The sequence below is a fragment of the Cyprinodon tularosa genome, unplaced genomic scaffold (assembly GCF_016077235.1).
Source record: "Cyprinodon tularosa strain WSP-4 unplaced genomic scaffold, ASM1607723v1 ctg130, whole genome shotgun sequence".
In the NCBI taxonomy this organism is placed as follows: domain Eukaryota; kingdom Metazoa; phylum Chordata; class Actinopteri; order Cyprinodontiformes; family Cyprinodontidae; genus Cyprinodon; species Cyprinodon tularosa.
The window spans coordinates 2,495,615-2,556,729 of record NW_024038115.1 but is presented as its reverse complement, the minus strand read 5'-3'; the positions used below and the strand labels follow the sequence as shown (position 1 = coordinate 2,556,729).

The 61,115-nt window shown below is 36.9% G+C and overlaps 1 protein-coding gene across 1 annotated transcript; it reads left to right on the top strand.

Annotated features, from left to right (window-relative positions):
* The first annotated feature begins 6,391 nt into the window (after positions 1-6,391).
* On the top strand, positions 6,392-29,671 carry LOC119778204 (zinc finger protein 845-like). Its single transcript, XM_038277350.1, has 5 exons — positions 6,392-6,649; positions 7,363-8,190; positions 9,658-10,456; positions 23,989-24,173; positions 27,645-29,671. The coding sequence occupies exons 1-5, from the start codon at positions 6,478-6,480 to the stop codon at positions 29,603-29,605; spliced, it is 3,945 nt and encodes a 1,314-aa protein (XP_038133278.1). The 5' UTR covers positions 6,392-6,477; the 3' UTR covers positions 29,606-29,671.
* Positions 29,672-61,115: the final 31,444 nt, after the last annotated feature.

The following is a 61,115-nucleotide window of genomic DNA, read 5'->3' as shown; positions in this document are numbered from 1 at the left end:
AAAAGCGTCTACGGCCAAAAACCTCCAAGGAGTAAGGCAGGTCCTAAGAAGCCAGCTCAATGGCAAGAATTAAATCTCGGACAATAAACTAATGAGTGTGAGAGCCACTATCCAGGATGAAACATTCAAGATCCATAAGTACATCAAGGACTAGACTCCAACAGATGACGTGCTCACTGAATGTCTCAGACAATGGAGTACAGGTGCTAGAGGTGTTAGAGGTTCTGTAATAGGAGGTAAGCCCCTACAAGGGATGTACCACCGAAACATAACCAAAGTGGGAGATATCAGGAAATCCTACCAATGGCTAGACAAACCTGGACTGAAGGACAGCAAAGAGGAAGTCTTCATGGCTGCACAGGACCCCAGGTGCAAGGACCCCAGGTGCAGACTGTGAAAAGGGGCCCCTGAGACAATCCAGCACATAACTGCAGGGTGTAAGATGCTGCCAGGGAAAGTTTACATGGAGCGCCATAGCCAAGTGGCTGGAATAAATGTAAGGAAGATCTGTGCAGAGTATGGGCGGGAAAACCCCCAAGGTCAAAGTGGAAACACCCCCAAATATGGTAGAGAATGACCGAGCCAAGATCCTGTGAGACTTCCAGATACAGACGAACTGAATGGTCATGGCAAACCAATCGGACATTGTGCTGGTGGACAAGCAGAGGAAAGCTGTTGTGGTTGACATAGCAATACCAAGTGACTGCAACATATAGGTTTTTTTTCACATTAACCACAGGACGTGTCAAAAAAAGCTAAATATAGCTACTAGCACATCACTTTTTGACAATTAACAGAGAGAAAAAAAGAACCCCCACCGCTCCCCTCTTTAGTACACTACTCAAATAAATTAAAGGAACACTTTGTAATCAGAGTATAGCATCAAGTTAATTAAACTTCTGGGATATTGATTTGGTCAGGTAAGTAGCAGAAGGGGTTGTTAATCAGTTTCAGCTGATTTGGTGTTAATTAAATTAACACCATGTGCAGTAGAGGGGCAACAATGAGACGACCATCAAAACAGAAATGGTTTTACAGGTCGGTGCCACTGACATTTTTAACCCCTCCTCATCTTTTCTGACTCTTTTTCACCAGTTTTGCATTTGGCCAGGGTCACTGTCACTACTGTTAGCATGAGGCGCTACCTGGACCTTACAGAGATTGCACAGGCAGTCCAACTCCTCCAGGACGGCACATCAATACGTGCCATTGCCAGAAGGTTTGCTGTGTCTCCCAGCACCAATCTCAAGAGCATGGAGGAGATTCCAGGAGACAAGCAGTTTACTCCAGGAGAGCTGGACAGGGCCGTACAAGGTCTATAACCCACCAGTAGGACCGGTAATCTGCTCCTTTGTGCCAGGAGGAGCAGAGGATCACTGCCAAAGTCCTACAAAATGACCTCCAGCAGCCCACTGGTGTGAATGTCTCTGACCAAACAATCACTGCATGAAAAGTGAGAATTTCGTCCCCGTAAACCCCCGTAAACTCCCCGCAGATCTGCCTGATTTTCGTCAGTTTTCCGACAATTTGCAACCCGTGCTTGTCCGCGTTTGTCGTGCCACAAATTGTCGAAACGGACTCTGACGTATGTGGAGAGTGATCAGCTGTACTAATGGCCCTAATTAGCATATGAATGCAGCAAACCCCCCGCGCGGCTGGCCAGGTCTGGCTTGAATAACCTACTCAGTATTGGCTGAAACCACTATTCTCAAACAAATGAAATCGCTAGTGATTGGCAGCAAAACCAAACGTGGCCACTGCCAGGCTTTAATTTTCTTACTGAGTATTGGACGGAACCACTTCTTTTTAAACAAGTAAAGTCGCTCGTGATTGGTTGGCATATATATATATTTACAATATAAATTTACATATATATATATTATTCATATATATATATATATATAATATATTTATTCATTCATATGGTGTGTATTTATGTTATCCTATACTACTACACAATTATTATGCTACCACAAGGACATGAATGAATAATTTATACAGGAAATGAACATTTGCCGGGAAGCTGTTTATGCAAAGAAAGAGCTTTATTAAAAACACACACAACTATATACAACGCGTATCCAAACACATGCGTTTCTAAAAATTACAACTCCATGAACGGTCCGTTTGCTTCCTCGGGTTGGAGGTAACTGGCAGCATTCCCTCCAGGCAGGTCCGATGTGCAGACGCCTACTGTGCGTGGCTCTGTACTTCGGCATCGCTTCTAACCGGGACTGCAGCTAACACATAGTTCAGTGAGATCCGGCCACGAAATGGCGGCGACCGTACAAATCCGGAGTTTCCACTTCCTCATCGCTAGCACACTCTGCCTCGCTTTCAGCAGCTGAAAAAAAAACAATGAATCAGCGCACTGCGTATGGACAAAACACATCTATCAATGCACCTGAAAAATAGTCACCAAATAAAGTCTTACCTTCTTTCTTCTGGCCCGACTCCGAGCAGATTGCCTCCGCACACAGCGTGTTGGCTGGCTGCGTATATCTGAAGCTCCTGCGTACCGTCTGAAAATACGTCTTACAGGCAGCTGGAAAACAATTAAATGAGAGCGGTATAAATAAAAAATCAAACGCAAGTCACAGTAACAGGGAAGAAGAAAACATTAAAACAAGTCACTTACACACAATGTCGTCTTTATCAACATCGTGCAAATCTGGACTTGCTGATATGGCTCCCAGCAAATAGGAGGTCACCGCCTCATTGTGAGGCGACAGTAGTCTGTGAAAACAAAATGTAAAGCTATGATCGGTATCTATCCGTATCCATTGCCTTTTACCGCAGAATGAAAGCATATTCTTTAAATCTTACCCTTGCTCCGGTTCATAGCGCCTGCAATTAGTCTCCGAGTTGTGAAGACGGCGTACTGCTTCCTGTGAATCACAAAAAATACACTTTAATAAAGCTTGTTCTTGCAAGGCTACTATTAGCGGTAGCTTAGGCTAGGCTGCTTTTAGCCTAGCAGGCAGTAATCGAACATATATTTACCGCTAGCATCTCTTCTTTGAGTTCGTCTTGTTCGATGCAGAGTCGCCATCACGTCCAAGAGGAGTTTTACCCCCGAAATCCAGACGCTCCAGACCGCCTGCACAAAGCAAAGCATACATCCTCCACTATGGCTGCTCACCGCGCCGCTCTGAGTTTCTTGGAGATCGTAGAGCGCATGCGAGAGATGAACCAGGGTTTCCGCGGATCAATAAAAATAATTAAAAAATCATTCATTTTTTTAAATCAAGGCCTTAATTGGCACTAAAATTATTTAAATATGTTTATCGAAGTATTTATAATTCTTTAATAAAAAATGCTTATAAAAACAATTTCGTCAGATATATTATATCGCTCCAGGCGGAGAAAAAGCTAGAGGATATATATACGTATATATGTGTGTGTGTGTGTGTTTTTACATACATACAGGAGTCATGGAACTGTGCTTACAGATCCTTCATATTTCATGTACACTAATAACTTGTGTACATGGTTCTTGTTGATGGCATTAAAATCATTTCAAATAGCATTAAATTAGAGTCACTCATTCCTGTATGAACCCTGTGAGCGCTTAATTTAATATGACATATTAAAAAAATCCCACCGTCATCCAGCATATGTTCAGTTTCTGCCCAAATATATATTTATATTTTTGTAGATTTTTGTAACGGGGATAAGGATAATTCAAAACTGCTTTTTTTGAATGAACTTGTTCTCTTCTCCCAAACATCTCTTTTCATTCCTGTAATAAGAAGTTTCTTTTGAATGGATTTGATTAAAGTTTAAGTCCCTCGGTATAAAATAAATATTTTTATGGAGATGAGAAATCTGCTTCCTCGTTGGTGAATAACCAATAGTTTGGATCCAATCATTTAAATAAACGGTGTTAGTTTTTTTTTTAATATATAAGAATTATGCTATAATTTCTAGTCATCTAGTCATCATCTGTTGCTGCTATATTTTAATTTGACGAACCGGAATTTGTCGATGTTCTTTTTCCTGTTTGGTGCGATTGCAATTGCGGATCTTGGCCTGGCCGGACCTTATGACCACAGTGTACCAATCTTCTGATGGCTACTTCCAACAGGATAATGCGCCATGTTATAAAGTGAATCATCTCAGACTCATTTCTTGAAACTTTTCCACTTAAGTTATTGTGAATTGAGCATATTGACAGACAACATTTTATTTTTTATCTTAAATGCAATTTTTTTTTTTTTTATAATTACTGCTCTAAATGTATTGCTCTGTCAGCTAAAGATCTGTTTTGGTCTCTATACTTTAATTAAATAAATCAATTCAAGCTAAAATGTAAGAGGCTATACTGAGCCTGATCTCTTTGTATCAGAGATTTTCTTACCTTTTAGAAAAATGTCACTTGGAGTAAAACCCCCCCTGCAACCCTGATTTGCATTTGTATAGCTCACAGCATGTTCATTTACATGTTAAAGCCTCCCCTAGAATTCCATGGGGGGGAGGCATGGGGGGAACACTGCCTAACAAAGTCCACGTCAATTTCTGACAATTTACGGGAGTTTTCGGCGAAGCCTGCAAATTGTCGTAAACTGCCGCTAACCTGAAGTTCCACGACAATCTACAGTGCCGCATATTGACGAAAATCCCACTTTTCATGCAGTGAATCAGAAACAGACTTCACGAGGGTGGCCTGAGGGCCCGACATCCTCTAGTGGGCCCTGTGCTCACTGCCCGGCACCATAGAGCTCGATTGGCATTTGCCACAGAACACCGGAATTGGCAAGTCCACCACTGGAGCCCTGTGCTTTTCACAGATGAGAGCAGGTTCACCCTGAGAACATGTGACAGACATGAGAGGGTCTGGAGAAGCCGTGGAGAACATTATGCTGCCTAGAAAATCGTTCAGCATGACCGTTTTGGTGGTGGGTCAGTGACGGTCTGGGGAGGCATATTCATGGAGGGACGTACAGACCTATACAGGCTAGACAACGGCACCCTGACTGCCATTAGGTTTTGGGATGAAATCCTTGCACCCATTGTCAGACCCTATGCTGGTGCAGTGGGTCCTGGGTTCCTCCTGGTGCACCACAATTCCCGGCCTTAAGTGGCGAAAGTATGCAGGCAGTTCCTGGAGGATGAAGGTACCATTGATTGGCCCCCACGCTCGCCTGACCTAAATCCAATAGAACACCTCTGGGACATTATGTTTCGATCCATCCGATGCCGCCAGGTTGCACCTCAGACTGTCCAGGAGCTTAGTGATGTCCTGGTCCAAATCTGGAAGGAGATACCCCAGGACGCCATCCGTCATCTCATTAGGAGCATGCCCCGACATGGTCAGGCATGCATACACGACCATACCAATGACTGAATACCATTTTGAGTTGCTGCAATGAAATTTCACCAAAACGGACTAACCTGCCGCATAATTTTTTCACTGTAATTTTTGGGGTGTCTTTAATTCAGCCTTCTGTAGGTTGATAATTTTCATTTCCATCAAATGACGTGGCATCCTTTTGTTCCTAACACATCACCCAGTCCATATCAGTATAAATAAACAGCATTATTATTTTTTTTTGCCACAATGAGATCTGATGTGTTTTCAAAGTGTTCCTTAATTTTTTTTTAGCACTGTATATTCTGCTGTAAAATGAGTCTTATCGGGCTACATTGAGTTTCACAGCCCCCCTCCTCAGCCACGCTCTCTCTATTCCTCTCCTGGTTGCAATCTTCACTCACTGTAGCAGCAACCTCTCCCTCTTTGGTCCTTTGACAGAACGTGTTTATTTTAGGAAGTTTTTTCCGTTCTTCCAGCAAGTCTTTTTTGCTTTTTTTTTTTTTCTGGAATCTGCTTAAGTAGGCTACCTCTTTTTGGTATCCATCGTCCCTACCACATTGTACGTAATGGTTATGCTTATAATCAATGCTCAGGACTACCCATAATTCCAAGTTGTATTGTAAAAAATAAAATTCTCAAATACATTGCTCTTTTAAGGTCTTTATTGCGGTTTGAAACATATTATATGAGTGTATTTTTTACCAACCGTGTAATGAACTATACATAGTTATTAACATTAAAAGTACCACTGTCTGCTGTGCTATTGGGTGTAAGAGCAATTTTTTGCACCATAGCGTTTGCAAAGAGACGTCCTAGTCCACAATTGCGTAGGGGAACCACCAGGTGTCAGTGACGGGGCCCCCAAGAAATCAGGGGCCCCTAAGCAACTGCAGTCTCCGCTTAACGATATATACGCCATTGGCTACTACTTTAAATCATATTTAATGAGGAATAGGTTTAAAGAACATATAAATGCAGCCAAAAAAGAAAGAAACAAGCTGAACATTTTTATAAAGTCAAGTAAATCTCTGGAACTACTGCTGCAGCCCGTCGGAACTTTAAAGCGGGACACACAGCGGAAGTAAACAAAAAAAAATAAATAAAAGAAAATAGCATTCTCATATTGGAGTCTAGGAAAATGGTTCACATTTAATTAGACCACTATGCCTTCAGCTGAGTGTTTGAGGCAGTTCGTTAACGATCGCCTGGCTGCGGCGGCTGAAGAGATAATCAGTGTGTTTGAGAACACCATCGCTGGCTATGAAGAAGAGCTGAGCCGTCAGCGCAGGCTGCTCAGCATCGCCTGGAAACCCCAAGTAAAGTTGCACAGGGCAGGTATGGAATGAAATGCAGCATTGCAGGGTAGTAAAACATGCTTGATCATGAGGTTATAAATGAGTTTACATTAGTAGAGGTGTTGTGTTTCATCATCGTATATAAAGCCTTTTTATTTAATTGACCGAACGCTTATAGAAAAAAAATCCAAAAACACACTTCTTAGGCTAATCTTTTTTTTTCTTTTCTTTTTTTTTTTTGCAAGTAGAGAAAGTCTGCTTCCACAACAAGCTTTAGGTAAAATCAGAGAATTTAATGAATCACCAAGCTATAAACAGCGAGGCTGGTGTTGGCATAATCATCAGAGTCGATCAGATGACAAATATCTAATTTTTGCAAATAAGAAAAGGCAAAGACATAAATAAACAAAATATTGAGACTTATCCAAAAGTCTTGAAAATGTTATAAAACCCTGGTTTTGTATGGAACTACCACACAAAAATTACAAACTTTTATTTGCTAATAAATTAAAGTGAATTAACTAAGCAACTGGCTGAAAAATGTGCTGCAGGTAAATAAATGCCACAAAGTTACTTGTGAACTTTTAAAGAAAGCCATGTATCTTTTTTTTTGTTTTTTTTTTGTGGTTATTAATAATGTGCTGCTTTCTATGGTTTTTATAACTGGATTAAAATACATCAGTATTATTAGTCTTTTCTTTTTTTGTTTTATCGTTGCATTTAAATGACTTTTTTTCCTGACTTTCCACCCAGACCTCCAACAGCATTTAATCCATGTGAAAGACATTCCGAAAGAACTGCAGCTCGGCAAACAGGACAGGAAGTCCATTTCGGAGCAAGAAGAGGGAAAGCTCACACAGATTTCAGAGAGGCGTGACAAAATATGCCTCAGTCATCACAAAGAAGTAGTGCTGAAAGAGGAAAATGCATCTCTTTTCCCAAGTACTACATTTGATGAAGTTGGCCACAAAGTAGATCAGTCTGTCTTGTCCAATCCAGTGGAAGAGGAGTCCCTGGACACAGTATGTGAGCTCCAGAGGAGTTCCAGTGTAAAAGAACATAACATTGATGATCACCTTGTCTCTAACTATTCTGAAGATATGAGCAAAGATCAGACCCAAAGTAAAGACGGTGATTCAGTGGCAACCAGATACGTGGAGACCAGACTGCAGAGGAGGCAGCACAGATTCACTGAGTCACATAGCGTGGCCACGTTAAAAACTCCTATTAATACTCATAAGGGTAAAATCTCTGAGTTTATATGTGAATCCTGTGGAAAAGCTTTTCCATATAAATCCAGACTGATCCGGCACCAGGTAATCCACACGGGCGTGAAGCCATACTGCTGCCACACCTGTGGTAAGCGATTCAACCAGACCTCAATACTGAAGGTCCATCAGAGGATCCACACGGGTGAGAGGCCGTATTCCTGTGACGTCTGCGGAAAGCGGTTCAACCAGAAGTCTATACTGAATGTGCATAAAGAAATCCACTCCGTTGAGAGGCCATATTCCTGTGATTTCTGTGGCAGAAGATTCAAGCAGAAATCAAAACTGGAATCCCATGTCATATGGCATACAGGTGAGACAATTCTAAAAAACAAACAAAACAAAATGCTAATGTGACTACTTTAGAGAAAACTGATTTAAATGGAGATTATGCACTTATGTGACATATTGTCTCTTTCTTGCTTTGAATAATGTTGTGCACTAAATCGCCCAAACAACAGCAGATTATAAAATTGTACATTAAAAATAAAATTATAAAAATTTCAAACCAGAGGTTAGGGAGTTAAAGAAATGCAAGCATGCAGTGCAGCATAGGAAATTATTCTGAATAGTTATGAAGACAGCCTAAAATTTTGAAAATACAAGTGCAAAAAATTGTATCAAAAGATAAAAATGTGTGTGGTACATCTAAAGTAGTAGTTGAAGCACAATACAGTCAAATGGACAAAGAAATTAAACTTGTTACAACATTCAAGTAAACAGAATTAAAGGAACTCAAAAAGATATATATCCCCTGATAAATGGTGAATAAAGTTCAGCTGAATCCGTAAATGAAATATACAGTTAAATTTTTATTTCTGAAAAGTCAGCAGCCTCAGCTGCCCTTAATAAATCAGGAAGGCTTTTCTTATGGGCTAGAGGGATGTTAGAAGAAGAATATGACTCTTTAGAAATGTTAGTTTTATGTTTCCAAACAGTCTTAAAATGTACAGAATTACTTTCAGTGTTTTCCAGGTGGGAAGTCGGGTGAATTTTAAAACCTTTGCAGACTTTGCTTATATCTTATAGGATAAATATTTTCTAAAATGAGCTGGCCCAAATTGATTATCATTTAGAATTTTACTTCCGCTAGTTGCATGGTTTATTAATGTTTATTTATCTATATATATTCATTCTAGAAAACCATAACTGTGAATGTTTTATGAAGAAAAGCCTCTAAGATGATGTAAAATATAAAGATGGGGGGGAGAACCCAAGTATTTTTTTTTACCATAAACTTATTAGAAAAACAGCATAGGGATGTTAGTCTTGGTTTTAATTCTGATACTATATTGAATATTTTTTAACTCTATTATTTAAAGCATGGAACGTAAAAACGTCCAACATTTTAAGTCTGTAAATACCTCAGCTTTCACTTTGCTGAATGCCCATGAGTTCAATAAATTCCTAATAATTATTGTCTGATAGCAAACTACTGTAGATGGTAGCTCAGGTCACGCATGCAGATAACCTTGAAATCTATAAGTTTTTTTCTTTGGATTAAATACTAGTACATGTAAAAAATTGGCCAAGAAAAGGCATTTGTGCAAACCTTAAATGGAGCTTTTATACTTATGAATTCAAAAAATGATGTTAAATAGAGTTGAAAATCTGAAAATTCTGAGCAAGAACAGACATTTCAGACAGGAAAATGTGGAGGGACTTAATAATTCTTTCTTTTGGTTCTGTGAGATGAATCATAAACAACCATCAGGAAAATGTAATGTTAACTCTTTTGTTGTTCTCTTCATTTCCTACTTGTCTTTGCTTTTCTTTCTAGAAATCCCACAGCCGCTTTTCTTTAATGAAGAACATTTCCTGTCTGACCAGCAGCTCTTTAAACATGACCTGGACTCCACCTTAGGTTTGGAGTTTCCAAAAATCAAAGATGAACAGGAAGACTTCTTCTTGGGTCAGGACATGGAGAGGCTTGTGTTGAAGCAGGAGATGGACACGTTTATGGTGTCCCATGAGGAAGGAGACCAAAGCGTCGCTCAAACACAGGAAGAGGTTGCAGAGGTCACATCTGATCACAAAGGTGGAAAACAACAAGAGAAGATGAAACACAGAAACTATCATGTATATAATCCTATCCTGTTTAAGAGTTCTTGTAACCCTCACATGAATAAAAAGTGTGAGTATAAATGCAATTCCTGTGGGAAAGACTTTCAGTTTAAGTCCAGACTGATAAGACACATGCGAATCCATACGGGAGTAAAGCCGTTCTGCTGTCACATCTGCGGCAAGAGATTCAACCAGAAATCCATCCTGCAGGTCCACCAGCGGATCCACACCGGGGAGAGGCCTTTTTCCTGCGACATCTGTGGAAAACGCTTCAACCAAAAATCCATCCTGAACGTTCACAAGAGAATCCACACGGGCGAGAGGCCGTATTCCTGCCAAGTCTGCGGCAAGAGGTTCAACCAGAAGTCCATACTGGACGGCCACGTCAGGACGCACACGGGCGAGAGGCCATATTCCTGCAAGACGTGCGGCAAGAGCTTCAGAAGTCACTCCAGCCTGCTGGTTCACATGAAGAAGATGCACACAGACATGAAGGTCTACCCCTGTGAAATGTGGTAGAATTGTCAAACCCACGAAGGACAGAACTTACAGATTTATCCAACCTGTGAGAAGCATTTCTGTATTATGTAAAACGTTAGGTGAAAATCAGTATAAGACAAGTAAACTTGAAAAATATTCCTCTAGGTATTTTTGGGTAAAGATAGGCTGTTTTCACTCATGTTCTGCTGCAGCCCAACATTAAGTGATCTTAGTTGCATAATAAATATGAATTTTCATTTAGTGAAAAGACTTTCATATGAGAGACAAAAAAGATAATCATTATGGGAATGTATGTTTAGGACCTTTATTGCTTTGCTCATAGATTTTCCTTTTTAAAAAAAAAATTGCTTGTTTATCTGTGCAGGTCTGAAGAGTAGAAAAAAAATCTTATTGTGGCATTAGGTGAATTGCTTGCGCTTTTCATTCTGCTACAAGGAAATCATTGGAACATCCTCAGTAGCTACAGGATTGCTTCCCTGATAATATAAAACGCTAAATCTCATCTTAGAAACTAGTGTGTTTTACTCTGAGATGTTCCCATCATGGTAGGTATTATCATAGGTAAGTCCACCTATAAGTGCGTATCTGTTCCTCTGTACTTTATTGTGTTTTCTTTTGATACAGTATATATGCATATTCTTGTTGTATATGTATATTATCGGGGTAGGAGGTCAGCCACTGTGCTTCCATGTTGGGTTTTGGATCAGTGTCTAAGTTGATACACCTTTTTTTATTCATTGCACACTAAAGCACCTTTTTGATGTGAAATAATTGGTGCAACATTAGCACTTTCTTTGTTCCTTTAACATTTGAAAAGTTCAGACCTGATAGGAAAAACAAAGGACTGATTTTTTTTCTTTCTAGATTGTCCAGATTCTGCAACCTTAATCTAATATATTTCTAGATTAGAGGACTGGTTTTCTAGAGCATTTAGGTCTGGAAGTAAGGTGGCCACAAACCTCGACTGATTTTCTATTTCTGTTTTAATTGGCTGTATGTTAGAGTCCAATAGACTTGTATTTCAAAGGGCTCATTATGTCATTTTGTCTGGCATGGTTTCCAGACCCTTTAGAAGAGAAAGAGGCCGACTGTTCCACAAATTATCTTCTGTATTCAAAAACCTTCATGAAACATTTTACACCAAGTCAGCTTGATATCTTTGTGCAGAAAAGTTTAATTATAATCTTTTCATCAAATCCCTCGATTCCAGTTAATATCCTGGTAGAGTTGAGCAATTTCCATAGGTTGCATTTGTGTTGTTGGGAAGGAAAGGAATGCCTGGTTTATGTTGATAATAATTGTGCTACGGGTCATTTTTTGTTTGGACCTGTTATTTTTATTTATTTTTTTGTGAAATGTAGGATTTTCTTGCAATTTACTGTTTGAGATTATTCTGCCGCTGCAAAAGACTGATTAATGTCGAACCTTTTGCACATCTTTATCAAAGGGTTCCAGCGATGATGCTAAATTGTATTGGGATGAGTGAGTACAACTAATAAATCACAACAACACTAAAAGATATATTTTGGAAGAGTCAAATATGGAGGGGCTAGAGTCACTGAAAAACAAAAGCAGCCATTTCACATTTCGTAATTAAATCTTGCAATATGTAATCCGATTTTAAAGCATTTTCCAATGAAACACTTTAAATTGAATAATTAAAGAAAAGCTGTAAATTGCATTTATTAATCCGTCATTAAAAACCGGAAATTGAAAATAATTGTTTTAACACAGTTCATAAATCTGTCTATAAATACCTTTCTTAATTACACATTTAAAACAGTAATTCCTTATTCCGTTAATTTTTCACACCTTGCATTTTCAAATTTGCATCTCTTTTTACTTTTGCCTCTACATTTACCTTTTCCGTGAGCCCACTCAAAACCAGTTAAGCCAATCACTGATGCTCCTCAGATATAACTCTATTGGTTATTTTGTGAACAGAGTGTGGCCAAGATTAGGAAAGGTATTTATAATCACATTTATAAATTGTGTCTTTAAATTATTCTCATTTAGAGATGGGATTTGAAAATACATTTTCAAATTTCAGTATGTAATAACAGGTTAATAAACACAATTTACAATGCCTCTTTAATAATTCAATAAAAAAATGTGTATTAGAAAATGCTTTTTATATTGCCTGATTTGAATGTTACATTTGAAATGCCCGCTTTTCTTTTCCAGTGAGACTCTAGGTTCTCCATACACTACATGCTGGCTAAAGCTGTGAGATGTATACTCTTGCTCTGACAATAAGATGAGAAAAAAAGATGGTCAAAGGTTTTCCCAATTTGAAAATTTCCAATAGGGGTGAGCAGACTGATCTAGTTAGTACAAAGTTTAATGTATAAAATGATGAGTTAAAAGATCCATATAAGTGTTAACGAGACATAGCTGTGTAATTTTTTTCTCTGCGATACAAAGCTGTGTTTTGTAGTTTTTTTTTTTTCAAGCTTACATCGGCTTTATTTTAAGTAAATCTCCAGCTAATCTCTGAGACCATTTCATTCAGTATAAGGATCTATGGACCTGATGCCTAAAGTAGAATTTAACACAAATGTGTCAAGCAGCCTTATGTTTATTTAACCAGTTTATGAAGAATGGAGGACTTTCGCAATGTGCCAAGCATAAAGAGAATGTTGAACGTGTAGATTAATAAAGATTAAATAATCTGGTTTACCTATTTTGTCTGTAGTTTTAGTTTGGAGGTTTATCGTTCAGATCATAATTTGTACATTGATGCTCTACCATGATTAGATGTTACTTTTATTTGGACCAAAGTGTGAAAAGAATATGCCTTAAAATAAAATTTGAGAATTATGTTATCTTGTTTTCTTTTACATTTATCTTCTGTCATTTACTTTATGAAAAAATAAATACTGTCTGCAACAATTCGCTTAAATCCCTGCATATAAATCGTACATAAAACACACAGATCACAGTTTTCTGCTCTCCTAGAAAAAAAATCTAAACACATTAGATCCAAGCATTATGACTTGACGCCCTGGAACATGTGTTAAAGCCATTCAAACTCATATTTACCCCAAATTTAAGATCTTACTGGATAATGCTTTGGTTCTTTTATATAATATTTAACTAGCATAACGTTGCATCGCATCAGCCTCTTTTTAAACCATCACCATTATGTTTTTTCTTTTTCGTATTACTGCACCATAAGAAATCAATTATGACATAGGCTCAATTTTAAACAGTGAAATAATAAGTCTTTAAGCTTATTGTGGTTAATATCCTTTACTAGCAGTTGGATCTGTCTTCTGGGATTTCTTGTTAGAGCAGCATTTCAGTTATCACATCTTTCAGTGACTTTAGATCACACACAAAAATCTTAGTCTGTGTGGCCAGGTGTCCCCATACATTTCAGCCTGTGACAGCAAGAATAACGGCGCCACAGACTTCAGTCTTTATTTATTGTAATACAGATATTTAAATGTAATTTTTAAAATATCTAATAATTTAATACATGATTTACATACATTTCTAAATATTTAATGTAATTTAATTATTATGCATTATATAGTTTTGTGGGAATATCTAGTATATGAATTAGATAAATGGAGTAACCTTGGCTTAATTTTGACTTTAGATTAAACTTTTTAATGGGGCATTTAATTATTAATCGCATGTTTTTCTATTTTATGATATATTTGATATTTAAATCATGTTTTATATTAATAAATGTCACATTTGTCATGGTACATCCATTTACATTTCTGGGACATTTACATGAAAACGATCCTGCGACCCATCCCACTTTGTGTCTCGTGTACAAATAGGGTCTACAACTCCAGTCGTTGAGAAATACTGCTGTATTTTTTAAGTGCATTCCTGCTCTTACACAGAACATTATATTTTCACCATGCCATCAACATTTGGTATTTAGCCATCCATTTGATTCAGATGTGTTTGTACCATAAAGGCTGTTGGACAGGGTCTCTCAGCTGTCCCCCTCTGGGTCTGGTGTTGGTAACGTTTTGTGGCTAAATAGAATAGACTAAATAGATATTATATTGTGTCTTTACATAAAATGCCCTTTCATGGCAAGACTTATATTTATATATTTGTTTGCATCAGTGTATGAGGATAGAAAATTAATTAAAAACCGAATAAAAAAAACTTTTTTTAACTTAACTTCTTCTATTACAATTATTAGGTAAAGAGTTTGGATACAAAATATCTGTAGGAATGAAAGAGTATTTATGATTTAAAGGTACCTCATTAGTAAACTAATATATATTACTGCTTTAGGACAAAAACTGCCATTTTGCAAGTTCTCCCACTTAGAAATCATGGATAGTCTGAATTGTCATCGTAGGTGCTTGTCAACTGTGAGAGACATAATCTAAAAAAAAAAAATTTCCAGAAATCACAATATAAGATTTTTTAAACTATTTATTTTAGTGCTGTCAATCGATTAAATTTTTTAATCGCGATTAATCGCATCAATGCCTGAGTTAACTCGCGATTAATCGCATTTTAATCGCACATTTTTTTCCTGATTGAAAATCATTTAAATACTCTCGATGACATACAAAAAAATACATACAGGCTAGGTTTGTGCCAATGTTCTTTTTTTAAAATGAAAACAGGTCACAGATACTGATTTATGCCATAGAAACATATGGCAAGAAGATGGGGAGGCATGTAGCAAAAAATAACAAATATGTAGCCAAAAAAAAGGCCCTGAAAACAGGCTGATGTAAAAGACAGTCTTTACAGTTAATACAGTCTTTTGAACAAAGACAAGCATTTTACCCTACCGCTATAAAATGCAGTAGAGTTAACATTAGATGTTAATTAACCAAGGTAATAATGAACAATTTTCAATCAATACATCAAAATCAATAGACCGACATCACTAGATGAAGGTAGTCTATGCTCTCTAGAAAGTTACTTTTCAGCCTCTTAACAAAAATGAGAACACACACACACCCACTCACCCACACACAGACACACCCACCCACACACACACACACGCGATACTGACCTGTTGCGTACACAGACGGCAAGAGGGCTGCTACGAGATTCCATTTCACCTCAGTAATCAGTTTTCTCAGCGTATTTCAGGTTGCTACTAGTTACCAGACACTCAACTTGTTTGTTGGTGGTGGGGCTTAAAGAAAAGGCACTAGCGTCACCCAGTGTATGAGCGTCTTTTTCCCTTGAGGAGCTCCGCTCTAGAAGCCTATGAGAAATGCATAGACTGGGGGAAAATAGCCCCGCCTTCCCGCAGGCTGCAGCGGGATGTACTTGGAAAAATTGTACCATAAAACCACATAGCGTTAATCTCACGTTAAAAAAATTATCGCCGTTAAAATGGCCTCGCGTTAACGCGTTAATAACGCGATAATTTTGACAGCACTAATTTATTTGTATGATAGAACTCCAAATAAATATGTGAATACATGTCTATGAGCTAGAATTCTTACCCTCAAAGACCTGTTTAGTCTGCCTTCAAAATGTCCACCTCCACTCCATTTATTATCCTTAATTAGATGCACCTGTATGAGGTCGTTAGCTGCATAAAGACACCTGTCCACCCCATGCAATCAGTAAGAAACCAACTACTAACATCGCCAAAAACAAAGAGCTGTCCAAAGGATTTTTTTTACCTCAACGTTGTAAATAGATGGTGGAGCGTGCGCGTGTGGTGGTCGTCGGGATTGAAGCACGTCATTGCTTGGAGCGGTTGAGCACGTGTGGCGAACGTTTGTGTTGGACGCGGAAAAATTCAAAGCAGAAACATCACTTGAGAGAAGGCGGATTTGGCATAAACTGGTATGTGAATGGTTCGGATGGAAATGGAGATAGGAAATGAGGAAGACGAGGATTTTGAAGGGTGGACGCCTGCGGGAAGAGGGAGAGGGAGAGGTCGTGGAAGAAATAAAACTGATGAAGGAAGGGGAAAAGGTAACAGTCAAGGTAATAAACGGGAATTGGAAGGAAGTAGCTCAGAAGAAGAAAGGGTGGTTAGGAGGAAAGTTGTGAGGGAGGAATTTAAAGTAATATTAAAACTTAAAAATGAGGAAGAAAAGGATAAAATCAGTCCCATTGTGGTATCAAGAGAAATAAAAAAGAAAATTGGAGATGTTGAAATGGTAAAGATTTTGAGAGACGGAAACCTATTGGTGATATGTAAAGATATAGAACAAAAGAATAAGGCTTTAAATGTGGAGAGTATCTGCAAAAGAACTGTTCTGGAGAAAAAAATCATGGGAGAAAATAAAAAAATTAGAGGAGTGATTTATGGGATCCCTCTTGATGAAGATCTTGATAAAATCAAGAGAAGTGTTGTGGGTGCAAAGGTGAACAACTTGAAAAGATTATCAAAAACAGTGAATGGAGAAAGAGTAGGAAGCTTGTCAATCCTTATTGAATTTGAAGATGAAGAGCTGCCAAAAAACATCAAAATAGGATACCTCAATTTTCAGGTCAGACCATATGTACCTCCACCACTTCGGTGTTTCAAATGCCAAAGATATGGACACATAGCAGCAGTCTGCAAAGGGAGGCAAAGATGCCCAAAATGTGGAGAAGATCACAAATTAGAAGAGTGTAAAGAAGAACAAGAAAAATGTTGTAACTGTGGAGGGAGCCATAGAGTCACGTTTGGAGGATGTGAAGTAAGGAAAAGGGCAAAAGAAATCGTACAGATTAAAACAACTAAAAACATAAGCTATGCAGAAGCAGTTAAGAATGTGAAGGAACAGGAAACAAGAGAGATTAAACAAACAGTGAGACAAACTACACAACAAAGCAAAGTACAGACAGAAGAAAAAGCCACAATTCCAGTGGAAAAACTAATATTATTCATAGCTTATGTTATCAACTGCACTGACCAAGCCAAACACAAAACTGAGAAGATTAAAATAATAGTGAGAGGAGCTGAAAAGTTTTTGGGATTTAAAGAGGGATCATGGGAGAACATAAATAAAAAGTTGGAGGAAGATGGGAGACCAGGACCTTCGGGTGAAAACGGTTCATGTTAATACTACAATGGAACGCTAGAAGTTTAATCGCTAATGGACAGGAACTTAAAGGTTATATTGATGAGCTGGAAGAAAAACCGGAAATTGTTTGTGTTCAGGAAACATGGTTAAAAACATCATTAGATTTTGTGATTAAAGGATATGATAGTGTAAGAAGAGATCGAGCAGAGGGAAGTGGAGGAGGATGTGCAATATTTATCAAAAAAGGAATACAATATCAGATATTGGGGAAAGGGAAAGAACTAGAATATGTAGTAATTGAGATATGGGAAAAAGAAGGTAAATTAAAAATAATAAATTTTTATAATCCATGTAAAACATTATCGATTGAAATAATGGAGGAGTTAACTGAATATTTGGAAGGGAAGGTAATTTGGTGTGGAGATTTTAATGCAAATAGTACAGTGTGGGGTAAATGTAATGATAAAAACGGACAAGTTATAGAAGAAATAATGGAAATGAAAAATCTAGTATGTATTAATGATGGAAAGGGAACAAGAATCAATATAAGAACAGGGATGGAATCAGTTATTGATTTAACAATTGTCTCAAATGTTTTAGCTGGTATTTGTGATTGGTTTATTGATAAAAAATCTACAATAGGTAGCGATCATTACCCCATAATAGTAAGAGTAGGGCTAAATTTAAATAATAGGAATATTAAAATTGGGAAAAAGTATAATTTTAATAAGGCTGACTGGACTAAATTTAGATATTTGAGTCAAATAAACTTAGAAAAAGTAGACATGAGTATGGATATAAATGATTTAAATTTAATAATTGGTAAAATAATAATGGAAGCAGCAGATAATTCTATAAAGAAATCAGGGACTAAGAACGATAAGAAAATGGTTCCATGGTGGACAAATGAGTGTAAAGAAGCAATAAAGTTAAGAAATAAAGCATTTAAGACACTCAAACATAATCCAATTTATAAAAATTTAATTGATTATAAAAGAAAACAAGCAATAGTAAGGAGAACTATAAAGAATGCAAAAAGAGAATATTGGAAAAAATTCTGTAATACGATAGGGAAAGAAACAAAAATAGAGAAAATTTGGAAAGTAATCAAAATAATGAATGGTATTAAAAGAGAGTTTGACTATCCTGTTCTAAAAATAGATGATACAAACGTAATAAGAGATGAAGATAAAGTTGAAATATTGGCAAGAACATTCAGTAAAATTCATAGTTCAAATAATATTAGTGAAAATGGAAGAAAAGGTAGAGAAAATAAAAAAATTAAATATAAAGATTTTATACAGAGCGGTGAAGAAACAAATAATTTGTTAAATGTTGAGTTTACAAAAACGGAATTGAACAATGCACTTAAAAAGACAAAAAACACAGCACCAGGTAAAGACCAAATCTGGTATAGAATGATAGGGTAACTTAGTGAAAAATCTAAAGATATAATATTACACCTATATAATAAAATTTGGGAGGAGGGAAAATTACCGTTGAGCTGGAAGGAATCAATTATTATACCAATAGCCAAACCAGGGAAAGATCATTCAAACCCAGAAAACTACAGACCAATAGCCTTAACATCTAATTTATGTAAAATAATGGAAAAAATGATTAATAATAGACTAGTATATTATCTAAATAGTAAAGGATATATATCAAAATATCAAAGTGGTTTTCGAAAAGGGAGGAGCACTAACGATCCAACGCTCTGTTTAGAGCACGAAATTAGAAGAGCACAAGTAAATAAAGAAAGTGTAGTGGCTATATTCTTTGATATAGAAAAGGCATATGACATGATGTGGGTGGATGGATTATTAATTAAATTATACAAGATTGGTACTAAAGGGAGAATATTTAAATGGATTAAAGACTTTTTAACAGGTAGGAAAAAACAAGTTAGAATAGGAGAAACTACCTCAGGAAAATATAAAGTAGAAAATGGAACTCCACAGGGGAGTATTATAAGTCCACTTTTGTTCTCAATTATGATAAACGATGTATTTAAAGATATTGAAAAAGACATGGGGTGTTCACTATTTGCAGATGATGGAGCTGTTTGGAAACGAGGGAAAAATGTTGATTTTATTGTTAAAAAATTACAAAAGGTTATTATTGAAATAGAGAAATGGGCGTTGCAATGGGGATTTAAATTCTCAGTTGATAAAACAAAAGTAATGTTATTTACTCAGAAAAAAATAAATAAGGAAATAAAATTAAAATTATATAAACAAGAGTTAGAGCAGGTAAAGTGTATAAAATTTTTAGGATTATGGTTTGATGAAAAATTAAAATGGCATATACATATACAAAAAGTTGTTGATAAATGTAAGAAAATCTTGAATATTTTGAGATGTTTGGCTGGCAGTGACTGGGGAGCAGATAGGAAATCACTAAAACAGATTTACACAAGTATGATAAGATCCAACATAGACTTTGGTTGTTTAGTTTACGGTTCAGCAGCTAAAACACATCTAACCAAATTAGACATTATCCAACATCAGGCACTAAGATTATGTACTGGAGCTTTTAAAACCACACCAACAGCAGCATTAGAAATAGAAATGGGAGAAATGCCATTAGATTTAAGAAGAACAAAATTAGAAATCAATTACTGGTTAAATTTACAAGGAAATAAAGGGGATCACCCAACTTTGGACATTTTAAATCCATGCTGGGAAAAAGAAAAGAAAGAAATGAGGAGTTTTGGATGGACAATTGAAAATAAAATTAAAAAATTTAAAATGAATAGTTTAGAAATGAGTCAAACAACACCAATATCAATTATACCTCCCTGGATTCTACCAGAAGCAACAGTAGATATGTCACTAATGGAAAAGAAACAAGATAAATCGTACACGGTAGATATCAATTTAGTACAGTTATATTTAGACAGTTATTATCAATATATTCAAATTTATACCGATGCATCAAAAATAACTGAGAAATTAGGAATAGCATTTGTAGTACCAGAATTCAATATAAAAATAGGAAAACGGATTACAGATGGATTATCAGTATACACAGGAGAAATGTTGGCAATATTATTAGCATTACAATGGGTAGAAGATATAAAACCGTTAAAATCAGTCATTTGTTCAGATTCAAGCTCCGCATTGTTAAGTTTAAAAAATAACCAAACAGATAGTAGGATGGACATTTTATTAGAAATAAATCATACACTGTTCAGAATACGAAACATGGGGCTGATAGTTACATTTGTGTGGGTTCCAGCACATATTGGGGTAGAAGGAAACGAGTGGGCAGATAAAATGGCAAAAAGGGCAATTAAACATTCTATTAGTTTTATAGTTAAAATAAGTAAATCAGAAGGAAAGAGTATTATTAAAGAGAAACTTATGGAAATTTGGCAAAAAAGGTGGGATGAAGATAAAACAGGAAGATGGTTTTATAAAATTCAGAAGATGGTAGGAGAAAGAAGAAATGGAAGAAGAAATAGAAAGGAGGAAAGAGTGATAACAAGGTTAAGATTTGGTCATACAGGACTTAATTATACACTTTTTAAAATACAAAAACATAAAACGGGCAAATGTGATTTCTGTGATAAATATGAAACCATAGAACATGTTATATTAGACTGTCATAAATATGAAAGAGAGAGAAGATATATGAGAAGAGAGTTTGAAGACATTAAGGAGAAGGTTAATTTATTAGATATACTGAGGAAAAATTTAGGGAGTAAACACATACAAATAATTATTCGTTTTCTAAAGAAAACGAAATTATTCCATAGAATTTAATTATAGTAAGTGTGTTTGTGAGTGAAGGAATGATATACAAAGCTGTGCACAAATTTGTTTATATTTTTAAGTGTGAATGTGTGAATGTATGTTTAGAAGAAGTTAGGCTAGAATATATCAGGATAAATATTTAAACCATCACGAACCACACTCCATACCAGTAAGTGGCGGTAATGCTACTAACAGTTTGTTGCCAACCGCCATAAAACACGAGAAGAAGAAGAAGAAGAGCTGTCCAAAGACACTACAGACAAAATTGTACACCTCCACAATGCTGGAAAGGGGGTGTTGTTGGGCGTCTTGGGCTACGTGAGTTTAATTCGGAAGGAGGTGCATGGCGCGTGTTTCTAAGTCGCTTGTGGAGAAATGTCCCGGGTCGTGAGTAGCGAGGAAACAGGAAGCGATTCTTGTGGGATGGAAGAAGGAAAAGGAAGAAGATTGGAAGAGAGTAGAGTCAAAAAAATGAGCAAAAAAGCTGAGATAAATTGAAGGGGAGTCCAGTTCAGAACAGTCAAGTGATGAACAATCTATAAATTACACAGGAAAACAAAATGGTTACAAAGTAATATTCAAACTAGTTAATCAGGGAGACTCTTTTGCAGATTGGAATCTGGTTCAGTTAACAAAACCGATAAAAAAAACTTGTAGGAAAAGTCTGAAGTGCCAGAATACTGTACAGTGGAGATCTATTAATAAACTGCAGAGACAGCGCTCAACAAGGCAAAGCTATACGGATTAACAAGATTGAGGGGAAAAGAGTTCAGTGCAGCTTAGTGGAGAACAAAAGGATTAGTAGGGGAGTCTTTGGAGGATTGCCTCCAAAAATAACTGAAAAAGAGATTCTAGAAAAGATAAGTGGTGCAAAAGTAAAAGTGAAACGGTTAAAAACAACAAGAAATTGAGAAAGGTGTGACAGCTTATGTGTTAATTAAATTTGAAGAAGAGCATTTACCCACCAAGGTTTTCATTGGTTACATGAGCTGCAATGTAAAAATGTACAATCCACCTCCTCTGAGATGCTTTAAATGCCAAAAATCCGGACATATAGCAGCAGTATGTTAAGAAAAACAATGATGTGGAAGGTGTGCTGGAGAGCACGAATATGGAAAATGTGGGACAGAAGTGAAAATTAAATGCTGTAACTGTGGTGGAAAGCATACTGCTGCAAGGAAGGTTCTCCTGCTTAAACCAGCACATGTCAAGGCCCGTCTTAAGTTTAATGGAGCCTAGGAGGAAATTCAACTGAAGGAACTAATTGTTCTCTTATAACCACCTGCGACACAGCCTATCAGCTTTGAACCACACCCCCACAAAAGCCAATCGGAATCCAAAGTTCATCTTAAAAGGCCTCCGACCTGCACTGTCTGCTGCTGTGCGCAGGCGGCGGATCCGCTGTCTGACTTCATTCAGATGACACTATTTCAACCCACCTCCAGCTCCTTCACCATTGTAGCTAAAGCTTCATCATAGTGTCATTCCTCCTGGACTCTTGCTGCATTCCCTGTCTCATCTCAACCGGTCCGGCAGAAGACCGCAATGTTGAGCCTGGTTCTGCCAGAGGTTTCTTCCCAACAGGGAGTTTTTCCTCTCCACTGTCGCTCCATGCTTGCTCATCATGGACAGGTTCTCTCAACCTGCGTTATCCAAACTGGACCTCCATCTTCCAGATCCCTGAGTGAAGCCCTAGTATCAGCTCACGCAATCCACTGGATCTCCCCATAAAGTTCAGCATACTGTCTCGCTAACCAGCAGTCTACAGACTGACCAACTTCATCTATTGCCACTCCACCACTAGTTTCAGGCCTGGGGGGGGGGCAGCCCTATTCTTTGCTCCTTTTCGTGCATATCTATCAAAATAAAGCGCTATGTTTCCTGCCGAGGTCTGAGCGCCAAAGACAAAGTAACTGTATCAATAAATTTCTCCTAATTGACTTTCTCTTCGTGTGAGTTTTTCAGATTGAACTAATGAACATTTGGATGATCCAAAGGAGTGATGGGTAGAAAGTCATGCGGTCAGATGAGACCAAAATAGAACATTTGTCATATTTCCACTAACCGTGTTTGGATGAAGAAGAAAGATGAGTACCATCCTAAGAACACCATTCCTACTGTGAAGCATGGGGTGGTAGCATTATGCTTTGTGGATGTGGTTCTGTACATGGGACAGGATGACCGCACTTAAGAAAAGATGACCGGGGCCATGTATTTCAAGATTTTCGGGAACAACCCCCTTCCCTCAGAGCATTAAAGATGGGTTGAGGCTGGATCTTCCAACATGATGATGACCTGAAGCACACAGCCAGGATAACCAAGGAGTGGCTCTGGAAGAAGCATATCATGCAATGTGTGCAAACCTGGTAAAAAAATAAAAATAAAAAAATACAGGAAAGGTTTGACCTCTTTAATTGCAAACAAAGGCTATTGTACCAAATATTAAAATTGATTTTCTCAGGTTTAAATACTTATTTGCAGCTGTGTCACATAAATAAATAGTTAATAAAATCAGACACTGTGATTTCTGGATTTTCTTTTCTTTTTAGATTATGTCAGATTAAGACAGACACTTATACACTTAATAGTTTTTCATAAAATTACAAAAAAAAGCACCTTTTCAGGGTTAACGGAGTAAATTTCAGAAACAAGCTAATTTTTCAGTACATAACTTCCATTCCAGGACAGTAGGTGGAGTTCATAACTAAAGCATGTTTGTTCTGAAAGCTCAGGTTCAACACGGAAGCAAACGGAAAGCTGAAAACGAAGTCAGACCACCTTTGTGGTGTTTGATTATTTTCTTGTATCAAGTTGAAAAATGTCCGTTCTGACCATGTATCCGGTTCAAAGTATGCGCAAGTTTGTCTGCGACCGGCTGACTGCAGCAGCTCAGGAGATCCTGGGAGCGTTTGAAAAGAGAGTAGAGGAGTATGAAGCGGAGCTGGCGCGACAGCGCAGGATGTTAGACACGGTGTTTTCTCCAGAGATAAAGTTACAGAGGACAGGTTGGTCACCAGGTTCTCAACTATAACAGCTTTATAATCTAAGGAAGTTAGTGTCATTAATCTATATTGATGCTGCCTCTCCTTTTTTCTTTTTGCTTCCTTAACTCATGTGTGATCTTGCTGCTGCGGTAATTAAACCCGTCTGACAGGTGTGACTCGTTTTCAGAGGAAAGCACTTTTTTTCAGAAGAAATAATAAAATTAATGCATAAATATCCACTTATTTGTAGTTGCTTAATGTAGGTGCGTTGGCACTTCCTGGTACATAAGAACAATTCCGGACTGACATTAAATGACGCAATGGTTAATTATGTTTTAAGGCGGAAGTTGCGGAACTTTTTTTTTGTTAACTTTATTTTTATAACAAACCATAGTGTACAATATGGAAGAGGATTAGGGACATTGAAAAAAAATGTAAAAAGTTACCTAATTTTTACATTTTATTCCAGTTTAATATGGAAAAAATTCAGAATTCTGAGATTAAAGTCAGAATTTTGAAGAAAAAAGTCAGAATTCTGGGATTTAAAGTCCGAATTCTGGGAATAAAGTCAAAATTCTGGCTTTTTTTCCCTATTAAACTGAATTAAAATTTAAAAATTTTATGTTTTCAGTAGCCCTAATCCTCTTCTGTAGTCCATAAACTCGAGGTACAAATATTACAACATGGGTTGAGAAAAAAAAAATAGACAGAACATGGGGCTAAGAAGAAGAACAGATACATAAACAAATAAGGCCAATGAAAAAAGTCAGAATTCTGAGAAAAAAGTCAGAATTTTGAGATCAAAATCTGAATTTTGAGATTAAAGTCAGAATTTTGAGGAAAAAAGTCAGAATTCTGAGGAAAAAAGTCAGAATTCTGGGATTTAAAAGTCAAAATTCTGGGATTTAAAGTCAGAATTCAGACTTTTTTCCATAATAAACTGAAATAACATTTAAAAATCAGTTAGCATTTTTTTTATTTTTTCAGTGGCACTAATCGTCTTCCGTAGTACAAAGACTGGGTAGAGTTAAAAAAAATATACAGAACATGGGGCTAAAAACAAGAACAGATACATAAACAATAAGGCCAATGAATAAATATAGAGCAAGATTTAAAAACAAAAGAAAAGTAGAAATACTGGCAGTTACTTTTTTGGCAGAAACAGATTTCAAATGTTTCATTGAAGTGTAATACAATTTAAATTGGTCAAGAAAAAAATACAAAACAAGGAGTAGAACCTCTTCATTTACAGCAAAGTATATGATATTTGACAAGCAAGAAAACAATATTAACCATATCTGAAATTTTACTATGAAGGTCATCAACATAATACAACACGTAGGTGATTGTTATTTCTTGGATGTGCTCAATTTTAAGGGACAAACAATTTTTGATGTCTAAAAGAAAAGGGACTTGAAAAACAGTTTTTTTTTTCAGAAAAAATTATAAGATTAATGCATAAATATACACTTAATTGTAGTTGCTTAACGTAGGTGTGTTGGTACTTCCTGGTACATAAGAAAAATTTCGGAGGTTCCTTAAAAGAAGATATTTTTTACCAAATTAAACCAGGTGAAAGTAAAAATGTTCCACTTTAGGAGTTCTGGATTGAGCATATTGACAGACGAACATTTTTTTTTAATTTTAAATGCAAAATGTGTGTGTGTGTGTGTGTGTGTGTATGTATATATATATATATATATATATACACTATATTGCCAAAAGTATTTGCTCACCCATCCAAATTATTGGAATCAGGTGTTCCAATCACTTCCATGGCCACAGGTGTATAAATTCAAGCACCTAGGCATGCAGACTGTTTTTACAAACATTTGTGAAAGAATGGGTCGCTCTCAGGAGCTCAGTGAATTCCAGCGTGGAACTGTGATAGGATGCCACCTGTGCAACAAATCCAGTCGTGAAATTTCCTCGCTCCTAAATATTCCACAGTCAACTGTCAGCTGTATTATAAGAAAATGGAAGTGTTTGGGAACGACAGCAACTCAGCCACGAAGAGGTAGGCCACGTAAACTGACGGAGCGGGGTCAGCGGATGCTGACGCGCATAGTGCGAAGAGGTCGCCAACTTTCTGCAGAGTCAATCACTACAGACCTCCAAACTTCATGTGGCCTTCAGATTAGCTCAAGAACAGTGCGCAGAGAGCTTCATGGAATGGGTTTCCATGGTCGAGCAGCTGCATCCAAGCCATACATCACCAAGTGCAATGCAAAGCGTCGGATGCGGTGGTGTAAAGCACGCCGCCACTGGACTCTAGAGCAGTGGAGACGCGTTCTCTGGAGTGACGAATCGCGCTTCTCCATCTGGCAATCTGATGGACGGGTCTGGGTTTGGCGGTTGCCAGGAGAACGGTACTTGTCTGACTGCATTGTGCCAAGTGTAAAGTTTGGTGGAGGGGGGATTATGGTGTGAGGTTGTTTTTCAGGAGCTGGGCTTGGCCCCTTAGTTCCAGTGAAAGGAACTCTGAATGCTTCAGCATACCAAGACATTTTGGACAATTCCATGCTCCCAACTTTGTGGGAACAGTTTGGAGCTGGCCCCTTCCTCTTCCAACATGACTGTGCACCAGTGCACAAAGCAAGGTCCATAAAGACATGGATGACAGAGTCTGGTGTGGATGAACTTGACTGGCCTGCACAGAGTCCTGACCTCAACCCGATAGAACACCTTTGGGATGAATTAGAGCGGAGACTGAGAGCCAGGCCTTCTCGTCCAACATCAGTGTGCGACCTCACAAATGCGCTTCTGGAAGAATGGTCAAAAATTCCCATAAACACACTCCTAAACCTTGTGGACAGCCTTCCCAGAAGAGTTGAAGCTGTTCTAGCTGCAAAGGGTGGACCGACGTCATATTGAACCCTATGGATTAGGAACGGGATGTCACTTAAGCTCATATGTGAGTCAAGGCAGGTGAGCAAATACTTTTGGCAATATAGTGTATATATGTATATATATATATATATATATATATATATATATATATATATATATATATATATATATATATATATATATATATATATATATATATATATATATATACATATATATATATATATATATATATATATATACATATTTATTTTTTATTTTAACAATGGTTTTCCTTAAATTCTTGTTCAGATTATTTTAATTTGTCGGTACAGGAACAAACACTTACAAAACAGTTTTCTTTTTGCTATTTTAACACATCTTCTTTCAGAAACTCGACATACATTAAAAAGATCTAATCAAAGGCCTTGACCCCTGATTTAAAATTAAATTTGAAGCATCATGCAGCCATCAGGAATATACTTGCTCAGTTTGCTTCCCTATTGTTGATTGGCCAGGGCTTGGTGCTTCTAGGCACTTAATAAGGCAAACGGTTTACAACGCAATTTGGGGAAAAAAAAAACATAATTAGTTTTTAATTGTTCTTAACTTATTTTTATTCCTTTTTTAAAGTGAAATGTCTTTTTTTCTTTTGGGTTTCAGAAATCAAGGCTCCTCTAAATCAGCAGCAGTATGGCAGTAATGACGGAGCATCCAGATTCCTACCAGGTACTGTGCAGATTAAAGAAGAGCATGAGGAAATGAGCATCAGCCAGGAGCGACCGCAGCCTCTGCAGCAGCAAGAAGCTGCAGCCTCCAGGCTGACTTCAGCTTCTCATCCAAATACCCCTGGTGAGAAATCACAGCTGCTAGGTCCTGAAAAAGCGTGGGGAGCAAATAAAGATCTTCAGTCTAACAGTTCAAACCAAGATGTAGAGTCTGGATCTAAGGAGGGGGTAGCCTTGGTGAGTGGGCAATCGCTCTCTCAAAATTCAGGCCATGCTGAAACCCCAATTGACAAAAGAGGGCCAACATCAACATCAGCTGAACCTACAGAGCAAACTTCTACTGAAAGGAGCCCGGCTCAGGCTACAAATACAGAGGAGTCGTTTGATGATGCATTTTTGGATGGAAATTATGAGGACATCTTGAATGAAATTGACGAGAACTCATTTGCACTCTCCGGTATGAGTCCTGAGCCGTCCTCTGAAATGAGTTTTCATGACCTAAATGCAGCATCAACCATCATCACAGAGCAGGCACAGTTGGAGAAAGATAATTGTGAGAGGCCGATGTTAACACCAATCAATAATACAGGGTTCCCAATGACAGCTGCAACCAATGAGTCGGCACCAACAAGGGGCTGTATAGACAACAATAAAATAACAGCAACTCAAGAAAACTATAAACCAGAAGCAAATAAGAATCTAGATGAACATATTGTCTTAAGAAGAGTTATTGAGCCAGTTCAACTGATGGAATTAGTTGGTAGGCCAGCGCCTCCTGTCTTAACTGTACCAGCACCAGGTACTGCTCCAACCTCATCTGTAATAGGTCAAAATGGAATGAGCGCATTTTGTACAGGTGACAAAGATAAGCTCATAACATCAACCGGATCTGCTGAATTTGCACCAAACATTATAACATCAGTAAATATCCAGGAGACAACCACTGCTGGGGAATCTCTGCTTGAAAATGCAAAAGGAAAAGAGGCAAGATTGGCTCAGAGCACCGGAGACGGCCAGGGTTCTGAGCCGCCGCAAATAGAGAAAAAAAGGATGCGGAAAAAGGAAGATTCCAAATCTTCCAAAAGCAATCAAATGAAAAAGCAAGACAAAGGCAGCAAAGAGAACAACATGTCAAACCAGAATCCCGACCCACCGCTGTCTAACACGGATGAAAGCGAATCCAGCGACGGAGAGAAGGCAGAAAACCCCTACAAATGTGACACGTGTGGCAAAGAAATGTCCAACTTCAAGAACTACAAATTCCACATGAAGACACATACGGTCGCCAAGAACTACAAATGTGACACTTGCGGGAAGATGTTCAGAGAGAGCTGGGACTTGAACAAGCATTTGATAATCCACTCTGCTGAGAAGCCTTACAAATGCGACATCTGCGGAAACGGATTCAATCGGCGCTACAACCTCGACCTCCACGTCCGGGTTCACACGGGGGAAAAGCCGTACAAGTGCAGCACGTGCGGAAAGAGCTTCAGCTCATGCGTCAATATGAAAAAGCACATGAGGATTCACACAGGCGAAAAGCCTTATACCTGCAAGGAATGTGGCAAGGAGTTTGCAGACTCATCTGCTTATAAAAACCACCTGCGGGTACACACGGGGGAGAAGCCTTTCAAGTGTTCCTACTGCAAGAGGAAGTTCGCCACCAGGACCACTTTAAAACGACACATCAGGACGCACACGGGTGAGAAGCCATACAAGTGCACCGTTTGTGATCGAAGCTTCGGTCACAGAACTGACCTGAAAGGCCACATGAGGATGCACACAGGGGAGAAACCTTATAGCTGTTCTACTTGTGGAGAGAAGTTCTCCTCCTGGTCTAAACTGAACAAACACAAGCGCAACCACACGGATGAAGAAAAGGACTCCACAGAATAACGTCGAGTTTGTTATGAAAGTATCTAAATTAGGGCTCCAATTAACAATTATTTTGTAAATTGATTAATCTGTTCCTTAAAGAAGACTTTTTTAATGAAACCAATTGAAACTAAAGCTTTTCCACTTCAGGAGTTCTGGATAGAGCATCTTGATAGAGGAAATCTGTCTTTTGCATTAAATGGAAAATGTTTGTATATTTTTTATTTGTGGGCATAGATTATTTTTTTTCAATCTAGATTAATCTCGCTGCAATCTTAGAATGAATCTGCTTATTTGAATTATGCTGAAGGCATTCATGACATGTGTGCTACCTGCACAATTTAAAAGAAAAGGTTTACTTTTTTTTGTTTGCAAAATCACACGTTTTGTCTCATTGTTACTGAGTTTTTGCTGTAAAAATAGTGTTACACTTCTATTTATAGATGTCCCACTTTAACAATTAGTGTCACAAAAAATTGTGTTAACACTGATAACGGCCCACCACTAATATATTTTTTTACAATCTTGGTATAATTACTGCTCTAACTGGGTCGCTCTGTGAGCTAAAGGCATGTTTTAGAGTCTATTAATTGAGACAATTAATCGATTACTAAATTAGTGAACGATTATTTCAATAATGATCCGGTTGATTGTTTCAGCCCTAATCTAAATAAGTGAGGAAGGTGATTGGAAACAAGGCAATGATGGTTAGCTGTGGATTAAATTTTTTAACAGATGAGCTATAAAAAAAGGTTTCTACTGTACATAGTTTAGAAAAGACTAAAAAGTATGGAGTTTGAAATGTTTTCCATGCTCTGTATATGTTCCTTCTCTTCCTTTCATCATTTCCCTTCTTTTGTTTTTCACGTCCTTCTTTCCTTTTTTTCTCCACTCATTCTTTATTTACTGTCCTTCATGGTGTTTTTTCCCCTTTCCATTCAGCTCTTCATGTGCTCCACCTGTCGACCTTTTTTCTTTTGTTACCTCTTTCTTCCTGTTAGCTCCTTCATTTTATCATCCCTGTCTCTGTTTAATTCTCAGCCTTCCTTTGTTTCATCCTTCCACTCTTGTATATTGGCTTTCTATCCTTTCACTTGCCTGCTTTTTTTGCCTTGCCTTCCTTTTCTTTCTTTTCTTCTATCCTTTGTTTCCCCCCCCTATATTCCCATGTCTAAATATCTAAAGCCGGCTGCTTGTAAAAAAAAAAAGCAAAAAAAAAAAAGCCATGAAATCAAAGTGAACTCTTAGTGTCTTATGTTTTAAAATTAACTTAAAACTTGAGTCTGAAAAATTTTGAATTCTTTACACGTTAAATCTTTAAGAACCCTGTTAAGATATTAGATTTATGTTTTTTCTGATAAACATGGGTCAGAACTTTTTTCCTCTGAAGACTCTTTCAGCAGAAAAAAAAAATAGGAATTTTAACGAGAAGATTGTGCTTTTTAATAATGTGTTTATAAACTGTTACAATGAATCTTTCTGGTGCCACAGACTTCAGATCTAATCTGAACAAGCATGGGTCAGTAGGATCCAATGTATCTCAGGAATTTGCAGGGATGGTAAAAGATATATATAGATATATAGGTGTATATACAAAAAGTTCAAATTTGAATGTGTATGACAATCTTTATGTATATAGGTATTGCTTATTCCTACTGCTGCTGAAATATTGCAACATCACATTTATTGTGTTTATTTCTCTGCAATTATTCTCAAAAATATGTCTCCTCAAAACATTGGTATGCCTTAAATCCAGCATTGTGGCCATCTTTCTTTCACAATTTCTTGGTGCTTCTAGTGAAAAAATTGAATTTTGGAAAAATATTTTTTAATGAGGTTCAGCTTGTTACACATTTTCATTTTACACTTAGGATGTATTTGTTTTTTTCAATCCCCATGTCTAACTTTGTGTGTTACTTTTATGTACATTTTTTTTTGCAGTTTTTCTTAGTACGTTGTGTTTAGTCTTTATTTAGATACAGCTTCATCACCAACGGCAAAATGCTGATCCCTCAATAGGAATGACATTTTAACAAGGTGACTATGTTTAACACATTTTAATTTGTTCAAATTTCATTTGAAGTATCAGTTCTGCTTTGAAGGAAAACTAAAATATGTCGTGATTTTAAAGGTTGTTTTAGATGTTTTTGAATATGCAAAAATTACTGTCTTAGAAAAACTGTACATTTTTTGCTTCAAATGAAAAAAAAAAAAAAAAACTATTAAATATTTTTGATACACCGTTCTCTACTACTACTATTTTCTGTGCCCTTTATTAGTTAGATATTGTAAAAAGCGCTTGTTTTTTTAAGTAAATATAGCTCACTCCTGTATAGCTTTCTGAAAGCATAAAGCCATAATGGTTTGTTGTTTTGTTTTTATTTCTTAGTGCTTTATTTGTTTTTGTGCCACAATCTCCACTGCTAGAGCTGGAATGGAAAAAGTATGGCTCAGTGGTGGAAAATAAAATGGACTTAAAAATGTTTGTTTTGGCAAAGTATAAGTAGGTGAAAGTTCTTCTTTGCAATAGTCTTTTGTAGTTTCAAGGAAGTTGATCTGTGAAAAGCTAATTTTTACAGCACAGGAAGTGGTAAGCAGACTAGTCTAGTCTGAGCACAGATAATGGCGTTGGAGGTCGTTAAGACTCAAAAAAATAAAAAACCATGGTATCACAGTCAATGGAAAAGATATTACTGATGTGTTTTTTTTCTTCACTGTGTTTTGTAAACACCCCAATGAACATAATAAGCATTATTGTCCATGCAAGTACTTAAACAAAAGCCAGTGTTGGGTTAAGTGACCGTTTAATCAAAATACAGGATTAATGAAAAATTACACATGAGGTCAAATAATAAAAAGTTGCAGACTGAAGTATGGATGATCTAGATGATCAGATCTGCGAATTGACATATTCACTGGTCTTTCTAGCATTTTCTGAGGGACAAAACAAAGCAGTACTGCATGTGTCAGTATTGGTCCCATTCTGCCCCCATGTGGTTCCAAAATATTTTGCACCCTTTAATGCAAACAAACAAACAAACAAAAAAAAACTTAATTTTCCCTGTGCTGTTCTTTTGGAGGTTCTTTGACCTTAGATCCAATTGCATTTATTGTCTCAACTGTCTGAAGAGGCATTCACTTTTTGAGATTTACAACAAAGCGGGTTTGCGCAGCTTTTCTGAAAACGTTTCAGTTCCTATGCAGGAACAATGCGTAGTTGGTGCTCTGATGTTTTTAAGCAGGTTGGAGATCCAACATTCTAAGCACTCTAAGTCAGATGCAAATTAATGCTTTGACTCTTTATTCAAGCTCATTCAAATAGTTGTAAATGCTGATAGCTTTAGTCAAGAAGGATCTACTGTAGATCCCAGTTTTAAAGGAGATTTAAAGAAGTTTCTTTCTGAAACCTGCTTGATTTTTACATTCTTATGTTGAGAACGCCCAGGGATGTTCTTCATTTCATTAAGAATCCTGTCACCGAGAATCTCCAGAGTCCCCAGAACAGAAGCAGCATTCTTTATTAACTTATTGCTTTTTTTTGCTCTAACTCTGCTACCCCCGCTGATGGCAGAACATATTTCACTCTCCACAACAGAATCCTAGAAGATCTACAGTATCTTGCTGCAAAAACTAAAGGATTGAAGCTTAATACGTCCAATATGTTGAACACTGGTGGATTAACTTCTTCATTTCTACTCCCGTCATGGAAATGTGACATCTTTCTATTTCTGCTGATTAATCGCCTCCCTCATCTTTTTTTCGCTTTAAAGATATGATGACCATATGATGTTGCAAAGTAGTCCACCAGCTTTCTGTTAAGGTTCTCGTGTCCCTCTGAGACACCTGACTCCGCTGATGTCTTCTATCTCAGCAGATTACTGGGCTCCATTTTGTACCTGAAGGCAGATATGAACAGAATGAAAGGAATGATCAGAATGGTGCAATGTGTCCCTGTGGTGATATATATATATATATATATATATATATATATATATATATATATATATATATATATATATATATAATATTATTATCAGTGCTACTTTTCATTTAGACATTCACAGTAGGCTTACATTTCTGAATACAAATACTTTTACATCAAATTTTTGTCATTTAAACTTTCTGAAAACGATTCCCTTCCAAAATTTTTCTTCATACTTGGCAAAACATTTGAGGTCTTACTGAAGAGCTGCATTTAACTTAAAGTTTGAGGTTTCTGGAGGATAGATAAAAAGGAGGTTTTATTTTGTTGAGTTTAAAACCAGAGACTAAATAAAATTCTAACCTAAATGCAGATTTATCCACCTAAGACTGTAATGAGCTGATGTTTATACAGCTTAGCATTATCTGCTTACCCCTGTTGGTTAGTGATGTGAAGCCTTACGAGGCGTTGAACCTTTTGGCCAAAATGTTTCAATGATCCCCACAATTCATGAAGCATCATGTGAACATGTCACCATCAACTGGCAGAGATCATAACAACAGTTAGCAATATAATCTGTTTTTTTAAAAATTGTTTTCTTGTTTTTTTCCCATTTGAGTTCCTTTGAAATTGTTAATTATTGGTGTGTATGATAAAATCTTTTTTACGTTTTTTTTTGTGTAAAATGTCTTAGAAGAGAACAATCATTTAAGGGTACACTGTTTTATGCCATTTTAGTTAAATAAGCTCAAGCAGACAATGAAAGTTTTTTTTGAAAATTGGGCAATGATAAGCCAAATGAAAGGTGTTAGTCATTTTTACATAACATAATATTTTTTCCACTGTTTTTAGTTTTAATCTGGTTGGAAGTTATGTGTTCAATCGATATTTTCGCTAAACCAAACAATCTAATTTGGCAGTGTTTTTACCCAATTTATATTTGTACAAGGGCTAATTACAAATTAGTCACATTAGCCAAAACACTAAAGTATTATTGCAACTTTGAAAAAAATCTAAGGTGGGGTTTGAACCTACAACCTCAGGAATTAAATTCAATGTCTCATAGATGATGCCTCTAGCAATGGAAACAAGAGATGTCCCGATCCAGGTTTTTGCACTTCCGATCCGATACCGATATTGTTTTTTGGCTTCCGATCCGATACCGATACTGGCCGATACCAGCCTATCCGAGCATGTATTTAAGTTTAAGTTAAAGTATTTAGCCTTAGTTGTAAGACTCATGTTGAAAAGGGTTTTAGTACTCTTGATAACATCTAGCCAGCTAAATTAGGTGAGATTGAATAAAACACAATGCTTGGTAACAACAAACTTACCTGTTTATTAAGAGATAAACACAAACTGGACAAAATTATTAATAGCAATCTAATATTGCACAGTGAGCAGTAAAACCGTAAACAGTTAAAGGTGCAAGTATTACTGTAAGTTTTAATAATAATGAAAAACAGGAAAACACTGGCGCAAAATAGTGGAATGGATTGTTTCAATCGGCGAAACTGGAAAATACGGACCGGATTTTTTTAAAAAACTGGATCGGCAGTCTGGATCGGCATTTTACATGCTTTGCCGATACGCATTTTTTTGCCAATATCGGCGTCCCGATCCGATACGTGGATCGGATCGGGACAAGCCTAATGGAAACTGCTCACTTGAAAGCAATAGTACTACAACCCTGATGTTACAACTGTAACCAGTTTCTTGCTCAGATTCTGATCATTTAACCAAACTAGTTTTAACCAACTAGATTGGTTATTTTTCCAACCAATCTATTCTTAGAATATATCCATACTCTATCCAACTGACAGCAACTCTCCTACAAACTCCCACATCTTGGATGAGTTGTTCACTGTGTATTTAAAGAAGGATGTCAATTTTGGTCCAGAAAGATTTTTAAATAATTTTTTTGTTGTTGGTCTAAGAACTACTGATCTGAATACAGGTAACTGAATTATCTCTGTTTGGAAGATATAAACTCCAAACCTGAAGGCTTCTGGGAAACGGTAAGACTTAGTTGTCCTAAGTACATGCATGCTTTGGAAGAATGGGGTTTCACATTCAGATAAAAAAAAAATTATTTCCTGAAAAAAAAAAAGTTTTACTTGTCTATTAGAAATGCTTGCTTCAGTTGTGTTTGCATTGATAACTGCATCAGAAAAAGTGTCACCCTTTACCAGAGGAGCACAATTGTTTCCAGATTTCCTCTCTTGCTAAAGAAAACCATCCCAACCTAATGCTGGCACCACCATGTTTTATCTTGTAAATTATATTTTTAGGTGTTTTAATAGCTATTATATGATTATATTAGTTATTTTTTGAGTTGTCATGTTTTGTCAGTATGCCTTTGAAATTTTAAAATGTAAATTTCAGAGGGTCTTCTGTTAAAAATAGTCCCAAAAAGGCTGTATTAATAAAAAAAAAGGTCTTTATTTGAAATATAGTCAAACCTAAGCACCCCTTCCACTGTCAGTGTTCAAGTAACCACTGGATCTTTGTTACATAGTTTTTGCTGTATATACAGCAGAGATGGGAAGTAACGAAGTACAAATACTTCGTTACTGTACTCAAGTAGATTTTTCTGATATTTTTACTTTACTTTACTACTTTCTTTTATGGCGACTTTTTACTTCTACTCCTTCCATTTTTACACAAATATCTGAACTTTCTACTCCTTACATTTAAAAAAATTGGCTCCTTACTTTAGTTTTGAATCATTTCAATGGAGTTACCATTATTATTTTTCACGTCATCAATACCAAATTCAATCTAATTGCATGGGAATCTACGTTGCATTTGACGCACCACTACAAGATGAATCGACAGATTCGGCAGTATTCATTCGCGGCAAATCATTGCAGCTTGGTGGCGGTGGCGTTAGCATAGTAGTATGGATGACAAGATGATTGAAAATGAACACAACGGACATCTAGTCCTATTGGCAGACATCCATTTAAAATGTAGGCAACGGCATGAAAAAAGTGGTTTCTACTTTTACTTTTATACTTTAAGTAAATTTATAAGCCTGTACTTGGTTACTTTTACTTGAGTAAAGAAGTTTAATCAGTACTTCCACTTTTACCAGACTATTTTCTAACACAAGTATCTGTACTTTTACTCAAGTACGGAAAGTGAGTACTTTTGCCATCTCTGATATACAGTATTGAAGAGCACCATGTAAACAAAGTGGTAGAAACTGATAAGAGGGGGTTTGTATGGAAGAAGAAGCCCAAACTGCTGTAGTTATCACAGTGTCAGACCACCCACCTTTCTCTCTCTTTATATTTGTCAGGCTGTGCTGCAGTGGTTAATCATCGAGTCGTACCTTCAGAGCAGCACTGGGTCCTTTTGTCAGTTTGGACTACAGGCAGCTCACAGGTGGGTTCATGAATCACAGAGATTGTGTTTGTGCAGCTGGCTGCAGCCTTCCTCTCTGACCACAGTCATATCAATTTCCAGCAGGCTAATGTTTGCAATCACCTTGAATGCCCATAACCCTTTAGATTAAGGATGAGGGAAATGGAGGAGATGTTTGAGTGGCTCAGAGATAATCACAGATCTAGCATAGAGAAGGCCAACACACAGGGCCTTGCAAAAATCCTTCATGCCTCTGCACGTTTTTCACAGTTTTTCCAACAAACAGCAGCTATCATATTTATTATGTAATGTAAAAGATCAAGATAGCACATAATTGTGATTTAGAAGGAAAATGTTTCCCTTTTTTTTCAATAGTAAAAAATAGAAAACTTTAGGATTTATTTTCATTCAGAGCTGCTGAATCAAAACTGAACGTTCTTTTAGGTAGTTGTCCAGCATCTATGAGCACCACTTCTCAGAGATCCAAAGTAAATTTGGTTTTCTTACAAATCTGCCCTGCGCATGCTAAAAAAAGCTTCTCTTCAGCATGATGCTGCCACTACCTTTTTCACAGCAAGGGTGGCTTTGTTTTGAGAGTTTGGCATTTTTCTCCAAACACAGTCAGCAGACACCCCCAAATTTGAAGAGTGGTTACAGCAGATCCCTGGAAATACATCAGACATGTCGGTCCAGAAGAGTGCAGTTCTAGAAACAGCAAAGATACTGCCCAGAACCCTGAAGCTCCCAGGCCTCTGGTAGAGATCCTGAGCTCGGAGGAAAAAAACGGAAGAAGACCGCCCGAGATGGGTGAGGAAGAGTTTTTTATTTATATATATATATATATATATATATATATATATATATATATATATATAATACACAAAAGTATGACAAAACTCTGACTAAATCATGAAAAGTTTTTGTTTGTTAATGAGAGCAGAGAAAGAAGACACTGCGAGTTTAGTGAAGAAAACCTGCTACCGACCAGGTTAGCTCTGGAGAGAATGTCACTTCGGTGACTGAAACAGATATTGAATAAACCCTCTTTGTGAACCGGAAAAGTTAGAGTTTTCAGGTTTAGACAACTTAAGAGTTTTCAGTAAACCTGCTTCATGAAACGGATAGCAATATCTGGATCGGTTTGTTGTGATGCCACACGATTTTTTTTTTTTTTTTATCCATTTGATACTTTTGTAATTCCCAAAACCTTTATGTTTTCTTCCATTGTCCTTATGACGGGGTTTCCTTATTAATATTTACATAAATTCACAAATGAGGGAACTTTATGTTCAAATTTTTGCTATATTAAAGTTATTGTTTGTTATTCACAGGTAGCTAAGTAGCTAAGAAAAGGGGCCTGATTACCAATGTTCTTTCCAGGCCTTTTTTTGTGTGTGAAATATTTTAAAACATATGTTTTATTTTTATATCACTTTAAAATTATGCCCTGTTTCATGTTGGTCTATCACATAAAATCCCAGAAAAAACACATCAAAGATGTGGAAAATGTCAATAAAGTGCAGGGCTGTAACTGTGAGGAAATGAAGGGCAAGTAGTCCATAAAAATCTAATACGTACAATACAAAGGAAGGAATATACAGGAGTTTTAATTTCTCACAAAATTCATTAGTCTTTTTAAAATGATTCTTGGAATGATATAAATCTATATTTTATGGTTCCCAGTAAAGTTCCTTTGTTTGCATTGTATGATGGTGAACATTGCCAGCAGAGCTGCTTTCTCATGGTGATGCAAACAGCAGTTTTTTTTAACAATTTACCACACTCATCCTGTGTCTAAAAAAATACTCATAGACTCTCATTGTGGAGTCTGAGGTTCATAAAAGGAGCGCATTGTAATCTGAACGTCCCGTTACATGTGTAGGCATCTGTGTTTGTATCTATATATATATGTATATATTTATATGTGTTTACATCAGTCACACTTTCCCACAAATGTATTCATCCATGCAGGACAAATAAAATGACTTGAAGGAATCCATATATTTAGCCAAATTAAGTTGAAAGTTAAAAGAGGCTTGTGATGAAAGCCCGAGCTTGAAAATCTGGACTGTGAAATCCATCATGGTTTTCACAAGCTTTTCCCAATAATTAGAATTGGCTGGAACATTGGCATGTTCTCCAAATCGAAACCACATTCATTCTGGCCTGACGCGCTCATGCTCTCTCATGGAGTGTCTCTGTAACCAACCCGGCCATTTATAAACATTTATCCCACCACAGCGGCTGAATCAAAGGCTTTGAAAAGGGAGAGAAATTAACAGAAAGGTATCGAGCTTTTCTTAGGGAACTCTTTTGAAAACACACATTATTCATGAAGCAGCAGGGCACTGTTATGTTTTTATAGCTGTATAAACTATAAAGTTACCTTGTAATTTCATGGCTACTAACATACCAATTTTGGTAAGCCAGTTTTGTTTGGGCTTTTGTTTTTTTATCGGACAAGTTATCCATGTTTTCTAAAACGGAGCTATAAATCTTTACAGATGTGGGACTTTTCTGTAAATGTTACATTTCTGTGACAAATAAATCATGTCCGTTGGCGTTGAGGACTTGTATGCCTCAAACCTTTGGTCAGAATTTGTTGGCTGCATCTGAACTTGTGCTCAATCTGTACCACAGCATCTGGTACAGTGTAAACGCAAGCAAGCTCTCATGGTTTCTGTTTCTTAGTGCTTAGTATTAACTGTTGGTGTATTTTTGTCATGCTGTCGGAAATGATGCGAGGGGGTGATTTGTTTTTTTTTCAATAATTACTTTTCCCCAGTTTTTTATTTAAGGAGAATTTAAGCAAAATAATAAATAAAAGAACAGAAAACAATAATAACATTAAAATGACCAAAAATCTAAAAAAATTATTGATATAGAAAAAATAACATCATTTTGCAGCATCAGATGAAAGGGTATTAATATTCCAACATTCAAATAGTGTAATGAGAGATTATAATATGGCATTTACAATTAAAATGTTGGTAATGTAAATTATCAGTATTAACTATGTCGAGGGATAAACTGTCGGTGATCTAGAAAAAAATCTAAATCCAGTGAAAATACTTAACAATTACTAATTATTGTTATAAAGAAAAGGAATTAAGAAAGAGCAAATAAAGGAGCAAATTAAGGAATAAAGGAACATGAGGAAACAGGACTGTAAGAAAAAAACATTATTAGTTTTTTCATTACATGATATAATAGGTTTTAAGGGATCCTGTAGGTGTTCTGGGTATTAGGAAGTGTAGTAGGATTGGTAGGGCTATAAAACAGTGGCAGGAGGCTGTGAGGTGGATGGTGTATTTCAATCGTTCTCACTGTTTCGGTCAAAAAACAGTCTTTAAGTGCAGCAAAAACTCAGACTGCAACAGTGATAATGTCGGATTGCAGGTAAAAGCTGTCATTGCAGAAAAGAGAGAGACAGTGCTTCAGTGTTTATCTTTGCTTTTGTATAGCATATTGACAGAAGTTCAATCTGAAAAACTCACATGGAAAGAAAAATTAGAAGAATTTTAAGAAGGAAAAAAACAAGCACTGAAAAACTGGCTATAAGTTGGACAAAGCTGGCTTACAAACCACCAACTAAATGTACCTGGGCCTATGGAAAATCAATAGCCATCATTAAAAATCATGTCTGTGCCAGAAAGTAAACTGACTACAGTACAATAACTTTAATTCAGAGGATTGGCTTCATATCATGTGGAAAAATGGGCAACTTGCTATTGGACATCCGATCACTTATTAGTAAGGATGTATGTATAAATTGGACCAAATGATGTATAGCTTTGAACCTTTTTTTGGAAAAGAAAACAAAATAAACAAAATAAAACTTGTGTACCTGACCTTATACATTCTTCTTACTATTATAGTTCTAATAAAAAAGACATATTATCTAAACACCAGATAAAGCAGGGAGTTATCCAATAACTGAATTTGACACTGTGAAATATTCTTCATGAAAATGATGACAACAGAGAGCTGAGTTAACCAGCAGGGGGCGCCGGTTCCCTGCTTGATGTAGATCTGTTATAGGGTTGTAGTTGTTAGGAAAAAAAAAATTAAAACATGTGAAAAGATACACAAATTTAGCTTAGATTTTCAAATTAATCATATTACTTATTCAAAATTTTTTTACACTAACAGCATTTTCATAAAAAAAATGTTTTAGTGTTTTATTTATGCATTCAAGCTTCCGTCACCACTCATATTACCTCTTACATACTGTGTTGGGAAGAAGGGGTGGTTTGAAACCTCATAAATACCTCTGAGTTTGCTTAAGAGATGTCTCGCTGATCAAGTAACACAACATCAAAGACTATCCGTGTCTTCAAATTAGCTTTTTGCAAGCTTGATGCAAAATTGACTTGGCCGGACGTTTTAAGCACATGTGTTTTTGTGAGAGAGTGGTCAGTTTAGTTTTGGATTGATAAGTGGGCCAACATTGGAGACATACTCAAATTGGTTAAAGTTTTGAGTGTGTATGTGTGTACTAATTTTAGTATCAATCTATTTGATAGCATTTAATAATACTGAGAAAAGACTTTAGTACTTTCTTTGCATCATAAACACATACAGAAGGTCCATCTTCCCAATAAAGCTGTTCTTGATTTAAAATCAAAATTAAGCACCTTTATTATTCAATTTATTATTATTATTTTTTCTATTTGTTGTAATAAAGTCAAACGTACAAGAGTTGCTTTCCATACAGAACCAGGCAATGTTTACTCTTTGTTCTCTGCAAACTGTTCAAACTTCTGAAACAAATCCAACATAACTAAAGAGTGCCAAGTTTCCATCTTCAGGGGAGGTTATTGTCTGATTTCTAGCTTTTAATTATACAATCTTGCAAATAAAACCTGTCACCCTGTTTAGATGATGATGGCATCATGAAAATATGTCTATTAAAAAAAAAACATCAAATATGTCATGAAAGTCTAATTGGCTGCTGTGTTTTTTCAAGTCTTTATTACTTTTTGTTTTGTTTCTGATTGAATACGAATTTGAACAGTACTTTATATAGTACTTATATAAATATAAATATATATATATATGTGTGTGGAAATTTGCACTTAGGGTCAATTCAATAGAGAATGTTTTTATAATAAGACTTAAATAACATATTGCTTGTGGTATGTGGAAATAACAGTCTTAAAAAATCTCACTAAAATATGTTTAGCATTAGTTAAATAACTTATGCTTATTTTTTCTCTTCAAAAGGTTTAGAATTAAAAGGTTCTAGTCACACACAACAAGTTAGAGAAATTTTTTAAAAAGTAAAATTTTGAAAACAGCGAAAATGCCTGCGATTAAAGTCCATTCAATTTATAATGTCATAAAAGATCCTAGAATAATTAGAATAAACTGCCAGAGTTGGCTCCTTAAAGGTGCCAGACCCTCCTCCAGCTGTGCCTAACCAAGTATAATGGGAAAATAAGATGTTTGGTCCGATACAAAGCGGTACTGTCCTTCGCAAATCACACAAACTATCCTCGCATTTTCAGGACCAAACAGGAGACTGCTATTCAATGCAAGGGCTTGCACATGACAAAAGTGAAAGAAAACTAGTTTAGGGCACAACTGATTAAGTTTTTTTTATAGATAAACAAATAAATATATATTATACGTGTATATGTATAAAAAACCTTTATAATTATTTCTTGATTTTGCAGTTATTTCCTATTTATTCTTATTAAATCTCTGTCTTTAAAACATGCATTTATATTACAATAAATATTTTTATTTGAATCGCTGTGTGAACACAATGATCTAATGATTAACTCATCATTTTATTTGCTTTAGCTTCTCATACTGTGAAATTAAATCTCGGCGTTGTAGCTGGGTCTGCCTTCCTGTTGTTGCGAGAGCAGCTCAGGCTCGTGAGAATTGATGTGTGAGCATTCCTTAACCATTATAATCCTGATTTTCTATTCTGTAACTAATCGTCTTGCAGATCTTTCACTGTTTAAATCTTTTCCCTATTTCTTTGCCCCCCTCCTCCTTCTCATGTGTTGGTTGTTTTTCCGTGTCAGGGACTAAGTAAACACAGTCGTGTGTGAGCGGCCTTGTAACTTCCCGTTCCTGAGAGAGTGGGGAGCTCTGGGACAAGAGCAGCTGTCCCTCCATTTGTAGGCCATTTTCAGCATTCTCCAGATATCTTTAAGGGGACTCTTGGGCTTCTTCTGTGTTCTGCTTTGACCTTTTACCTTTCCACAACCCTTACTTAAAGTTACATAGCAGATCAGATCATGAGATACATGAGATTTCCATTTGGAGTTTTTGCAGCGTATCAAATGTTGTTGAAAACCTCTGTTTGTAGTTGAACTACCTAAAGCTACAATAGTTTTTAATCTTCTGATGAGCAGAAGGTAAGCACTGCAAATGCAGAGAAAGTGCGAGAACCTGTTGAGGCCGGTTTCATGGCTAAAACAGATATCACCATGACGCCAGCATGTGTTTTCTTCTGCTTGGAAAAAAAGACGCTTACACTCCCTTTTTCTTCTCCTCTCCTGCTAGCAGATCCCTTGACCTCCTGACTCCACTCTTCACCTTACAGGCATGAATCATCAGACATGCACATATCTCTATCCACATTCCTCTTCCTTCCTCGGTTTGCTGCTCTCACTTTAATGGTCACCACTTTACTGGATTAGAATCATTCTCCTCTTCTGCCTTTGTCTATCTTATATGTTTCTGAATGCATCTGGAGAACATGATCCATGGAAGCAACGGAAGAGTAATGGGAGAAATGTGTAGGCGATTGTGTGTGCTTGTTGTGCGGGGGCAGCCTTGCACATCTGTTCATGTACACATAACACTAGATGACAAAGGCAACTGTATGTCATTGTCAAAATAATCCCTCCTGAGAATGTTTTCTTTTCGACTTTTGGTTCTGGATCCGCTGTTCCCGGGCGCTCACATAAACCACTGACGCCTCAATTGCTAAGTTATCAAATGAGTGCTTAAACCTGTAACTGCCTCAATCCATCAAAAATATCAAGAACAAATGTTCCATTTTAAAAGTTGGCCGACACGCTTGACTGTTGAAGATGTAGATCTGTAATGGTCAGACATTTGATCTCCAGAACAGTTTGTGCATTAATCTCTCTTTGTGACTCATTCAAAGACAGAAATTTACTGATATATTTTTGCATCAATTTTGTTCACTCAGCTAAACATTTTTGCCTGATTATGATTGCTAATTTATACTTTAGTGAGATAATACAACCATTACCATTTACTGCTTTGGTCCAAAACTCACACACATCAATCATGGGCATGAAGGTCCTATTTTTTTAAGACTTGATTATTGTTTGGAAATGGGCAATTTGGGAGGGCGATTCCAGAACTTAACATGATTTAACGTTTAATGTATATGCTAGTAAAAAGTATATCCACATAGTACTACACATCCAAACCAAGCATCTTTTATATGAATTATTTTGCAAAGTGGCATGATGAATATATAATCTACCTTTTGATTAGACTCATAGATTCTCTTCATATTTAAGGTCAACTGACTTAGATAGACAATCAGGTACTACTTCTTTTGAAAACCTGGCAGGGTATAACTTCTGCTGGCCATCTTCATAATGCTTGACGACAGAGGGAAGCATTAGGTGCTCTAAAATGTCTGCGTAACTGAGTGTAAATACTTTGGACTGATGCCCTATATTCCCTTAACCCATATCCTCTATGTGGGTGGTGGCTTTTGAAGCACCGACTCCAGAAAAGTCAAACCCTTCTGAATCTTCCCCTTCTCCTTAAATAGGCTGTATTCCACTGTCCCTTTGCACTCACACCTATTGCTTCGGCAGCTTTTTCCACCACACTCTTTCCTTTTACTAATCACTTTGACAGCACATTGTGAAAAGCTAAGTTCTTTTTCCGGCTAACACTGCTTGTTGAGGATATTCCAGATATTCTACTTTCTACGAAATAAACAAACAAACAAAGTAAAAAAACAACAACACAAGTATCTGTCTGTCTATTATTGTACTACTAAGCATAATACATGCAGTGATACAGGGCTTAATACTGCATGTAGTGCAAATGCACTGTATATTGGCACAAACATTGTAATTCCAAATTTTGTATCTTTTTTGTACCTCTCCTCCTTCCTCCATCAGTTCTTCCACCCTTTCTCCTTCTTTCACTCATTGGTTGTCTCTGAAATGTCTGTGGTTCTCAGGGATCCGCCCACGTGAACAAGCTCTCCCACCTGTATACTGCCAAAACCCCTTAATTTATCACTTACCAAGTCGGTATGTTTTGTGGCTTGCAAGGTGCTAGCAGAAGGGTGTCGGAAGGGAAACCCCAGGCAAACGAGGCCAGAGATGAAGGAGATGTGGTCGATGGTTTGCATTGCTTTGTAGGTGTGCTGAAAGTACAAAACCACAGTCTGCCTCCGAGAGAAACCAATACAGCCTTCATCTGTTTACAGTGCAAACTTAGTTTTTTTTTTTTTTTCAGGGTGTACATATTGGTTTCTGAGCAAATTCGGTGAGCAGGTTATTTGTATCACTGTCAGTTTAGTTAAACTGTATACTTAATGATCACTAACAGGCTTTATACATCAAGAGCTTGGCATTTGTGTGGTGTGAGCCCCAAACCAAACATTCATTGCCAGGCATTCCTGGACGTAGTTTAAAAAGCTAAAAAAGAAGATATAGCTTAAATCACATGAGCATTTCAGTTAGACCTGTCAGTAGTCTCATATGTTTCCTCACTGTGTTCTAATAGGTAAAACATCTACTGAGAGTAAGGACTGAACATTTACTTGTCACATGGTTCTCTGGGAATAGCCGCAGCCTGTCCTAGTCTGATTTTTTTTTCTTAACAGCATATAACACATCTTTAATATCCCCTAGTATTCTAGAGGAAAATAAAATGCACAACATTTCATTTTACAATTTGCGAGCTTTTTTTTTTCCATTTTACATGTTTCAGTGCAAAGCATAATAGCATAACAGAAGACCAATAAAAACATGCCCTCTAAACGTTAGTACAAGATTTATCTAGAACACAGTAACATTTTGAGCTTGCATTGTCTTTTATTGACTTTTCCTTACCTATTAAACAACATGGCAACACCTTTAACGTTACTTTTATTGGTAGCCGGTAGCCCAGCTAAAACGGTTAATATTGTTCAATGCAGCCCGGCGGGATTATGAGCTGCCCACTGTAATCAACACATACATTCTTTTTTTGGCAAATAATCTAAAATTGAAACAGATAGTTTGTGCTTAGATTTTCCGATTCTTTATTTAAGTCAGTAGCATGACCCCATAGTTGTATAGTATTCTGTGTATATAAACAGTAGACCTGCAGGTCAGAACGGGAGCCACCTCCCAAAGTGGTGGAGAATGACCAAGCTAAGATCATGTGGGACTTCCAGATACAAACAGAAAAAATGATTGTGGCCAACCAACCGGACATTGTGATCATTGATAAGCAGCAGAGAACAGCCGTAGTGATTAAAGAGTCCATCAGGAAAATGGAACATTAGAAACTGGAGAAATACAGAGGCTACTGGTAACGAGAACTGAGTTGTAGTGCCCATGGTCGATGAAGCAGTTGGGGAAGTAACCCCTACACTGGAGAAACGGCACCATCAGATAGCGTACTTGGAGGAAAATTAGACATCTTAGTCCAGAGTTTTAGGGAGAGCTGAATCCGGGCATACACCTTAAGAATTTTGCCCTTTTCGGGCTGATGCTCCAGTCGTGTGAGAATTTTCAATCTGGCCTTTCAGATTTCAGCCTGATCGTGCGTCGTGTAGTGTTCAGGGAGTAACGAGTGGAGATCAGCCTCTCATCACCACCTCCCGATCAGGAATCTTGAGGTCAGGAGAAAGTCAAACATGTTTGAAATTCAGTCAGCCACTGTGGGCAAAGATGCTGAGAAGAAGCATCAAGCTCCCAGGCCTCTAGCAGAGGACCCAAGCTTAAGATGAACCACCCATCCCACCCATACAAATTATAAAAACAAAGGGTGGATTGGAGAGCAGGGTGGAGCAGTCTATATATGATTGTATGCAGCACAGTGGTGTGGTGGTTAGCGCCATCGCCTCACAGCAAGAGGGTTCTGGGTTTGAATCATGGCAGAACCAGGACCTTTCTTTGTGAAGTTTGCATGCTGTCCCTGTGTCTGCATGGGTTTTCTTCAGGTTCTACGGCTTCCCCCCACAGTCTAAAACCCTGCATGTTAAGTTGATTTTGACATTAAGGAGTGAGTGTGAGTGTGCGTGGTTGTTCGTCTCTGTGTGGTCCTGCAATAGACTAGCGGACCATTGACTACTGGGAAAGGCTCCATTCCCCCCACAAACCCATTAGGGAATAAGCGGAAACAATAATGGATATATATAGATGTATAATTTTTTTTAATTGCAATTTGGACATAAAATAGCAGTTAAGTTTCTTTCTCACATGATTTATATTTATAATTATTTTATTTTAAAGATAAAGTGTATTACATTCTGTTATGGACAAGCACTGGCCACAATTTTGTATGGCCTCTGTTGTTTTTGCTGGGAATTGGCAAAGAAAGTGTTTCCTTTCCTTTTTTATTTTTTGCTGTAAAAGTGACTTCATCAATACATGGCTTATTAAGTAAAACAGCGATACAGCAAAAAGAGGATAGCATAAAAATACTGTAGGGAAAGGGTACGGAATTAATCCAGTTTGCTGATTCATCAGAAAATATACAATTGTTCATTAAAATCATAAAACTACAGTCTGGTCACTATATAAAAAAATAAAATAAAAATAGAAAAAAATCAGCTGCAGGCATCTAAGCTCAACATTTAATGTAACCAAAAGATTTTCTTTGGATATATTAATCAGCCAAACTTCCATTTGGAAGGGTTGTAAGAGACGTAATTCGTATCTGTGTTCCAGGGACAGCAAAACCTGGTTTATATTTAGTCTGTGTGTCAATGAGAAAAAAATGCCAAAGAGGGTTTCATTGTCTTAGAACAATTGCCTTTGTGTTTCCCACCTCTAATATGTGTCCAGTCTTCCCCTCTCCACTTTATATCATACTATATATCTGAATTTCAGTCACATGTGCAGGATTGGGTTTCTTCTTTCCGTTTCTGTCAGTGTGTCTCAAAAGTTTTGTCTTGGCTGAGAAATCTGAGCTGTGCTTCAACATCAGCTCACAAGTCATGTTAGGACAATGCCTCCTACTAATTTTATGACTTCAATACTTCTTGTGTTGCATCTGAAGTCAAAGGGACTTTAGTATTTCTATTTTTGAATGTTGCACATCATTTTCAATTACACTGTAATTTGTCTACAATATTAAGATGACTGAAGGGCACAACCCAGTGACTTGTACTTAGAGAGGGTAAGAATCTCAGTTAAAAACAATTATTATTCTAACTAATGATGTTCAACATTTAAGCTACAATTATGCTTGAGCAAAGGTCCCATTGGGAATGAATTGTAGTGATAAGTTATCTTTTTGATCCTGCTTCTCCAAAGGTAAAACACACTTCATCTTACTTGTCTGACATTATAAATCACGGAAAAAAATCACTTGCTTCTCTTATCCTTTAGCAAAATCCTCTTTTATGTTTGATACCAAGTGAAATAGTTTTATATATATATAAATAGCCATCTTTATAGATACCCATTTCATACCCTGTGCAATAACCCTGTTTAATAATCCTGCTAAATAAGATGCTTCAGCTGCCAATCAATCAATCAATCAATCAATCAATCAATCAATCAATCAATCAATCAATCAATCAATCAATCAATCAATCAATCAATCAATCAATCAATCAATCAATCAATCAATCAATCAATCAATCAAAAGCAGAACCTGGAAGAGGGTGTTCCTTTATATCACTACATGTGATATGTTGGTCCATATATTTGTTATTTGGTTATGTTTTATTGTAATAATATATTTTCTTTCAGCCTCTCCAATGCTCCTTATTCCCGTTTGGCGAGCGTTCCTAAGGTCATGTAAAGGCAACCTAACAAAGAAGGGCAGAAAATGATCTTGTGAGTGAAAAATCTGACCCTTAAGGCTGGTTTATACTCAGAAACCAGGTCGTTGCATATGTGTCGCAGTTAGTGCAGATATGCCGCTGCCCACTTCTGCAGACACTATGGTGCACCTCTCCAAAATTGTAGGTGACCATAGACAGTGTCACAGACAGGAGGCCTCTGATTGCTCAAATCTACATCCACTCTACACTATTTCCTGTTTGGTACCTTATCGGCGTGTTTTGCTTGTATGACCACCATTGTGGAAAAAGACTCGTGAAGATGGACCAGCTAGTAGAGCGAGGTGCGCGAGAACACTGGGACCCTTTTTCCACCTGGAACCCGCTCTTTTTTGCCCTCATGTCCATCTGCTGTTGCACCAACTTGCCCCTTGTGTTTTTCCACTTCCTCACTGCCTCGGCTGTATCTAGACCCATAGCTAGTTCGTGAATGTCCCTCTTGCATCAAGGCGTGGAATAACATAGCTCAGAGCACGCTTCAAAATTGGGCATAAGTCAAAACTATCTGTATCATACAGCTAACCGAGACACCTTGCTGCAGGAATATAACCTGCCCTTTACCCTTTTCAGGCAGTAGGGTTGTTTTTGTGGCATAAGGCTATTTTCACAAAAACAATGGAGGTGAGAATAGACTCACTTTCTGGCTTGTTGGTATCAATGCTCTGACACTTCAAGGATAAAACTGTTTCCTATTCTCTGTATCCTTATAAAATCAGTCATCAACCGAGAACTGTATGCATATTAGTTAGAATGTTTACTTAACATCTGAATGTGTGAAATGCTTAAAATGTATGAATATATTTTATTGCTTTTTCTAACTTGCACTAGACGTCATTGGTCCCCAATAGTTTCTGATTTATGCAATTATCCAAATATTGAATTCAGTAGGATTACATATAACATTCATACAGAAAGTACTTTTCTGTGGATTTTTATGTTGGTCAAAACACAAATGTCAAATGCTCATTACTGATTGGTCTTATAGGACATTGAGAAAATAAGGAAAGCAGATTACCAGAAATCATCTTGCTTCAGGGATAAAATCTTAAGTTTAAAAACAGCTTTTACAGATGGTCGACACTTGTGAGAGAGAATATGGAAACAGCATTGATCCAGGCAAGGACTATATCGATATCTATTTTGATACATATAAGTACATATAAAGCACGTCAATAAATTTAATAATTAAGATATTGAAACATCAAAATAAGTACAATTGCAGCAAATAAAATCAATAAACCTTTATTTATTTAGCGCTTTACAGCAACACCTGCTGAACCAAAGTGCTTACCATATTTGCAAAAAAACCCAAAAAAAACAGTTTCAACACCATAAAAAAACATATACATTTCACATGTATACATTGTCTAAATGGATAAATTTAGTGACAAGTTTTTTTTCAGCTTAGACTCAGAAAACCAATGGCTAGTGCTGTTTGGTAAAAATCTGTCAGTTTTCAAATCCAGTGGGAATGATCATCTGAGGTCCAAGTTTGTCTGCATCAGATTTGATGACAAAGAAAAAAAAAATTGCGCCATTTATCATTATTAGAGAACTTCAAAAGTAACAAAACAACCAGTCACAATAACCATACGCACAACAGCTGGACATGTTTAACAGTTTCTCTTTGAAGGGCTTTCTCTTTGTCACTGAGAAAGCGTGACAAGATAATGGAAATGAATTCCTTCTCCAGTTAATCTCTTTCTTCCTATCAGTTTCCTTTGTTCACACTGCTTCTGATATGCCAGCAGAAAAAGAGGCACAGGTTATTTAATATAAAACGTTATTTTGACTATTGTCAAGCATGGAACAATAATATAATGTTCCTAAATATTTTAAAGGTTTTACCAACAATTTCTTTTAATAACCTCTCATAGCAAAAACTAAAGCTCCTTATTTATTTAAATGAAACAACAGTAAAAACGACCATCTAGTCTTCTCTCAGCTTTTTTCCATCTTGCAGCTGGATTGTGCTCTAATTACACATCTATCTATGCTAGCTATGCAAATCCACAATACAAGAAGAAAAAATAAACCCTTTTAGATTATTATGCCACAAAATATATTTCCCTCTGCAGATATTTTGAGTGTAAATAATTCTAACATTCAGCAACTTGTCCGCTTTTTGTCTCATGGGTATTTGATATGAGCGAAGCAAAAGTGTGGTGGACCAAATATCTCAACACATATCTCTTATTGAGCTTGCTTGACAGCATGATTTGGGTCCTTGTGGGCTCAGGATTGACTATGGATTAAGAAGTTTATTCATAAAATATTACATTCATTTCTTTTTTTGTGTGTTGCACTCATATTATAGTACTGTCCTAGTTTTGGCCAGCCTTCCCAAGATTTCAAAAAGTAAACCTAAACTTGCAAAGGGTCTGTTTCCATTGCATAATCAGTCATAAGGCCATAGTTCTCAACTGGAAAAGGGTAACTTGCCCTCTTGTCTTGAGCTTCCCCTAGAGGATCTAGACTCTGGAGGAAGTGTCTGGAGAGAAGAAAGTTTAGGCGTCTGCTAAAGTGGCTCCCCCTTTGACCCGGTAATGGATAAATGAAATCAGACGAGTTTGTTTCTTGTTTTGTTTTCTGAGCATGCATGGGTTCTCTGCGGGTACTCCGGCTTCCTCCCACAGTCCAAAAACATGACTGTTAGGTTAATTGGCTTCTCTAAAGTCCCCTTAGGTGTGAGTGAATGGTTGTTTGTCTCTTTCTTGCCCTGCGATGGACTGGCGACCTGTCCAGTGTGTACCCTGCCTCTCACCTGTAGAAAGCTGGAGATAGGCACCAGCACCCCTCGCAGCCCCACTTGGGATAAGCATGTAAGAAAAGGAATGGATGGAGTTTGTTTTCTTGAGACAACTTAATTTAAAAAAAATCTAAACATAGAACTGTAACAGCTTTTAAACTGAGCTGTAAGATAAAGTGAGTTTCTATTAAAATGGCAAACATAGATGTGATAATCTCAAATTATGGTCAGTGTTTTGCATCTGCATATTTGACTTAATTTTTCTTAGTAGAAATGTAATTGCATTAAATTCGGCACCATTATACACCAGGAGTGAAGACATTCATTATGAATAAAGTTTGTATTAATGTTTCTGGCCTGGAGCAGAGATATAGTATCTTATCACACACATTCAAATGATTAGTAAATCTTATTAATGTGTTTCTTATGTATTACTCACATGTATGCTAACACTTGTGTGCTCCTAAAATAAAAATATAACCTAAAATAGTATACGCATTAAGACAACACCTAGATGCCTTTCTCTTCAGTTTTTTCCCCCCCTCATGATAAAATCAGCTGCTGTGAAGGTAACAGGGTTCTTTGAAATGGCTGTATCCGAAATATAATCAATTTGCTCTCATCTAGATTAGCAACTGATTCTCCAATCTGCCCACCAGTCAGCAATTAGCATGGCTTAGAATAAGATCTCCTTTAAAAACGTCCAGTTTGCCTTTTGTCCGACTTATTTTCTGGTCCGTTCGCCAGTCGTTGAGACTCATTCCGTTTCCTGTGATTACCTTCAGCGTCATCTGAGCTGCTATCTGCTTCTTTGTGTAGTGAGGCCAAAAACACGCAGGAACTGGAGGAGGGCTAATTGGCCAAATCAGGAATTGCCCAGATGTCTGAGGGCAAATAGATCTAAGCTGACTGTTTATCCAGGCATCCAAGCACTACATCCTTTAACTAAAATAAAAGGCAACATTTGGGAAATCTATTTAAATCTTAACAGTGCAGAGGAAATACAAAAACAGTTCCAGGCTTACAAAAAAAACACAGAATGAAATCATTCTAGACTTTGAACAGAAACTGTTCCTACAATATTGTTGAAGACTTCCCTATACTTTTATGTTTGTGTGAATGTATGTCTATTATACCAGGAACCAGCACTTGCTGTGTCCTTATTGTGAACAACCATAAGCTTCTGGATTCACTTGTTATGAACCCGCCACCAGTCTGTCTACATCTTTCTCATAGTAGCTTTGCCTCGTCCGTTCCTGTTTGGCTGTGACGCCATCCTGGAGAGAAATATCAGCTGTGCTGCTTCCATCAACACCCTTGTTTATAGATGCTGGTGATCGGCCTGTTTTCCAGTGTAGTCCTGTTTCTCTGACTGTGACTGGCTGGATGTGCTCTCTTCATACTCTGACATAGGAGCCGGCTCAGTGCTCGTCTGTGTGGCTGTGTGTTTCCTGAACGGGGCTGCCTTTTACAGCTGCTTTTTGTATCTCTGCTTCAGTCTCCTTGAACCCCAGTCGGCCTCAGCAGTTGGCCACTCACACTGAGCCTGGTTCTGCTGGAGGTTTCTTCCTGTTAAAAGGGAGTTTTTCCTCTCCACTGTCGCTACAAGCATGCTTAGTGTGAGGGATTGTATTTGAGTCAATGAGTCAATGCAATCAACTGGTTTTCCTCAGATGGAAAACTTTGAATCAATTTGACTGTATGACCTGGTTGAACTGTAAAGTGTCTTGAGATGACTTGTGTTGTGAATTGGCGCTATATAAATAAACTGAATTGAATTGAATCTTCAGTTGAGTCTTCTCTCTGCTGCATTCAATAAACCTTCTAAGCACAATACAACATCTGGTTGAATTGTTGGATTCCCTTTATACTAGTTTCTTGGACACACACAGAAACATGTCATGTCCTGCTGTGTTTATCGACTTCCATTCATTGTGCATTAATTTGTATGGTCTAAACCAGACCCTTACGCTAACTTTGACCATTAGCACTGTACAACTAACCATAACCTAAACTCAAGTCACAACTTAGTCCTCAACCCAAGAATAGAACTTTTCCTCATGGGGACCAGTTGACTAGTCTCCACAAATATATGTAAGTCCCTAAAAAGTGCGATATTCCTGGGAAATTGGCCTCCCAAGGTAGCAAATACTTGACTGCACCTATAGATGTAGATATTTATTTCTTCAGTGTTAAATTTTGGTAGTATCAAGGATCAATGTTTTGAAACTAGTGAAGCAGGTTGTCCATCATCTTTCATCAGTCCTGACTGTCTAGCAATGCATATTAAGCCCACAGCCATAAACCTTAGTTTCAAAATTAACAGTGATTTTAAAGTTGATAATCAAATGAGTGCCACAGTTAAGTGCAATTTTTACCAGTAAAAAAAAAAAAAAAGCAAAGATGAAACCTCCTTTAAGGTAGCAGTGAGAAACGGTAATCCATGACTTCATTTCTTCACGGCTAAATTACTGTAATTCGCTTTATCTTGGAGTCAGCCTGTCGATACTTGCACATCTGCAGCTGATGCTCGTCTTTTAACATGCACACGGAAGAGAGCGCATCACCCTGTTCCTGGTTTCTCTTACTTGGCTGTCCGTTTATTCTACAGTTCATTTTAAAATCCTTTCGTTTGTCTTTAAGGTTTTAAACATCCTTGATCACCCTTACCTAAAAGAGCTTATCCACTGTTATGTTCCTGTTCAGCAACTCAGTTCCGCCGACCAGTTGGTGCTGGTTCTCCCCGGTTGTAAGTGGAAGCTTGTAGGGGACAGGGCCTTCCTTATCAGGGCTCCTAAGTTATGGGTCCTACACTACACATTTTAAAATCCATCCATAAAAATAGTTTATACATATTAGCCTTCAATCCAACTGAGAGTTGTTTTATTATTTTTTCTTTTATTCTCTTTTATGTTGATTGATTTTATTGGTTTGATTTCCCTGTTTTAGTTTGTTTTTGTCCTACTTACAATATAGTATACTTAGTTTTATACGTCATTGCAATGCTTTTTTCCTTGTTTTCATAGTTTTCTTTATGTTTGATGTACAGCCCTTTGTTTTAACCTTAAAAGCTCTTTACAAATAAAGTAAATGATGAGGATGATGATACAATTTAATTGTCAGTCAACTCACACTCACGCATAGGCGAGGCCTTTCCCATGTTAAATCTATTTTACTGCAGTATTGTTTTCTTTTCTATTTTTTTTTTTTTTGGTACATATGTTTTGAGTGTCTACAAATGCTGTCATTAATAATTTTTACTTCCACTGGCGAGAGATGCAGACTTAAATGCTCTTTGTTTTTTTTTTGTTTTTTTAGTTTTTTTTTTTACAAGTGATACATAAGAGTACCATGTTTTCTGATCTGTTAATGAGGGGTTCTTATTTACTTATGCTTAACTCTGGGCTGACTTGACTCAGAGTTACATAATTGATATAACCCATTCTGAAACAAAAACGCTGAACCTCTCAGCTGAACAGTTTAACTCAGGAGGATATCTGCTTTTGGACCAAGTTAAGCCCAACATCAGAACTGGATGGCCCAGTTGTCATCCAGTTCATTGTCTCTCTTCTTGTTGCATTTTGTTTTGATGAAGTGCATGAAAAAATCTAACTACTGTACACACACCAAACTAACAAAAAATCTCTACAAACACATGGAATAGATCAACTCAATTTTTTTCAATAATGCTGTTTTATAAAAAGATGTTTATGAATGCTTCTAAATCCCAATCAGGTGATCTATGAATGTATCGTTGTTTTATTCCTGAACACGAGAAGGATGTTTATTTGCAGAACTAAATGCAAAGTGTATCGTTCTGGAGAGTAAAGTTAAAAGTGACACCCAAGAAAAGCAGACAGGACTCCCGGCTATCATTAAGCTTTGCTATTTAGGAATCTAATGGTTTACCACACAGCAACTGTGTAGAAAAATGTGAATTGTCACACTGAATGAAATATTTGTCTGCATTCACATTTTTTAAAAGTAATTAGTTGAATTATTTATCTAAAACAACTTATAACAGAAATTGCATGCTCTGGAGACAAATCATTTAATTTCCAAAAGCATATGTAGTCAGGCCAAACTATATATGGTGTTTAAGATTCAAATTAGGAGAAAAGTCTTTTTTAAAACAATTTCAGTGTCTTTTTCTTAAACATAGGCACAGTCTTTATTAAAAACTTTCTAATATATTAACCTTGACCCTTTTCAGGAAGTTTTATTGTTGTATAGTCTATCTGTTGTATAATCAATCTGTCCCACACCAACTGACATTGGTCACTGAAATTAATCAAATAAATGTTTTTATTTTTCTTATGCTTTTCATTTTTTATTTATTTATAACAATTTAAAATCAAGTCAACTTAATGAAAAAAGTTGATTTGAACAAAAAAAAGAATCAGATATTTATACTGAAAGCATACTGAATTGGGAATAACAGCCATAATACACACATAGCCATGATTTCTGTGTTATATGTTTACCAAATAAGTTGGTTTTCATCCTCTGAGAAAAATACTTTTCTCTCTAATAGGAGTTGGTCATAGGGAGCCATGTGGGCCGTGTAACCAATCCTCTGATTCGGATATTGGTCATCTTTTTCTTCTATTAATCCTTTTTTTTTGTTTTTCAGTATCAGTATCTGTGATTATATCAGCTACAAGTCAGATATTAGTTTTTATACTTGTGCTTTTCACGTAGCTTAAAGAACATTAGGGGAACCATGCTTCTTTAGAATGAGGTAATAGAATCCATCTTGGATGATCAGGTTCATATATAATTCTAGCCTTAAAAACCACTGCTTTGTTTCAGAGTTTGGAAAAATTCAGATCCAAAAAACTATTTAGTAAAACACTGCATTTCACATCAAACTAATTATGCCCTAATTTTTTGAGAAATAATAATTAATAGAAATAGCGCCAACATTTTTTCTCTTTGTGTTTTTTTTTCCTGCAAATATATCACACAGATCAACAAAATATATAAAGCATTTCCCGCTGGCTTGACATTAGGTTCTTCTTTCTAGTTTTACATATGGCTACAGATATTCACACACATGCTGTGAATATATACAGGCTACAAAAACATGTGGCTTAGAGCCCTAGAGCTACAAAACATAAAGCTAAGCACAAAGCTTATACACCCCTCGTTACTTTGGTCAACTGGCAAGTGATAAAAGTTCCTACACATTAATTTCAACTGTGTTCAACTCATAGAAAACAAAACAAAGAACCAGCAAATGATTACCAGATGGCCTCGCTTTGCAATACAGAATCAAGTCCCAAACATCTGCTATAAATAATTCTGGAGGAAAAAATAATGGTGCATGTAACAAAAATGTAGATGGGACGATCAAAGCTTTACTTTGTTTTTGGACAAATACTATATTATATTAAATTAAAGTCTGAAAACATCTTGAGAAAAGTACAGGAATGGAAAGTCAATATTAACGTTGCTGATTGATAGTAATAATTACTTATTTATACTCTTACAAGTTCTCTGAGTAGTTTTTGAATCTAATAGGCTTTGCAGCTATAGTGTCAGCAGAAATCATTAATAGCACAATATTTTATTAAGAAAAAGAATTCACCTGGATATAACAGTCTTCATTAACTGTACATCATGCTTTCACGCATCAGGGGACAGAAAAAAGCCCTTATTTTGGGCCAAAAAACACTCAGGGAACCAAAGTACATGTTTAAAGTATTACAGTCATTAACTATTTAATTCTTAGTACTTTCTAATCTTTTACCAAAGAGATTTTCACAGAAGATGAGGGCAACTGCATGAGATAATCTTCACCCGAAAGCGATCCCTCTATCTTTGAGCTCCTCAAATCACGGTGAACAGGACTCAACGTGAGATGAGGCCGAAGATGGAGCAACAGATTTATCGCAGCCCAGATGTGCCTGATTTACGACCATTGTTTAATCTCCAGATTCCAGCCACATCAAGGTCTTCTATTTAGGGATGTAGTTTATAGGGCCCAGAGAGGGCTGGCTTAATGTTTTCTTTTGCTGCAGAGGATGAGCCAGCACTGTGACTTAGGCTGATAAACAGATGCTGGGATTAGCATTGATGTCACAAGCACATGTTGGAAAAGGTTGTTTCTTAAACTCTTAAACATTTGTTCTTCTGTGATAATTGTAACTTATCCATGATAAAAACCTATGTGAACACTGCCCTAGACCTCCTGTCTGTGAATTCATCCAGCTTTAACCACTTGTGTCACCATTTATGCAGACAACCCAGCTTTTAGGATGAATTTTGTCTTTTAAAAAGAATAAAATTAAGGCAACGGCTCAAGTAGTAAAGAAATAAAATAAGACAGTGCTAGATGAGTAATTGCTGTATACATTTTAAAATGTCTCCCATGTTCGCATTCCCACCCTTCAGCATCATAGGGAAGTTCTTATTACTAGATCAGCTGAGCTGGGCGATGCAGGGTTCTGGTTTTTGCTGCGAGATGGAGTTCCTGTGTTGTGGTGGGAGTGTCGGCAAGAAGAGGCACTAGCAAATGCTGCTGTTTATTTCCATTCTGTCATGTGTGCGAATCTGATTACAGGTCGCTAAGTCAATATTTAACTTCTGCCGACAGCATCATCGTCAGCCAGTTTATTTTTTCTGGGCCCCACCACATCTGCTGCCAATGTCATGAGCAGTAGCCAATGCACCGCGCTACCAGGAAAGGAAGCAAACAGTGAGTCTGCAGTTCTGATCGAGTGAGTCAGGCAAAAACTGTGGTGTTTCAGAGAGCATGACTTCCACTTAGTAGCCAGGATCATTTGTGGAGAGTGGTACTAAGAACTGTTTGCGGGATCCCTTGATGGATAAGATGAGGGGGTCAGAAGTTCATTGTAAGGATCTGTTTTCTTCTGTTGACCTCATTCATATTTGTAAGGAACAACAAACCACAAGTTGCAAAAAGAAAAAAAAAACACATGTTGAGGATCTAGCACATCCTTGGAGTTCAATGGTTTGCATGAGCAGAAACATCCCATCTGCATGTACCCAGCTGCAAGTGCTGCAGGGACAATATTTGCATTTCATGCATTTTTCATTTCATTTCCCTTGTCTGGGAAACTTTCATGGAGACTGCCACTTTATTAGGAGCCAAGAGGAACACAGCATCAAGGCTTCTTTTCATCTGGCCCACAGGCAAGAAGGATTTGATATTTAATAAAAAATGGAGAGCAGCACATTTCTTCCACTCATGACTTCATTACCCCGGGTTATTCCAGTGAGGCAGACCACACACAGTCACAAGATCAGAAACACCTCCTCTGCTTGTTTGCCCAACCTACTATTTGAATATGAGAGTGTGCAGAATTGTTAACTTTCTGTGCCAAATTGTGCAAGTCAGGACTTCATTAGGCTTGGAACCATCTCTGTGTTCAGAGTTATTTGAACTGAGTTGGAAATTTAGTCTCTAATACTTGTTTACAGCTTTAAGGACAAAATGTCTGCGCACAATCCTGAAAACCTTCCATGTGTAACGCCCTCACCGGCTTCTTTTAAACTGGCAACATACTTGCATTATGCATAGAGTTACAAAAAGAATGAGCCCCCCAAACAACCACCAGTACCACTACAGCCCTCAATTCACTTTCGTCTGCTAAACATCTGGAATTCATTGACAAGAAAAGGTTACAGGGAAATGAACTCCGACAAGAGACTGTAGCTTTAGGTCCAGCCTCCTGCTTTAAGTCCCCTAAGATGCTGAAGATAGGCCTACAGACAAAAACCCACTGAACTGTCTCATAAAGACTTGTGCAAGCTCATCTAAGCTTGAGAACAGAACAATGTTCTCTTAGCCTGAGAACATCTTAGCCTGAGAAAAAATAAATGCCTACGTGATTTGCTAAAAGGTTCCTTTAATGATAATTATAGAAATGTGGATTTCTATAATAAATTATATGACCCTTAAATATACAGATTCCTTTGGTCCTCGTAAAATCACACACAGCTTCACGGAAACATTTTTGGTAAATGCTGACTTGATGCAGTCACTCAGTACTCTACAGCATCAGCCCCTATAAAAAATAATAATAGTGAAATTCAAAGACTGGAAGTTTAAGTCAGGCCTGTTACTCATGGTGACCACAAACAAACAGCTGCAAAGCTAGCTCAGCTATTCTATTGCAGATGTTCACTTTTCTGTCAGGATGAGGCAAAACTCCTAAGAAGAAGCTTTTTTATAGTTAAAAGCGTTGAACTAGTAATATATTTTTGCATTCAGCACTCTGGTAGCAAGGGAAGGAAAATCATAACTTGAGGAGAGGAATTCCTGCCTTCATCAGGTGTGTTTTCACAAAGAGGTCTTTTTATTGCTCTTCAAATGAAAGACTTAGCTGTCTGAGTTATGAATGACCTTATACATTTGTCACAAGTTTGTGTTTCCCATTACTTCCCCTCACTTTTCTCTCACTTTTTTGCACATGTTCATTAGATTTTTTCAGCAGGAAATTTGACTTTCTGAGCTTTTGCAAAAATTTTGCAGTTGCCATTTAGGTCTTCCAGTGTTTGACAAGGTCAAAGAAAACTTAATAAACATTTTCTCTCTTTTTAATTTTGATTGCTTTCTTTTCTTTGAGTTAATGCAGAAATGAAAACCTAACCTGAGCTTAGAAATCCTCGTTAAAAGAAATATGCATGTCAGAGTGCCGAAAGCAAATAGTTTCTTGGTTAATACATGAGTAGAGGCTGCATGGTGGCCTCTTTATGAACAAAATTACATCTGTTTTTTGTTGGCTTCAGACATTAATGATATCCTTGAGGAGTTGTCTGCTCAGCTCTTTGGTGTAAATGATAGAGACAAAAGAGTGCAGGCAATAGTCACTCTTTTATGTTTTCTCTGTGACATGTCTGTTTTGTTCTCTGTTAGTGTTTGAGAGGAATGTTATCTCACCACTTAAACTTGCTTTCATCCAGATGTTCTCCAGGTTTGGATAAAAAAAAACAGTTTAAGGATAAAATATTTTAGGATTAATTTTAAACAAAGCAAATATAGTTCAGGTTTCCAGTGGGTATAAGTTAACGAGACAAAATGTTTCACTTTAGCTGAATCTGGTAGACCTTCACTAGGCCGTCTTCCTTAACAAAGTCAAAATAAGGGCAACTGATTCTGGTGAAATGAAAAATAATATTTGAAAATCGTTGATCCTGTAAGCTCAAGGTTTTAAAAGAAAACATTTTCTTAGTGCAAAAAATAATATATTACACATGAGTTGAGAATATATCACTTAGAGCAGGCCCACTTGATAAAAACGGAACTTTTAATGCAAACCATGTTCAGGGAACATTTCTCTCTTGATTAGGCCATGTGTTTTGGAGTCTGATACAATTGAAATGCCCATAATCAGTTTCTGCAAAAGGCATATGTGTCAAGTTGAGGTGTTGAGGTATTTCAAAGAATCACGTGTTCTGTAGGACCTTTGGAAAAAGAGACAGGTCCACATCATCACAG

Coding starts and splice junctions, on each gene's coding strand:
- LOC119778204 (XM_038277350.1), top strand. CDS start 6,478: ATGCCTTCAGCTGAGTGTTTGAGGCAGTTCGTTAACGATCGCCTGGCT. Junction 6,650..7,362: donor AGTAAAGTTGCACAGGGCAG/GTATGGAATGAA, acceptor CTTTCCACCCAG/ACCTCCAACAGCATTTAATC. Junction 8,191..9,657: donor CCATGTCATATGGCATACAG/GTGAGACAATTC, acceptor TTTTCTTTCTAG/AAATCCCACAGCCGCTTTTC.